General features: G+C 35.7%; 1 protein-coding gene and 1 non-coding gene across 2 annotated transcripts; one reads left to right on the top strand and one right to left on the bottom strand.

Annotated features, from left to right (window-relative positions):
* Window positions 1-6,083: 6,083 nt before the first annotated feature.
* On the bottom strand, window positions 6,084-20,820 carry LOC125649428 (uncharacterized). The gene is made up of 18 exons (XM_056166972.1): window positions 20,770-20,820; window positions 20,491-20,562; window positions 18,363-18,434; window positions 16,942-17,013; window positions 16,783-16,854; window positions 16,409-16,678; window positions 16,204-16,275; window positions 16,041-16,112; window positions 15,767-15,954; window positions 14,522-14,740; window positions 14,286-14,355; window positions 13,999-14,144; window positions 13,387-13,483; window positions 12,971-13,122; window positions 11,644-11,676; window positions 8,862-8,921; window positions 8,653-8,725; window positions 6,084-6,936 (listed from the first exon to the last, which is right to left on the bottom strand). The coding sequence occupies exons 1-18, from the start codon at window positions 20,811-20,813 to the stop codon at window positions 6,633-6,635; spliced, it is 2,088 nt and encodes a 695-aa protein (XP_056022947.1). The 5' UTR covers window positions 20,814-20,820; the 3' UTR covers window positions 6,084-6,632.
* A 33,049-nt stretch (window positions 20,821-53,869) lies between these two features.
* Trnak-uuu (transfer RNA lysine (anticodon UUU)) lies at window positions 53,870-53,942 on the top strand. The gene has a single exon. It is a non-coding gene; the product is annotated as a tRNA-Lys (tRNA).
* Window positions 53,943-72,089: the final 18,147 nt, after the last annotated feature.

A 72,089-nucleotide genomic window follows, 5' to 3' on the forward strand; every position in this document is an offset into this window, starting at 1 on the left:
GTACACAAATTTTACGAGATGAAGTTAAAACTTAACAGCGAAAGGTTAGAAAACATAAGAAAATTAACAGGACTGACAGACGTTGATGTCACAAAGATAATAAATGCAGGTGTGTGTAAAAAAATGTTACCGCACAGTAGAGTCTGTATTGAAGACTGAATCCAAACATGATTTAATACGCCGGTTTCGAGATATGTCCGAGTTAGTTCCCTTTGGAGAACTCTCGTACATAGTAAGGCGCGAAAGAATTTGTTTACACGCGGGAGTGGGACAGATATTCATCACAGCGCAAGTGAATGTTCTCAGTAAGTTTCTCATACGCTGTTTGATAACCCGAATTCGACTGATACACAAACTAAGTAAGTGATAAGTATTTAGGGAGTAATTAAATACATAGAATTCTTATCCTATCACGTTATCTCGCTGGTCATATGTACCATATCCAAGATATTTCTTACAAAGATGACATTGTTTTGTATGTTTCCACTTCGGTAAAACATTTCTTTCGATAGTATTTAGTATTTCCCACATTTAAATATTTAAAGAGAAGCCGCTTTTAATACATTTCATCGTCTTCCTCCATGTCTGTATGTCCACTCTGTCGCACTTAGGCATTCAAAGTTCCTCTAAATCCACCTCCTATACAGAAGAGTTCGTATCTCGAAACTGGCGTATTAAGCAGAAGTTTCGTGAGATAGCATTGAACACGGTGAAAACAAACATGCTACAACATATTTACAAATAAGAATATCTTCGTAGCTTTCAAGAAAAAATCACAATGTTTCATGAAATATATACATTTCTGTACATCACCTTTTTTGCAATTTTTGCATGAATAAAATAATGTATTTATTTTAATTCTAATTATTTAAAACACAACTTTTGATTATCTATTACTTATTATAAATTTTCGATGTGTTATATTCGCGAAAACATAATACTCGGTAAAGACTGGTATCGTCAAAATGCACATAAATCATGTTCTCACGAACAAAATATGAACTACAGTCTGCATATAAAACAAGTAACGTTTGGAAGTTTCCCTTTTGTAAAGTGTCTATTGAAACTTTTTTTCCAGCATGATTCACGCTAGAGCAATGTTTTATTCAATGTTTAAAAAGAATTCAAGATTACAGAGTGTCTTTACATGGGAAATCTCTGAATGGAAATACCCAGTAAACACTAACAATTTCATCAAATTAACGCACACTGTAAATCAGTTTGTAATGTTGCTATTTTTACATGGTCACATTTTGTACAGAAATACTTGAAAACAGAGAAGTTCGATTTGTTTGTAGTACGTATCTTGTAAGTTGTGATAAATTATGTCTAGCGCAGCAATCAAACAAGCGGGACTAGCTCAAATGGTAGAGCGCTCGCTTTGCATGTAAGAGGTACCGGGATCAATTTTTTCAAACTTCTATGTTACAAATATATGTCATATGTATTTTAGCTTACCCTAAACACAGATACAAGTGAATGAATTGTCCGAAAAAATGTATCTGTTATAATATGGTCCTTCTTCACCTATTGGCCATCAACTGCAACGACCTTTAGAGGTCAATATATAAAGTGAAACGCGGTGTTGATAAGAAAATGTACTGTCGTAATTTCACCGTGATTGGATATATGATATGAAAGGCAAAGATAACGAACAGTGATCAATCTCATGACTCCTATATAAAGGCGAAGATAACGAACAGTGATCAATCTCATGACTCCCATATAAAGGCGAAGATAACGAACAGTAATTAATCTCATAACTCCTATAAAGGCGAAGATAACGAACAGTGATCAATCTAATAGCTCCTATAAAGCTGAAGATAACAAACAATGATCAATCTCATAACTTCTATGATGGTGAAGATAACGAACAGTGGTCAATCTCACAACTCCTATAAGCAATACAAAATAGATAGTTGAGCAAACACGGACCCCTGGACACACCAATGGTGCGATCAGATGCCCAGGAGGAGTAAGCATCCCTGTCAATCGGTCACACCGCCATGAGCCCTATATCCTGACCAGGTAAACGCATCTGTAGTCAAAATTAATATAAATAAATCTTTTTTATCTAATAAAACATACAAGGAAGACTCATGTAAACTTACCCTTTTTCAAATTAGAATATATCATATAATATAGAGGTTGTTGCCTAGTACGAGTAGATCGTTTTTTAAAAACACCTAAATTCTTCACAAAACATGGCAAAGATATATTACACATACTGAAAAATATTTTTGAAAGATATGGAATTCAACAATTTAAACGATTGAATATTGTTTATGTCCTTCTCGAGAATGGTTACGTCACCATTACCTATGAAGGGCTGCATATTTAGACCTATGCTCAACACTTGTGGCTTTTGATCATAGAGAGATCTTTATTGTGCCACACCTGCTGTGACACAGGACCTCTGTGTTTGTGGTCTACTCCGAAGGACCGCCCCATTTAGTCGCCTCTTACGACAAGCAAAGGATACTGATAGTCCTGGTATTGGTTTGGATATATTCAATTCGTGAATATTAGCCTCCAAAGATTGCCTGGTTCCATTGAAGAAAGGGTTGTATTATCTGGAAATTGGGATAACAGATGTGTAACTTACCCTTTATTTATTCCCTTAATGTTTTATTGCCTTTTGATTTGATAGGAATAATCTCTGCACATAATAAAAACAAATATGGAGAAATTGAATCCCCTTGTGTACAACCTCTTCCATTCTTGAGCCATCTTAACCTTAGTTAATAGTTACATTTATGTCTCCCCTCTTTCAGGGGGTCCCATGTTGTTGTTTTTTTTTTAACTTTCGTCTGTCCCACTGTCTGTCACAAAATCTTGTGAACACTTCGCCTCCAATATACATGTAGCTTATCGGATAGACTTGAAACTTTGTACAATGCTTCATGGCCATTTATAGATGTGTATATTGTCGGGACAGGAGGCTCTAATTATTTTACTGAACGTTATAGCGGATCTAAGAGGAGTGGAGGATATAAAATAGGTTGTGAAACTTCTCCTATATGGCTTATTGAATAGATTTGAAACTTTGTACAATGCTTCAATGCCATTTGTAGATGTACATATTGTTAGAACAAGGGAATCCAATAATTTTCCTAAAAATTATAGTGGATCTAAGAGGGTTGGAGGATGTAAAATAGCTTGTAAACATTTCTCCTCTTATATGGATTATTGGATAGATTTGCAACTTTGTACAATGCTTCATTGCCATTTGTAGATGTGAATATTGTTGGTACAGGAGGATCCAATTATTTTCCTAAAAGCATGATTCAAAGATCTCACAACAAAATGTCCCAAATCTCTCAACTTTTTTTTAAAAAAATTCAGTGGTATATCCATGTCTTCCTGGACTTGTATTATTAAATTTTTAAGAGTGTAAGCTGCCTCATTATAACTAATATCACCCCCCAGTCTCATCTGTTTTCTACTGATGATTTTCTAGTGTTATCAAATACATTGTCATCTTCTTATTTTTGTGAATCATCTTTTAAAGTTTTACTTTGGTATAAAGTTTCATAAAATTCACATATGTCTCCTAAAAGTTAATCCTGTGCAGTAAAAATTCCCCTCCATCAGTTTCTATTCTTTGTATAATTGTACAGGTATAGTTCCTTTTTTGCAAGTTGCAAGTATTCCGTTGATTTTTCACCTTTATTAATTCATTTAACCTTTGATCTTATCATAGCATCGTTTGATTTTTCAATTCTTATAGCTTCAAATTCTTTATTAAGGTCCTAAATGTGAGATGCACCTATTTCTCTTTATTTTTCCTCAAGACAGTGTATTCATTATTATTAACAAATATAAAGCTCACAATTTTCCAAACAAAAATGCAATCAATGGCAATTGTGCGTGTTTATCGTTTTCTTTGTTGTTCCTAGTTTTTTCACGAAAGAGAAATGAGTTATCTTCATTGGTGACGTCTCCATGGGAGTGAAATATTCTTGAGAGGACGTTAAACAATGTTGTCTATGTTTTCCTTTAAGTCGGTAAGTGTAATTATAAAATTATAGTACATATCACTGAATGGTATACGCTTAATCTATGTTTTGTTTGTTTGAGGCCTCCTAGGCACCTGATCCCACCTCTGGAGTGTCCAGGGGTCCGTGTTTGCCCAACTATCTATTTTGTATTGCTTGTAGGAGTTATGAGATTGATCACTGTTCGTTATCATCACCTTGCATTTTATCCCCTTTGCCGTGAAATGGCTGAAATATTGCCAAAACGGCTTAAAACCTTAAGCAATCAATCAACCAATATTCATTATTTTTGTACTCTGGCTGCATTTGTTCTGTTTCTCTTTATTCTGTTTTGTTACAATGTTCATTAAAATTGTAGATGAATGAGATAACAACTAGAAACTGTTTTTATGAAAAACAAATGTCTTTCCAGCTCCCAAATTGGAAGTACTCCAAATGAAACCTCCCCTCAATGTACTGCATGGTATGGAGGAAGCATGAAAAGGAACATAGACATTATGAACTCCGATAAGCTATATAGAAGTGTTCACAAACTATTTTACACCCTCCACCCCTGAGATCCACCATAACTTTAAGGATAACAATTGGATACTCCTGCCCCTACAATATGCACATATGCAAATGACATTGAAGTATTGTGCAGAATTTCAAATCTATCCGATAAGCCATAGGAGATGAAGCTTTCAAAAACTACTTTAACATCGTCCACCCTTCTTAGATCCAATAAAACTTTTAGGAAAATAATTGGATCCTCCTGTCCCGACCATATGTACATCTACAAATGACAATGAAGCGTTGTACAAATTTTCAAGTCTATTAGATAACCCATATAGGAGAAGGGGTCACAAACTATTTTACATCCTCAACCCCTTTTAGATTCACTATAACTTTAAGGAATATAATTGATCCTCTCGTCCCACCAATATGCCATCTACAAATGGGAATGAAGCATTTTACAAAGTTTCAAGTTTCTCCGATAAGCCATATAGGATTGATTGATTGATGTTTTCCGCCACATTCAACAATTTTTCAGTTATATGGTGGCGCCCAGTTTTTTATTGGTGGAAGAGATAACCCAGATACAACGTACCTGTGAAGAGACCATCGACCTTCCGAAAGTAAACTGGGAAACTTTTTCACTTACCGACGCGAGCGGGATTCAAACCCGCGCCGACCAGAGGTGAGAGGCCGTGTAATTTTGAGTGCGATGCTCTAAGCACTCGGCCACGGAGAAGCGTTCAGAAGATCTTGTGCACCAACAAATTGTTATTTATTTTTAAAAATAAGAGCAAGTTCACTTTGCTTATTATACAATTTGCCTGCAGAAACCATTTCTCGTCTTCTTCATCATTGTCTATTGGTCAAGAATATATAACAATATATTAAAGATTGGTTTTCACAAAACGTTGAAAAAAACTTATCAGTTTTGATGCTGCAGCTGTTCTATTTCCCTTACGTAAAAATATTTATCACGATATACCTTATATACGCGATTATATTTGGTGATTATTTCCCTTATATACTTAAATATATTTCACAACAATTTTCTGATATCATATTTATACATCCTTGAATAAATATATTTGGCGATGATTAATCTAATTATAATATAGTTGAAAAAAAACCCCATATTTTACCTACTTCGATAAATATATTCAATGAATTACTTCTCATACTTATAAGCAACTAGTATTGTAATCGAGGAAAGGGATAGGATCTACTTAATCATTAGGCGGGCAATTCAAATCATATCTGCTTACTATGTAAAACTTATACGGTACCAATTTTGATGCACCAGATGCGCATTTCGACAAATAATGTCTCTTCAGTGACATTTGTTTTCTGTCACCACATTGAGTACGGGATATACGAATTGTTAAATAAAGATGTACTATCTGTATTTACATATTCATGTCTTACTTAACCATTATTCATAGATACGAAAACGTACTTATATTTCATAAATTGCCGGCACTTATCGACCACCTGTAGCATACTACTGTTTATGTTTATCAGCTTCTGTTACTCAAACTCTGCTCACCGTAGCTCGTTTTTGCTGTCATTAACAATCTGAACAAAACAAGAGTGATTGAGATTGAAAATTTGTCATTTATTACAATACCAAATGAAGAAAGAAATCTTCAACAGAAGATTCTGGGGGAAATCAGCTAATACAATTTACATCAAAGTACCTGCAAAGCTAAATAACTGAAAATCTGATTTCCCCCAAAGAAGACAAAATAACGAAAATAATGCTACGTTATAAGATGACAAATAAAAAAGCATAAAAACAAACCCAGAGCAAAAAGATACACCAACCGGCCTCACGAAGTGAAGCATTGTCAACCGGCCTCACCAAGTGAAGCGTTGTCTTTGACTTTGAAATATCCTGAGTAAACTTGTGTTTAGCTCGCGTCTAATCTGGGTATGGTCACTTTCCATCAAAGCACTTTAATATCGTCGTCCAATACTTCACAAGACCGGTGATAAGACGTTAGAACAGAATTCGAACCACGTCACTTGATTCAAAGCTGGTTTGAAGTGATTGTAAATAGCTTCATAAGGACTATACACCTGCTTTTATGTTCCTGATAACGACCTTCACCCCTATATGCCACACATTTCTATATATAATTACCCCACCCGTTTTACTAGCATTATTGATTCACCGTCAGCTGATGTATCTCGTTTGGCAGATGCAGTAGTTCCTGTTTGCGAGACAGACGAACTAGTTGTATCTCCGATAACCTGTTGTGACGGCTTCCTGTCTGGAGGTTCAACAATTGGTTGAAGGGAAATGTATGAATGCCTTTCCTCCCCTTGACGCTTTTCCATTCCATATAGTTTGATGTCACTGTCATCCATATCGCCAATATCGTGATAAATGTGGGCTTCTCTGTTGTTGTGGGTTTCATTCAGCGTATTTTCTTCTTTCTTTCTGGAAAATTCAGATACACTTTATCCAGTGAAAAAAATTGGTTTGCTATTTATATCTAAACTTGTTCTACTGCACGACGGGTGTGATAAGAACGCGTGGTGTTGTAATTCAGTTGACATCCTGATCAAATCTGGGGGGGGTTTGTAAGGGAGTAAGCGACTCAGAATTCGTGTGTAAATTACGTAATTTTTTAAAACAATACCTTCTTTTGTCAAAACTGAAGAACATAATTTAGTTGTGTAGTTTTAAACTACAAAACTGCTCCGAGCACTTCCTGTGTAATACGTTCTGGTTTGAATAAAGACTTCCCCGAGGCGCGAGATCGGGTATAGATATCGACTGCTCCTTCGCCAAGTGCTCGGTGTTATCGAGTAAAGTCACAGGTATTTCGGATGAAACCCAAAGAAGCGTTGTCAAGATAAAGAACAATAACCGCTAATAGTCCTGAACGCAGAAAAGGCTAAATTTATGACGTCATCTAAAGATGATGGCGTCATTGTATAATCGATTGATTGATTGAAAATTGTTTAACGTCCCTCGCGAGAATCTTTCACTCATATGGAAACGTCACCACTGCCGGTGAAGGGCTGCAAAATTAGGCCTATATTCGGCGCTTATGGCGATTGAGCAGGGAGGAATCTTTATCGTGCCACACCTGCTGAGACACGGGACCTCGTTTTTTGTGGTTTCATCCGAAGGGCCGCCACATTTAGTCGCTTCTTACGACAATCAAGTGGTACTAAGGACCTATTCTAACCCGGATCCCCACGGGACCTGTATGATCGAAATACGTTCGAACGGAATTCCACTAGTTTTGGGAGAGTCGTAATTTTGTTACGGGGGATTTTCAAAGGAGAAGTAATGGGGTTCTTTTCCTCTTATTGCTTTTTATCTGTCAGTTCCCTTTCCATCACAATCTAATTATATATTTATTAGTTATATATATCCCAGTGACCTCCAAATAAAATACACCATGATCTTCCATATCTGCTTCATGTTTGGATATTTTATTGAATATAGATGTCAATGGTAAACTAACACCTTAATGACAAAAGAGATGACCTCAACATTTCCATTATCAACGTTCCATATTTGTGTAACAATATTCTGTTATCACATGCATATTGTGTAGATGGCTCTCAACCCATTTGATACGTGAGGACATGTTCTGCGTATGATCAATGTTTTAAATCGAGGCAAGCTACTGACAAATAGATCGATGTTACAGGAATTTCAACAGCTTCGTTTAAAGTCAGCATTTCACAAATTCTATGATTATTTGCAAACATAAGGCATCACTGGGTAGAATGCTATTTGAGTGTCTCATACCAATTATTAGGTCTTCTATTATACTATTTTAACTATGAATTACTTTGTTTACCTGATAAAGATAGAGGAATCACGGTGGGTGCTTACTTCTCCTTGGCACCTACTCCGACCTCTGGTATGTCCAGTGGTCCGTGTTTGCCCTTCTCGTAATTTGGAATATTTTATAGGATTGATCACTGTTCGTTATATTCACTTGTTCATGTGCCAGTGGCGTAGCTACATTGTAGCACTGTAAGCACGTGCTTACAAATATTTTCGTTAAATTTTTATTACATATTACGAAACATGTCACCAGCTTCTTGGGGGCTGCCGCCCCTCGGACCCCCTTGCTTACAAATATTTAAAACCCACCTACGCCACTAATGTGCTATACCTAAATGAATGTACCTTTTAAATCGGAGACGAAGCAGTAGCACCACCACCGCAATAACCAGCAGGAAACCAGCCATTCCGCCGATGACTGAATGAAAAGGAGTCAAAACATTAGTAGCTGTAGTTAACTTCATGTGAAGTACAATTTTTTATTATAATCTATAGTAATAATATGTTTTAATTTGAAAAAAATCTATACAATTCGCAGTTGTCTTTTGTTTTACCGAAATGGAGGTTTGTTAAAATAAATTCTTCCAGATTCCTTGTTATGCCATCTTCTTCCTCTGCAAATATATTCACACGATGTATGCACATACAGACTCTATATTTCATATAAATCTCGTTATGCCTGGTTCACACTGTCGTGTGATCCGTTACGAACGTCACAATTAACCATGTGAGTTTGGCATGACCTATTATCCGGAAAAATGACGAAAGTCAACACAAGGGAAAATTCAAAAGAATGAGTAAAACCTTTATCAATAATGAATCGTCACATAACTTCAACATTTGAAGCATTCTCTCAGGAATAAATATTTACAAAAATGGCAGTTCTACGTGCGATAGAAGCAGAGAACGTTTTGGCGGTCGGAAATATTTTGACTGAAAAGAAAAAACTGTGTCAATGTTCTGTGCTTCTGTCACACGTAGAACTACCATTTAAGCATAGATTTGTTTCCTGAGAAAATTCTTCAAATGTTGATATAAATTATATGACATTTCGTTATTGACAAAGGTGTTACTTAATCGTTTGTATTTTTTTTTTTGGTGTTGACTTTCGTCGTCATTTTTCCGGGTCATGCTAACGTCACATGATTCGCCACCGTTGCTCGTAGCTGATCGTGAAAGTTTTCTGGAATTTCAGGTTTTGATATGAGGTGATGCAAGCCAATACGTTCTTGCACGAATTGTTGCGCATTGATACGGAAAGGTCATGATAGATAACTTTTAGGTAACCCGATATGAACACCATTCAGATACGATCACATACGTTCTGATAAGATTGTCTCGATTGAGTTCATGATTGGACCTCGATCTCACACGATCATCACGATCCGGGTTCCCGATTTGGGACGATCAAGTGGGTGCAGATACGTTCATATACGTTACGATGTGTTAATCCCAAACAGATGCGCAATGTTGCGATAGGATACGATTGTGATCGCGATGTATTTCACGATTAGAATCGAAGATTATCCCTGTTTGAGCTACGATTGGACTCCGACGGATATATATATATATATATATATATATATATATATATATATATATATACAGACCGACTGACCATTGCACTGACTTAATTTTTTTAACATCTAGAAAGTGAACAATACAACCCACAATCACTGAAACTGACGGAAGTTGAGGTTGGTGACAACATGGCATTTGCAGAATTACTGTATGCTTATATTATGGCTATCGCGACAGATCGTGGAACATCGGAACAGCGTGGTGTTTATATTGTAAAACACCGGAACCACCACGATTTTGGAGCACGATTAGATGCGATATTTTGCGCTTTTTTTACGATGCAATACGATTTGATGCGATTATAGCGACTGAAAATCACGCATGTTGATCGTAGATTTTTTGTTGACCATCAAAACATTTCTACGATTAAAGCCTCAGTCACACTGGATCGTACGTTTTCTGAATCGTGCGATTGATGGCAAATTTGCCGAGGTATGATCCATCGGCAATGTTCGCTACGATCTCCACCTGAAATTGCATACTGCGATTTGCTGAAAGATCATTGTACGATAGATGGTAGATGATCGTATAATTGGTGGTATGCATGGTAGCGCGATCACCTACGATTGGAAAAGATCGATCGCAAGATCCGTCAAGGGTAATCGTACCACGAGTGGTGACGATCAACGACCGATTGTAAGATAAATCGAGGCCACCTGCGACGGTTTGCACGATCGATCACAGCAGTCGTGAATTGGTTGTTCAACATTAGGTTTGCAATCGTGCGTCAGCATCGGTTGTCACCTAGCTCTTGAACAGTAAACACTTTCAAACTAATTGACCATGCCTCCCAAGAAAGGAAAGTTTTATAAGACGACACAGCCACAATCAGAGGAAGAACCCAACGATTTGGAAACTTTGGCAGAGTTTTTTTCCAGTACCGACCACACAGGATGACCTCATAAGAGTTGATATGTCCATTGAGCAACATGATGAAGCTGACGACTCGGCAGATGATGAAACGGCGGCAAGCAGAAACAAGGTGCCGGAGTTTTCTTTGTTGACACTGTTTTCATCGTCGGAGAAATAAAGCTGCAGCGACAGTACCCAGTTGTTGCTGTTGCTGCATCTGTAGTCGAATCAACATAATTTCTAGTATTGTCGGCATCACTTTGCCGTCATATCAATAGACGAGTGTCGTAGGAGAAAATGATCAAAACTCTAGAAGCCACTCCATAATTTCTAGACTGGTGGCATCACCAATAGTAAGGTCGTGCAACCAGTATGTTTAGGTCGTAAGTAGTCGCGCACTGCTGATCATGAGGTTGTACCAGAGGTTGCACCACCAATCCAGTTGTACGACCAATCGAGCGACAATTTGACCTACGATCCCGCACGATTGGTGGTGTGTCCATGCACGGCGGGTGCTACGACCATGCAAGACCTGTCTCCGACTTTGAATCGCAGCTTCGAAGTTTTGAAAATGATCATCGACCTTGCTGCGACTGATGTTGCTCTTGCGATCACCCACGACTTTGGCGATCAGTCGCGCGCTCTTTCTACGAATTGCCCACGATTCCAAAACATTTCGGTCGCAGCTAGGTCGTAACCAGTTCGCTAGCTCGGTGTAACAGGGCCTTAACGCGATTGTCACGACTGACACCAAGATTAGGTAAGATTTGATACGATCACCACGATTTCAATCGTACCGGGAATTGTGATGATCGGAACCTAGCATTAATTAAGCATTTTACAAACTTGAGAACAATGAGTTATTTCTATAGGTTATAAACTTCAAAATAGTATAACACTTACCTGTCACTTCGTCATATGTCACTGATAACGGACCTGTACAAAATTAATTTTATAAATATTGGTGTTGTTTAAAAACAGATTTACAATTCCTTAAACATTTCATTGTGACCTTGCTTTTCCAAATACAAAAGACAAATGAGATAATGATGTAGGTGATAATTTGATACTTCTTTGTTGATTATTCTCGTTGTCAACTGTAAAATGAACTTCAACACAAAACCTTATATCTAAATCAATATAATTAAAATAAGATGTTAAATCTGATCGCATATTTGCATACATAATGTTATGTACATCTATGAAAGGTGAAGATAACGAACAGTAATCTATCTCATAACTCCCGTAAACAATACAAAACAGGGAGTTGGGCAAACACGGACCCCTGGATATACCAGAGGTGGGATCAGATGCATAGGAGGAGTAAGCAGCCCCTGTTGACCGGTCACACCACCGTGAGCCCTATATCTTGGTCAGGTAAACGGCGATATGTATGCAAGCGGATCTAACACCGGTCGCGGTAGATCAGTAGTAGAACGTTCGCTTTGTAACCGAGAGCGGTTTCCGTGGCCGAGTGATTAGAGCATCGCGTTCAAAATCACACGGCCTCTCATCTCTGATCGGCGCAGGTTCGAATCCCGCTCGCGCCGATAAGTGAGAAAGTTTCCCAGTTTACTTGCGGAAGGTCGGTGGTCTCTTCCCAGGTACATTGTATCTGGGTTCTCTCTTCCACCAACAAAAATAATTGGGCGCCACTATATAACTGAAAAATTGTTGAGTGTGGCAGAATACATCAAAACAATTGTTGAATGTAGCGGAAAACAACAAAACAATCAATCAATCGTAACCAAGAGGTCGTGAGTTTAAATCCCGCTCGTGCCATGACGACGTCAAGCCTAATAAAATGTTAACATCGGTAGTGATTGTTCCTTCACGAAAAGCTAAGCATTCAAAAGTGAATATCACGGGTTTTTCGGATATGACCTTAAATGGAGGTCTCGTGTCGCGGCAGGCGTTGGCACAATAAAGAACCCTCAATGCTACGGCCATGACCGCTAACCATAGGTCTATATTTGTGGTACTTCATCTACAGTCGGTGACGTCTCAATGTGAGTGAAGAATTCTCGACGGGACGTAAAAATCAATCAATCAATTTCAATTAGATTGTATCTAAAACAAGGTAAAATGAGAAAATAATAATGTGTAGTGTTCTTATGTCATGTGAGATGTGAAACCAATGGAAAGTAGAAGGTAATTATATAAACCACTCATTGCTTTCATCGTGTTCACACCCTTACGGGAAACTAGATATTTACTTCTTAAATCTTACATTCAGAAAGCAGAAATTTTTTGTCATCGAATATTCCTCTTAAATCATTTTGTATAACTTTCAGTATCTTCAATTTATCTCGTTCATAGCACGTGGATTTGTTCGTAACCATGATGTTTGCTACCTCCGTATTGATTAGGCGCATCACTGACCTAAAAAAGAAAGATAACGTATAAGGCCCGATTATTATGCCATATGCCTATTGACAAATTTCCCCACTTTAATTATAACGTAAAACAATCAATAGACAACAAATAGTTTGTAGATAGACAACATAAAAAACATGATTTGCGAAACTTTCCCCACACGTATTGGATCGATGCAGGCATAGATGTAACAGCGACATAAAATCCCTAGTCTTGAGATGGGTAATATATCGTATTACTGACCATTGTTCGAATACAAGCATTTCTTACCAGCAAAATATGTGTTGATTGTAAGGCATCAACCCACTGTATGTCCTTACTTTTGCCGCCTCCAGGAATCGCTCATCGGCACACGGTGATGGAAAGCCTAAAAGAAATGGTTTAGCTTTTTAACCAGCAGCCTACCGGTGACGTAAATGTCTTATTCCTGTACAGTATCTATTTAATGTCATGTTAATTTCCGTCTTATTCCTGTACAGTATCTATTTAATGTCATGTTAATTTCCGTCTTATTCCTGTACAGTATCTATTTAATGTCATGTTAATTTCCGTCTTATTCCTGTACAGTATCTATTTAATGTCATGTTAATTTCCGTCTTATTCCTGTACAGTATCTATTTAATGTCATGTTAATTTCCGTCTTATTCCTGTACAGTATCTATTTAATGTCATGTTAATTTCCGTCTTATTCCTGTACAGTATCTATTTAATGTCATGTTAATTTCCGTCTTATTCCTGTACAGTATCTATTTAATGTCATTGGGGATAGATAATACAGAAACACGTAGACACCTTAGACAGGGGAGAAAACCCCTGTTTCACTGTGTGGAAGGTGTCTGCATCTAATAATGGCTATTCCATAAACTGATACTAAACGCTTACATTTCAAGCTTAATTCCTTCCTTATGATATTTTGTTCAACAAGACTGGAAACAACAGCCCTCTCCATCATGAATGATTCAAAACACGAAGTATGGTTTGTTTTCTCCACGCTGGATAGATGGCATCTGACGAAGTCTTTTACTTCACTGATCAGGCAAATAAATTACACATGTATAATGTTATTGCATTAATCATTTGTATATCATTACTACACAACGCATTTGCATACGTTTAAAATTGTCAAAAGGCGAAAGAAGTTAAAGCAGCTTATTACATACATCGCTTACCTGCAATTAGATTTTTTAACTGGGCATAAATCAAAAGATCTCGAATACTTCAAATCATAGCACACGTTGTCTGAAGGGAAAAAAGTAATTAATCAGATGATATTTACACTAGTATAACGCAAAGAGTTGAACTTCATCATTTGTAGATGTACAAACAATACCCTGATATTTAATACATAAAATATGAATACAAAAAGGTGAGTATCAACTGAATGACTTGTGTTAAATTTACAGACCACAAATAGGGACCTGACAATAGTCCCACATCACATCCGCATCATTAGTTAAACACCAGGGGATTTCGCGGTCGTAGTTCCTACAGTAGTTTGATTGGTTATGTCCTAGGACGTCATAGTCATGTCGATGTGGTATCTGTTTTGACCAGGACTGGCAGACAACGCCTTTAGAGGTTTTGTTCTCAGTCCCTTCGTACATTTGCCCAGGTATTCGACAATCTAAATCAATTTGAAATAATTTATTACATTAAAGGGACTGGTTAACGTTTTTCGAAAGAAATATTTTTCATTTGTTATGTTAAAAATAAAAAATATAACTCATTTCATGTTGACAACCAAAATTTGGACCGTCTGAATGCAAGGATAAGAGCAATATTTTAGCTTTGATTCTGTGTTATGTAAACAAAGACTTGAGTCTTTTTATGTAAACAAACAAACCAGTGAAATAATAAATGTTGTCTGATGTATTTCATACCCATTGTTAGGCCGTTCCTGGTACACTGATTTTGACTAAGGATATCTCCGTTTGCCTTATCAAGATGTAGGGTCACAGCGGTGTGACCGGTCAACAGGGGATGCTTACTCAGCCTAGACACCTGAACTCTCTATTTTGTATTGCTTATAGGAGTTATGAGATTGATTACTATTCGTTATCTTCACCTTTCCTGAAACAAGTCAGGCAGCATTTGACCTAATGATAGGTTGCATTGTCAAACTAGATCGTTATAACGACCATGCTGACTTTAAACGAGACTGTTGAAACCCCATGCACAATCAACTTGTTTGTCAGTAACCTACCATGATTTAAGAACTGATCATTTGTAAATAAAGCTCTTGCCTATCGAATCAGTTGAGAGATATACACTTCATATGCAGTTGATAATGGAATCTTGCTACATGAATGAAAGGTGAAGATAACGAACAGTGCCTTTCATAACTATTCTTTACAGCATGCATGGTTAAGAAATAAGTCTATTATCTGTGTATTCAACTAATAATATTTACATTTGCAATGTTGCCGTTTGGTATCTTTATACATTTTAATGATGTCCCTTTCCTCAAGAATTGCAAGAAATAATGTTTTTTTAATGTTTAAAACAATCTCTTCTGATATTGGGGAAAGTTACAAACTATCGTACACTTGACGTTATCAGTTTGTAGAACTGCAGTATATATATATATATATATATATATATATATATATATATATATATATATGAGTGGTAAAACAGAATGCACTTGTACCGCAATGATAATTGGTGAGTGGAAGGCTGTGTACACTTCGTCCTCTAAGAGTCTCAGGTTCATTACAGAGTGTGGCTACAGAGTCTCCCTCTCTGTTTTCTAATTCTAGAGTGATCTGATGTGTTTTCACAAACTCCATTAACCACTTCATTCCACAATCACATCGCAGTGGATTGGAACCCAAATATCTGATATGTAAATGGTAGTTTCTTTATCATTTGAATTGAAGTATGTATGAAGAAAAGGACAACCATCAATCTTAATCATCACATACAATTTTGTAGGTCTTGTTCCATTTCCGAAACAATTTTTCTGTAGTTCTCCTATTTTGTTTTCGTCAAGATACCTGAGAAAAGGTCAAATACATTTGAATGGAGTATACATTTCTCATGCATGCAATAAACTACAGTGTTACCCAAAAGTGTGTGACAACTTACACTATATCTAGAAGAGGAAGAGACTGGAATGCTTGCACTTCTACTCGACTCACCAAGTTTCTGTTGAGAACACTACAATGGAAAATCGAAGATAATAGGATTATTTTGAAAAAGAAACAAAATAGCCATATTGCATTTAGTGCATGCTAAATGCAGATTTAAAAATAGTGGGAGAAACTAAAATCAATATGATGCTATACTCTACATGAATTTCACTTTTGGTATATCGTTGAAGGTTCTGGATCGGATTTCAGTAATTCCATTGCTTGATAGATATCTAAAAATGATACAATAAACTTCAGTGTCTCCAAAATATACAGAACTGAAATAATGAAATAAACGTTTTACTTTGTTATCTAATGAAAAACAATTAGATGGAACATGATGCTCTGAAATTGCTTGCAATTCTTCTAGTGAATCTAATCCATCAAAGAGCCTGGCAGGAAGCGTCTTTAGACGATTTCTGCTGAATGACCTACAAGTGATAACGTTTATTATACAGATAGAGTTACATGTACACAATATGTCTTTGTAAAACAAAACGTTCAGTTTTTTAATGTTAAGTAATTTTTTTTATACAGAAACCGCAGCTTCCGAAGATCGCGTAGAGCCAAGTTTCCAATGGTTTCTATGTCATTATCTTGTAATTCTCTGTAAACAAAAACAAAAATCCAAACAGTTTCATGAGTTATCAATAGTTAGAATGATATTTTCTGTTTTAAAATCGAAAGTACTTACAGTTTTTCCAGTTCGGTTAACATCTGGAATGTGGTATTACTAATCGCTTTGATTTTATTACTGCTCAAGCGACTACAAAAGTAATAATAAAATGATACCCCATTGATTTGATGTTTTAACGTAATATTTAGATTTCAAATAGCTACATAAACTACACATTTGCTGAAAGGTCAACAACAAATATTCAAAATAGAATTACCATTGATAATACATAAAAAAAAAAACATTTATGTCACCCATGGTGCAAAATTGAAAAGGGTTATACGCATAATTTAATTGATAGTTGCATCACCAATTCAAAATATTGGGCAGACAATATCTTCCTATGTCAAGAGTGGATTGACGATGTAACCTAAAAATCAATAGAGGTCATCTACTCCTTATGCTGTACCAGTGTACCAACTTTGGGGTCAATCAAGTAAATCTTAAAATATAGGAGACAATATATTACTATGGCCAGTTTAACTCTTGACCTTTGACCACATGACCTCATAAGGGGTCATCTACTCCTGAAGATGTACCAGTATATCAAGTTTGATGCCTGTCAAGCAAAGGTTTCTGAAGATATTGAGTGGGCAGTGTATTCATATGTCTCTTGACCGTTGGACCTCAAAATCAATAGGGATAATCTTCTCCTGAAGATGTACCATTGTCAAACTCCCCGTAGAGGCCTCATTACGTCACCTACGTATATACCTCTCCTATGTGACGCAGTACAATATACAGCTTTGTATACTGTGAGTCCGCCATTATCACGCGGACAAATAACACTAAAGAAGAAGTTCGTAGTTAAAAGCTTGAGAATATTGACATTAAGAGCATTACTATAAAAGTATGAATTTTATTTTAAACATAAAATGATCAAAAGATCATTACACAGTAGTGAGACTCTGTTCAAATTATAGTGTAACGTAATGAACTTAGTGTTTACGGTCTTGTTTTGAACTGTTTACGTTTGACGTTATCTTTTTTCGTCATTCTACAGTGTCGTACCATTATAACAAGTTTCTTGTCTGTCAAGCAAAGGGTTCTCAAGATATTGAGCAGACAGTATATTCCTATGTCCAGTTTGACTTTTGACCATGTGACCCCAGGGTCGATTTGTTTTATCCCAGGACTAGAACCATTTCTTTCTCGAACCCAACATTACAAGTGAAAGCCACCGGTCTTTCATGTGTAACGTTAAAATGTATGACACGGGTGACGCCGACACGATAAAGAACCCTTACTACTACATCTCTGAAAGTCATGCATCGATCGAACTTGGCAGACATTCACCTACAGCTGGTGACGTTTCTGTGTAAGTGGAGAAAAAATGAATGGGGCATAAAGTAACGCACGTTCTGACGTATAAAGGTGATAATAAAATGACTTAAATTTACAATAAACTGACGTATAAAGATAATAATAAAATGACTTACAGTTTTTGTAGATTTTCCAGTTCCTTAAAAGCGCTGTCTTCTATTACCTCAATAGCATTGTTACTCAAATCTCTGTAAAAGGGGAATTGATGCTGATTGTGCTCTAGATATAGGATAATGATAGAAAACTGTTTATTCGAGAACTACTCGAGCACCGTAAAGCCGTAGTCCTTTCTCTCACAGAATGAACGGTTTGTGGCCTTTCTCCTACTTTAAATCAATAATTCTATTGTTGTCATGGTGGACGGTCCTGCACGGTCTTCGAAACATTAACATTGTATTCATTGAAATTGTTATTAAAAGAATGGATTGTTCCAGGTAAATGGATTTTAATTTCACTAAAATGACCAACGCCACGAACAACAGTGAATTGTCAAATTTTCAGGACAACCTGTTCCTTACTCAGGACGATATAATATTTACATAGAAAAGGAAACTTAAACCACAACTACAAAGGCTTATATATATATACATATATATATATATATATATATATATATATATATATATATATATTTATATATATATGCGCATCTGGTGCATCAAAATTGGTACCGCATAAGTTTTACATTATGACCCCTGGGTCGAGGCCTCTGCTGGTGGACTGTTTGTCCCCGAGGGTCTCTACAGCCCAGTAGCCAAGTACTTCGTTACTAGCCTGAAAATGCGGATGTCTATTTAATTGCTGTTATAAAATTTAGAAATTCATTTCAAAATTAAGGATTATCTCCCTCGCGCATAGCTCTTATCCTTAGACGAATTCGTCTCCACTTTTTTGACACTGTTTTTCCCTATAATAGCTCTAAAACTTCATTGCTATTTCGGATTTCAAACATTTCGGTTGAACATCACTGAAGAGACATTATTTGTCGAAATGCGCATCTGGTGCATCAAAATTGGTACCGTATAAGTTTTAAATATATATATATATATATATATATATATATATATATATATATATATATATATATAATCCAAATAGAAAGAGTTGATATCACACAGTCAAAATAATTCAATAAAAAAGCAGGAAAATATACAGTTCCAAAATATATTTAAATATATTTTGGAACTGTATATTGTCCTGCTTTTTTATTGAATATATATATATATATATATATATATATATATATATATATATATATAAAGTACTAAAATCCAACAGCACTCAACATCCAAAGTGTTGGACCTAATAGTAGATACATTTTGTACGAGGTCAAATAAGTAAGGATACAAAATGCACTAAAATGACCAACGACACGAACAGTAAATTCTCTTTTTGGGACGACCTGTCCCTTCCTCAGGATGATAGAATATTTACACAGAAATGAAAACTAAATAGAAAAAGAAACTAACACTACAACTAAACTACAAAAGCTGATAACAAACAAAACGTTTGTTAAATTTGACAAATGAGTTCAGTCACTCACATGGAAAATACAGTCCCTTGAAACGTTCTACTTTCAAACTGGAACGGTGAGGAAACGCAAAATGAACGGTGTGTGAACGCTGAACGCAACTTGGTGAAAAGTGAGCAAACACAAACTTCCACTTTTGTGGATTTTTCTCGGTATAAAGATCGATCTTTTCACTTTGGATTTCTGAATGAAAATGCAAAGACAAAGTCTGAACGTTGAACGCACGGTGGACAAACAGGAATCATTTTGCGAGAGGTGAACAAAACTATGAACAGTGAGCAAACGGAAGAAGAGTAAAGAACGTTTCAGGAACTGTGAACTAGCATCCAAACCCTTATTACATGCCACTAAGTTATATTCTAACCTTTTAACTACTGTCCTTAGACCTATATTGAAAATTTTAAAAAACAGTTTTGCACAGATATGCCAAACCATGCAAAAACGAGGAGGGATTGTATAACAACAATATCCTTGGTATGTCTTTCGAAGCATTTTAAGTACTGGGAAAACACATTGTGCTGGAAAGTAATTGAGACATTACAAAAATCGCTGGAATATGAATTCTGGCATATTTTATAATCGTTGATATCGCAAATAAAATGGTAAAATACTGTATATCTTGATTCTGTTCAAAGCTTACGATTTTGATAATCTCAAAACCCGTTTTTAGGAAATTAAGCGATTTTATAGTTTATAAAGTTGTAAACGCTCACATGGATATCAGCCGTGTTGTCATCTGGAAATACTGACGCTTGATTGTATTCAGCTCGTTGTATGACATTGACCTGAAAGGGTTTGGAACAGAACATATACAAAGACTTCAAAGTAAATTATTATTAACAAGCATGGTAAACATTGTAACAGTTTTCGTTTAAATGGCCTTTCATCGAGTTCCGAAGATGGCATTATCATAGTATAGTAGTGTCTATGAAATTAAATACATAATCATATGACTCAATGTCTTGGAAAGAGGAAAAACTGAAGACACTCACAGCGCTGTTAGTACTCGCAGGGAGGAAAAGGCGTCTCGGTGCATATCATGTATTCGATTATAGTACAGATACCTTAAATAAATAATCAATACTTAACAGTCTGATTTTCATATTTATAAAAGATTGATTTATTGTATCTTGTTTAACATCCCTCTCGAGAATTTTTCTCTCGTATGGAGACCTCACCAATACCGATGAAGGGCTTCAAATTTAGACCTATGCTCGGCGTTTACGGCCATTGAGCAATGAGGGTTCTCTAGCGTGCCATACACACCTTAGCCAAGTGTTTGGAGATGGAACTATCAATACCTGTTTTAACGACTTAGGTCTGTCGCGACCAGGATTTCAACTCCAACCTTCCGCATGCGGGGGGAGGGGGGGCTCTACCTCTATACCACCGCGGTGGTTAAAAAGTGCACGGGCCACATTGCTCACCCGAGTCACCTTTGCCCTCCTGCTACCAAGTAGATTCAACCCTCGTACGATGACCCCATCCTAGCACCAACGAGCCATGCCATAACCGAACTTTTATAAATGTGCAACATTGGTATTCGTCAACACCTTTTATTCTTAAGAAGAAGGTTCTAAAATATTGTCCTATGTATTTGCAGATTTCAGCTTCTCCATCGTCAACTTCCCATATTTATGTAGCAATATTCCATTATCACCTGCATATGGTGTTTATATATCTCAACTGACTCGATATACAAGAGCTTGTTCTGCGTATAGTCAGTTTTTAAATCGAGGTAAGCTACTGACAAACAAGTTGATGGTACAGGGGTTTCAACAGTCTCGATTGAAGTCAGCATTTCGCAAATTGTATGGTCGTTATAACGATCTAATTCGTCAATACAACCTATCATTGGGTCAAATGCTGTCTGACGTGTTTCATACCGATTGTTAAGCCGTTCTTGGCACACTAATTTTGACTGCGGATAACTCCGTTTGCCTGATCAGGATATAGGGCTCACGGCGGGTGTGACCGGTCAACAGGGGATGCTTACTCCTCCTAGGCATCTGATCCCACCTCTGGTGTGTCCAGGGGTTCGTGTTTGTCCAACTGTCTATTTTGTATTGCTTATAGGAGTTATGAGATTGATCACTGTTCGTTATCTTCACCTTGCATGTTAAACTTTGATCTCTATCGTGACCTCACCTACTCCCAGGGGTCGTGCCTTTACCCTACTCCAAGGGGTCGGGTCATGAAAAAAATGGAATTTACTCTTTGTCAGGAAGTTACATGTAAATTTTATCTTTTCTGGACAGTGTTTCTTGAAATTTTAAATGTTTCCAACCTAGTTGTGGCTTCTCTTGATTTTATCCCCTTTCAAGGGGCACGGACCTTCATCTACACAAATGAGAATTCATTTCATCTAAGGACGATTTGTTCAAAATTTGACTGAAATGGCCAGTGGTTCTGGAAAAAATAAAAATGTAAAACGTGTACAGACAGACGAGAAACGGACGGACAGACGACAATCTAAGTGATCAGTAAACGTTCACTTGAGCTTTCAGCTCGGGTGAGCCAATAATAGCTAAAAATGAAAAACGGGATTTATATAAGCCCGTTAGCTTGTTTCCTATTATCATATATTCATACTTATTGTATGATGATACTGGCAGACAATAAATAAAATATTGTCTGAATTAAAAGATTCAGTAAAAATACCAACAGCTTTTCCAAAGAAGTGACATTTTGAAGTTTGTCCTCTGGTATTTCTCTGAGGTCGTTTCTTCCTAAGAACCTGTAATGTTAAAATCATTTTTATCGCAAACAAATACAGTAGTCTGTCCCACCTCTCTTATTGTGAATTTCTAATCCCTTCCTAAAGCCGAGACACATTTTCAGACAATATTTAACGGAGAGGGGGTGCTATTGCGAAAGACATAATGAAAGAAATATTTCGTTACTCCGGACTATAATTTACTTCATTTATTTTCAAAATAGAATCTACCCGCGAAGAAATCAAGGTCCCACTTCAATTGGTAGAGAATGTTTGCAATTATCAATAAAATCGTATTATATTTGTTATTAGAAATTTGTTTACACAAAGAAATCGAGTAAAGTTTGCATTGTAAAATGTCTTTCGACTGGTGATACATGTATCTATATCAAAACTGGAACAAAACGTAGCAACGTAATTAAATGAAAAGACCCGAGGGAAAATGTCCCAGCTGATAAGGAACCAGGAGATGATCCGTAGAAAGATGACGCTTAAAAAATAGTCGACGTAGTTTTTCTATTTCAGTGATAAAACAAGAATATCAATACATCGATAAAAATATTGGAAATGACCTAAGTCAATTGGGTAAAGAAATGGGGTCCGTGTTTGTCCTTCTCTTAATTTTTTATTCTTTGTAGAATTTGTGAGATTCATCACTGAAAAATAGCTTCCCCAACTTTTATATACTCACGATACGGTTAACCATTAGCAATTAGAGGAAATGGCGTTTAAAAAGCATTCGCTTCATATTTATCGATGGAATATCTTCCCCTCCCGATATACATCTCTCTCTCTCTCTCTCTCTCTCTCTCTCTCTCTCTCTCTCTCTCTCTCTCTGTGTGTGTGTGTGTGTGTGTGTGTGTGTGTGTGTGTGTGTGTGTGTGAAAACAGTGGTACAAATACCGTAGGTCAATTTCATATTTTAGAAGATGAATTTGTTTTTATTCGAATTTATGAACAATAACCATTAAGGACTAAAACAGATTGAATTAAGAAATTAATAGAAACATGGAAATACTGGCAATGCAGTGAAACATTTTTTCCATGTATCTTAAACTTCAATAACTTCTCATCTCCCAGTAGAATTTATTCATGCATATTAATATCTTAAACTTCAATAATTTAATTCTTATTGTATCCTTGTCTATGATTGGTCAAATTCCAATTGAGGAACGCAAGTTATTTTTGTATAACCTGGTTTGGTATGGGGACACACCCCCTTGACAACCAGATGTCGGAACTATTTTTTCTCTCTCTCTAAACTTCTATGGAATAGAAAGTCAACGTGCACAATAAGATACTTCGGTTTGATACACATGTTGTTTCTCGTTGTCAATATTAGCAACCTACTTGTACGCAAATCACTTTTGTAAAACATCTTTCTCTGTATGTATGTCGAATAATACTATTAATAGATTAAAACAAAGATATTATATTCGAATTAATGATTTACCAAGTAAGCATTACCCTGTTCATTTTGAAATACATTTCTCACTGGGGAAAAGGAGGGGGGTGCGTTGTTTCATTCCTTGATCCGTCTTTCAACAAAGCAAACAAAAACCCATACGTCACATTTTATCACATGACGTCAGACACATCCACATGTGGATGCTATATTTGTTACTTGCTTACATATTTTCTTGTGTCGGATTTACTATTAGCCACAGCATTGCATACAAGGGTAAGTTTTCGTTTAGTAGAAGTTTTCACAGAGTTGAAAGCCGTAAACTATTGCATTTTCTGATATTTGAAGATTTATTTTGGGTAGGCCTAAACAATGCAATTTCCCGTATTTTCTCAATCTGTCGGAGATGAGCGACTTCAAAGTCGATCTCTATCTCTAAAGGGCAGCGAAATACGCATTACATGGATAGTCTACACATATTTTCTAACATGATAAACTTCACTTTCGATACAATATTTTGATAAATGGCTAGGCTCCGTAGAACTAAGATTAAAGATGGCGACCTTTGGCTTCGCAGCTAGACGCTTCGTGTCGCTGTTGCTAAGTAAATCATTTCGCGGCTTGGTTGACTTGTATTTTCCCGAGTTTAAGTACATTTTAATAAACAAAGGTTAGCATCTTTGTCTCTTGCATTAAATTATAAGGCATGACTTTAATTCTGGGGCAAGTTATACGAGTATAACCTGATTTGGGTCAGTTTACGCTTTTTTATAATCCGCTTCGCGGATTATAAAGCGTAAACTGACCCAAACCAGATTATACTCGTATAACTTGCCCCAGAATTAAAGTCATTCCTTAAATAACTTGCCCCAGAATTAAAGTCATTCCTTAAATAACTTCTCTGCTCCCGGTAGAATTTATTCATGCATATTTAAAATATCTTTAACCCCAATAACTTCTCATCTCCCGGTAGCATTTATTCATGCATATTAGTATCTTAAACTTCAATAACTTCTCATCTCCCGCTAGAATTTATTCATGTATATTAATATCTTAAACTTCAATAACTTCTCGTCTCCCGGTAGAATTTATTCATGCAGATTAATATCTTAAACTTCAATAACTTCTCTGCTCCCGGTAGAATTTATTCATGTATATTTAAAATATCTTAAACTTCAATAACTTCTCATCTCCCGGTAGAATTTATTCATGCATATTAATATCTTAAACTTCAATAACTTCTCATCTCCCGGTAGAATTTATTCATGCATATTAATATCTTAAACTTCAATTCCTTCTCAGCTCCCGATGGAATTGAAATATTGAGAGGAGGTTCTGAAACAAATTACTTACAATACAGTCGTGTTGTTGGGAATGTCGGGCGGTACAGAGAACAGCTCTCTTCCACCACACATAACCAATGTCCCATTACAGGAACATTTTTCTGGACAGGCAAAAGTTCTGGCAATTAGGAATCCAAAAAAACGCAAGAATCGCTCTTCGCCATAGCATGATCTGTTTTTAGTGATTAACAAGCTGATGGAACGAGGAAATTATTTGTATCTGAATATTTATTTCTAGTTTTGAAGTTTATTAAGCGTGTATAACCTAAATTTATACACCAATTGTTTCCGCACGCTATAAAACCTGCCCTAGCCCCATTTTGGCTTCTAATCTAGCTCCAACCCAAATTTCGGCCTGACCTCAAAAGTTTTTCTTGGCCTCAACCAAAACTAATTTTCTAATTCAAAATTTTGATTGATTTCATTGATTTATTATTGGTTTTAGTTTTTCAAAGTCATTGCAGATAAATGATATGTTTCTGTTGTTTTGTAAATGTGCACTTTAAAATAATCATTAACGTCCACCAATCTGATTGATTTTATTGAATTTTTTTTTTATCAGTTTATTGATAAAATCATTTTCTTTTCCGTTCCTAACTCATGTACTAATACATTACAAAAATGTACACACTACGAATGAAATGTTTGGCGTATTAATTTTTTTTTTGAAAATTATGATTGATTTCATTGATTTATTACTAGATAAATTATGTTTTTGTTGTTTTGTAAATATACATATCAAAATAATCATGAACTACTACCAATCTGATTGATTTTATTGAATATCTATTGATGAGCTATTGATGAAATCATTTTCTTTTCCCTTCCTAACTTATATATCAATATATACCAAAATAGTATACGCTATTGATGAAATGATTGGTTTATTCATTTTTTTCCAGACAGATATATTGATCAACATAATGTTAAAGTGTTACACTTCCAAATAGATATGTCATTCTCATGAATTTGATTTTAAGAACAGTGCACATTGAGAACAGAACGTGCTTTGAATGTGAAAATACCGCATATTTATTTGTTTAATTTACAATGCATGATAGATGACATTAAAAAAGGTAATCAAAATAAGTAGAATAAATAGTATAGCTCATACAATAAATAGGATGTTAAATTTTTATTTTAGTCGGTATTCATTCTTTTGTGTTTCACATAGATTAAATAGGATAGGATGCACAAAAAATATTTATTTATAATTCCCATTTTCCAGTCTTCATAGAAAAAGTGACAAGTTCCCATACTAAGGAGGGGGTGGGGTGGGTGGGCGGCCCTATCAGGTAAAACAAAATATCTATCACCTGATGAAAAGATTTTGATAAAACACGTTTGCTTAAGTTGGAAATTCCACTATACTAGACAGAAACACTGGAGCAGTCCATTATTTGTAAACAGGGTGTGTTTGATCCTATGGAAAAGTTCCATTAGTAAATCATTTTATGAGTGTGCCTAAACTAAATACGATGTCTGAGTTTCAAATATTGTGATTTTTTCTGGTTTTGAGATAAAGCAACAGAAACACAGAACTAATTACAATTATTGCATTGAATCTGCCCACCCTCTACTTATTTTATACCAAACACTGCATAATTAACAATCAATACTTAATCCTTCGATCATCTAAATTCACAAATTGTAGCTTCAATATTTGTGCTCTACTTCTTAACGTTATTAGACTGTTATCAGAATCATCTTTCATTCTGATAATCATTGAAAATAGAGGTTGTGTACAAAGCATGTGTGACATTTCGGTATATTATAGATTAACCTCAACCTTGACTTCCTGTCAAGACCCCTGCTGTAGAACTCTGTGTTATCTTCTGTTGTAAATAATCTGATATCCCATTACAGTTTACATGTACTGATGAGAAAGTTATCAATAATTGGATAGTGACAGATATGAACATCCTTAATTTATTGAAGTTGTAGTTTCATTCTTTATGATTTATGGCAGGATTTTTATATTTCGATATCAAACTCACTGTTTTTGTTAATGCGAGTGAAGGCAGTACACTACATTGCTGTGCATGAAGTGTGATGATTCATCATTAAGCTACTGTGAATTTGTTTTTATTCATTATATATAAGCTAGTGTGAATTTGTTTTTATTCATTATAAATAAGTGAAATGGATCATTATTAAATTAGTACTCTCATTGTGCACATTTACCAAAAATATCATAAATAAATAAAATAAAATAAAGAAATTTTACAAAAACCAACAACACAGAAACATATCATTTATGGTCAACAATTTCAAGTAGAATTTATTCATGCATAATATGTTTAACCTCAATAACTTCTCATCTCCCGGTAGAATTTAATCATGCATATTATCTTTAACCTTAATAACTTCTAATCCTCCGGTAGAATTTATTCATGCATAATATCTTAAACCTCAATAACTTCTCATCTCCCGTTAAAATTTATTCATGTATAATATCTTTAACCTTAATAACTTCTCATCTCCCGGTAGAATTTATTTATGTATATTAATATCTTTAACCTCAATAACTTCTCATCTCCGGGTAGAATTTATTTATGCATAATATCTTTAACCTCAATAACTTCTCATCTCCCGGTAGAATTTATTCATGCATATTAATATTTTAAACTTCAATTTAACTTCTCAGCTCCCGGTAGAATTGAATTATTGAGGGGAGGTTCTGATACAAATTACTTACAATTCAGTCGTATTGTTGGGAATGTCGGGCGGTATGGAGAACAGCTCTCTTCCATCACACATAACCAATGTCCCATTACATAAACATTTGTCTGGACAGGCAAAAGTTCTGACCATTGGGAGTCCAAAAGAAAACGCAAGAATCGCTCTTCTCCATAGCATGGTGTGCTTTTAGTGATTAACAAGTAAATGGAACGAGGAAATTATTTGTATCTGAATATTTATTTCTAGTTTTGAAGTTTATTAAGCATGTATAACCTAAATGTATACACCAATTGTTTCCGCACGCTATAAAACCTGCCCTAGCCCCATTTTGGCTTCTAATCTGGCTCCAACCCAAATTTTGTCCTGACCTCAAAAGTTTTTCTTGTCCTCAACCAAAACTAATTTTCTAATTCAAAATTTTGATTGATTTCATTGATTTATTATTGGTTTTAGTTTTTCAAAGTCATAGCAGATAAATGATATGTTTCTGTTGTTTTGTAAATGTGTACTTTAAAATAATCATGAACGTCCACCAACTGATTGATTGTATTGGACAAATTTTGATCAGTTTATTCATAAAATCATTTTCTTTTCTCTTCCTAATTTATGTACTAATATATTACAAAAAAGTACACACTACGAATGAAATGATTGGCGTATCAATTGTTTTAAATTATGATTGATTTCATTGATTTATTACTGGTTTTCGTTGTTCAAAGTTGTAGAAGATAAATTATGTTTCTGTTGTTTTGTAAATGTGCATATCAAAATAATCATGAACTACTACCAATCTGATTGATTTTATTGAATATCTATTGATGAGCTATTGATGAAATCATTTTCTTTTCCCTTCCTAACTTATATATCAATATATACCAAAATAGTATACGCTATTGATGAAATGATTGGTTTATTCATTTTTTCCCAGACAGATATATTGATCAACATAATGTTAAAGTGTTACACTTCCAAATAGATGATTGATCACTGTTCGTTATCTTCACCTTGCATGTCATTCTCATGAATTTGATTTTAAGAACAGTGCACATTGAGAACAGAACTTGCTTTGAATGTGAAAATACCACATATTTATTTGTTTAATTTACAATGCATGATAGATGACAGTAAAAATATATAACCAAAATAAGCAGAACTAGTAATCCTAATTGTTCGCTAACAATTAGAGGTCTTTCCACCTTTTCTGGATTTGTTTCTTGACCTTCGATCTTGATCCATTCTTCAGTAGGTCAAATGAGGCCAAACAAATTTCAAGTCAATGTAAACTTGGAAAACTTTCAGGGGCAATAACTATTTAAAGGGGTTGGTGAATCTTTTTGCACTGAGGAAATTGAAGAGTCTACTAAATCAGTACAAAACATTAATGAAGGTTTGGTATCTCCAGGGTTAACAGTTTCGAAGGACTAGTGATAACAAGCTTTATTTGTAATATGGGCAATAATTTTAAAGGAGTCCAGCTTAAGGGTCAAGAAAGAAGTTTTAATTGGTTTTAAAGGGACATACTAATGATGCAATGAAAAATGATGTATGTTGAAAGACAAAAGAGATATAAAAAGAGCTAAATTCTCAATATTTGAAGTAACCTTGACCTTTGACCTTGACCTAATATTCAAGGTCAAAAGTCAATGATCACATTGCAGTTGGTCCCATGTTTCTATGATTATACGTTTAAAAGTTAACGATTAGCACAAACACATAAAAGGGCAATAACTCATATAAGGGGGTCATCGGATCCTTTCACACGGAATAGGTTGCGGTTGTGATTTGAGAAACAGAAGACATTGGTGAAGGTTTGGTGTCTCTACGGTCTATGGTTTGAAAGGAGTAGCGATAAATAATTGGATAATGACAGATATGAACATCCTTAATTTATTGCAGTTGTAGTTTCATTCTTTATGATTTATGGCAGGATTTTTTATATTTAGATATCAAACTCACTATCTTTTTAATGCGAGTGAAGGCAGTACGCTACATTGCTGTGCATGAAGTGTGATGATTCATCATTAAGCTAGTGTGAATTTGTTTTAATTCATTATAAATAAGCAACTGTGAATTTGTTTTAATTCATTATAAATAAGTGAAATGGATCATTAATAAAATTAGTACTTTCAATGTGCACATTTAAAACAAAAATAAAATAAAGAAATTTAAAAAAACTAACAACACAGAAACATATCATTTATGGTCAACAATTTTAAAAAATCAAAACCAATAATAAATCAATTATAATTCAGTAAAAATCAATACGCCAATCATTTCATTGGTAGTGTCCACTTTTCTGGTTTGTACTAGTATAAATAATAATAATAAAATCAATGAGATTGGTGGTAGTTCATGATTATCTTAAAACGTGCACATTTACAAGACAACAGAAACATATCAGTTATTTGCTCAATCTAATTAAAATCAGATCCTAGAATACGCTCTCAATCGCTACCCAATGTTGTTGCTAGGAGCGTGATGATTGTTTTTGTGCTCATTTGAGTAACTGGAAGTGCAATAAGAGGTGTAAGTTGATGTACACAAAATCTAACTTTCAAAAGATTGAATAACACGCGAAAAATAATTTCAACACAAATTCTACTCTAGACATAACAATTCGAGATAATGCTTTATTTATTAGCACCTAGTGTATATCTAGTAACAAATATTTTTTTCAGTGTGAAACGATAAATTGATAATATAGATGTATGCCATGGTTTTACATGTGTTCTTTGGCATATCGTATTGCATGTTGTTTTGTGATTTGGTTGTCAAAATATTGATAAAGAATTGCTGATATACTAAGGACATCATGAATCTAATCTAAAGAAATCGAGGACTAGGTAATATTTACATACTTTATTACATCATAACCATGCATTGCTTGCGAGAAACTACACAGAGGACACATACAGTGTATAAATGTACTTAGTGACTAAGAGATTTTGTTCATTTATACTATTTTTAAGTCATTACACTTAATTCTTAGAAAAGTTCCTTAACTGAAAATTGATTGCAATCAACAATTGTAAATTTTCTATTTATTCCTTATATGGCACCGTCAACTGAGGACCGCAATTCGCTGCGCCCCCTCTGTAATCAGGGGGAAATAACTCACATAGCGTTATTAAAAATGTAGGCCATTGAAAGGTAAAAAAAAACATAACCACAAACAAATCCGAAAGTTGTCTTTTCTATACACTAGCAAAGCAACAACAAATTATTTTATACAAAAACAAGCATTCTGAGAGTATTGCATAGCAATACATAGTCCCCTACCGGAGGCAACAAATCACTGGACCGCAACAATATTCGAAGTTCATTATGAGGTACAATGTAAAGGGGAAAATTGGGAAACCGGGATAGAAATGGTTGGAAATCAAATACTATTCAAGTACAAAGACTAGATCAGGAAAACTTGAAAATTGGTTGATTGATTATGATTTTACGCCGTTTTGGCAATATTTCTTCCATTTTAACGGCGGTTGATTAATTGAAATATGTTTGGCTGTGGGTGTTTATGTTTCCCTAACGGCCCCCAGTGAGCGTACTCTTTTTCTAAAATCAGGCAAACGATCTTTTGCTTGCCAAGGGGGTTGTGACCTTTGACACGGGGCCACCGTTTAACGTCCCATCCGACAGGCATAAAAGTTAACTAGAGATGTTTGTAAAACATATATGACCCTCTGGTGCAAAATTGAAATGAGTTATACACACATCATTTAATTGAGCAGACAATATCCTCCTATGTCAAGAGTGGATTGACCATGTGACCTAATATCAATAGGGGCCAACTACTCCTTATGCTGTACCAGTGTACCAAGTTTGGTGTCAATCAAGCAAATAATTCTTAAATATAGGAGACAATATATTACTATGTCCAGTTTAACTCTTGACCATGTGAACTCAAAATCAATAGGGGGCACCTTCTGAATATGTACCAGTATACTAAGTTTGATGTCTGTCAAGCAAAGGGTTCTCAAGATATTGAGCTGACATTATATTACAATGTCCAGTTTGACCCTTGACCATGTGACCTCAGAATCAATAGTGGTAATCTTCTCCTCAAGATGTACCAGTGTACCAAGTTTGATGTCTGTCAAGCAAAGGGTTCTCAAAATATTGAACGAACAGTATAATCCAATGCCAAGTTTGACCCTTGACCTTTGACCATGTGACCTCAAAATCAGTAGAAGTCATCAAGTTTGATGTCTGTCAAACAAAGGGTTCTCAAGATATTGAACGGAGCGTATATTCCTATGTCCAGTTTGACTCTTGACCATGTGACCTCAGAATCAATAAAGGTAATCTACTCCTTAGGATGTACCAGTGTACCAAGTTTGATGTCTGCCAAGCAAAGGGTTCTCACGATATTGAGCGGACAGTATATTCCTATGTCCAGAGTAGATTGACCCTTGACCTTTTGATTTGAAAAACAATAGGGGTCATCTTCTACTCATAACCAACCCACATGAAATATCATTACGATCAAGTGAATGGTTCTCAAGATATTGAGCGGACATTATGTGATCTACCGACCGACCGACAAGTGCAAAGCAATATGCCCCTCTTCTTTGAAGGGGGCATAAATATAGGTAAAAAAAAAGGAAGGTTCATTTCGTGTATATCAACAGTTGTATTATAAACCTTTTCAAATTTTCCTGTAAAATCCCTTTCTTGTAAATATTGTATAATATAATGATTGTCAATATTTGTAACAAGTTTTTTCATTGACCGCATATTTTAAAAGTCTATTTGGTATGGGCGTAAAATCGCTACATTCTAAAATAATGTGATGTATAAATAATGGACAGTTACAAGATTCAGGCTGAAGTTCTCTGTTTAGTAAGTAAGAATGGGTCAATTTTGAATGTCCAATGCATATTCCGGAAATTATCACGTTGTCTTGGAGTTTCATTACGATGTTACACGGTTTGTTTACTTTGTTTTGAATAGAGAAAAGTTTACTTGTGTCACAGAAATCCCAAGAGATTTCCAAAGAGAATTTACATACAGTTTTATGAAAAATTTCAAATCAGTGTATGGAATTTTGAAGTGTACAATATCATATTGAAGAGCATTTTTGCCGCTTTGTTTGCTTTATTGCCCTGGATACCGATGTGATTTGGGATCCAGCAGAACTCAACTATTTAGCTTGTTTAGTTAAAAGATGGTATCGATTTAAATTATCTAAAATATATGAATGATCAATAATATCAATGTATTTATTGACTGGGGACTTGACAGGGAGTCTGAGAATGTAAAATGTTTGTCATTAGAAATTTGAATGTACTCAAACGCAAGCTGAATAGACATTGCTTCGGCGGTAAAAATTGTTGCATCATTCAGAAGTCATGCAGAGAAAACGTCGTTTGTGATAACTGCAGCAGCAGTGACTTTATTTTGGTCGTTTGAACCATCTGTATAGATATCAATTGTAGAATGTTTGTATTGTTTTATTTCTGATAATTTTTGCTTCAAAATAACGGAATTAGTTTCAGATATTTTATCTTCAGAAAGTGATGTCTCTACTTTGGGTTTTAGACATTTCCATGGTGATATTTCAGAAGGAGATGAGGGTTTTACGAAGTCCAAAGGTAAGTGAGAATCATGGATATGTTTTAACTGTTGTTTTTTAACGTCATCCAGTATACAATGTATGTACATTTTGTAATACATGATGCATTATCTGCTTTGATAGGCGCGTGCATGCACGTGCAAACAAAATGACTATCACTATGCACATCTACAAACGCTATACTATCATCCTGGAAAGTTTCATATCGATCCCTTTTGTAGTTTCTGAGAACACTACCGGACAAAAAAGTACCGGAGAAAAAGAATAATAATAATAATAATAATAACTAGTTCTAATTGTAACGGGGACCGTTACAGATGTTCCCCAAACCTCCCCCAATTAAAAAGTGATGTCCTTGTGAATCTATAGGAAAAAATCATTTTATTTTAGCCTTTAATTACATGTAGTACGTTCAATATGGTCATTTCAGTACCAAGAAATGAAAGAAAGCGTTGCACGTGCATACACGCGCACGCGTGTATGATTCCGAATTTTTGTTGATGTCGTTCAACAGGCATTTGTATCATATACCCACAGTATGAATTTCATAACGTTTCCACCAAATATAAGGAAGTTATAGCGATTTTAAAATCGTCCAATCAGAAATCAGCACACGTGCATGCACGTGCTGAGCAGTAATTCTAACCACAGCAATTTGTAAGGAGTACCAAGATACATCTAAACCCCTAATATGAATAGAATTTGATGAAAAACAAAAACGTTATCGTCCTTTAAAAATTGAACATTTAAAAAACGTTGCACGCGCATGCGCGTGTGCGTTGGCATTTTTTGTTACACCAACATATAGATACACATATTGTCTACATATGCTGTGAATATCATCTCATTCGCTTCATAAATAAGATAGTTACAAACGTTTTAGCATTATCCAATCAAAATGAATCGCACGTGCATGCACGTGCAAATTGATAATTTTGACCATGTAAATCAGTTAAGGGTCTCAATATCTACCTATGATATGAATTTCAAGCCATTTCAAAATGGCAACAAAAAAGTTAGACTGATTCCAAAGTTAGCGAACACATTTTGTAATGCGCGTGCACGCGCATGCGTGCGCGTGCTGGCAAAATAACTATTATTTTTCATATGTACAAATAATATACTATCATCCTATTTAGGTTTTATATCGCTTCCTTCAATATTCTGATTTTCCATTTTTTGTACCAAAATTGCAATGCACGTGCGCGCGCGTGCATGCACGTGCAAACAAAATGACTATCACTATGCACATCTACAAACGCTATACTATCATCCTGGAAAGTTTCATATCGATCCCTTTTCTAGTTTCTGAGAACACTACCGGACAAAAAAGTACCGGAGAAAAAGAATAATAATAATAATAACTAGATTCGATCTCGTTGCGAGCAACGAGTGGGTCTTCCGTCCAAATTTAGATGTGATTAGATAAGAATTTGACTGACATTTTCGTTCATAAATAATGATACAAATATATTGTCTATACGTACAATTTAGCTTTGGTAATGTTTTACAAATATTGATCATTTAAATGTTATAAATTAAAGACTCTCTCTACCTCTCGGCAACTAATTAAAGGGGTCAGCTTTTTTTCGAGAAAAAAGTTAATAATGTTATTTACTGTGATACAGATTCGACTGATCAGGCGAGTCATGCCGCCCGGAGGCCTATTTTTTTTTTATATCATTCTAGATATATCTCGCAAAACTGAACAAATTTTGTTCTACATGTCCTATGGAAATTTTCTTAAGAAAAAAGTTATTGATTGCGACATTTATCAGACTGTTAAGGCGAGTCATAAGGCCCGTGGGCCTTTTTCTTGATATCGTTTGAAAGATCTTGCAAACCTGAACAGCTTTTGGTCTACATGTTTTATCAAAAGTTTCTCCAGAAAAAAGCTATTGATTGTGACGCTAATCAAACTGTTCAGGCGAGCCATGAGGCCCGTTCGCCTTTTTCATGATGTTGTTCGAAACATCTTGCAAAACTGAACAACTTTTGCTCTAGATGTCTCATTAAAAGTTTCTTGACTAAAATGTTATATATTACAACAATAACTCAACTGTTCAGGTGAGCCATGAGACCCGCAGGCCTTATTCTTAACATCGTTAGTAACGCTTGCGAATCTGAACAATTTTTGTTCTACATATCTTATCAAAAGTTTCTCGAGAAAAAAGTTATTAATGTTATTAATTGTGATACAAATTCGACTGTTCAGGCGAGCCATGACGCCCGTAGGCCTATTTTTGATATCATTAGATAGATCTTGCAAAACTGAACAACTTTTATTCTACATGTTTTATCAAAGTTTCGTGAGGAAAAAGTTAATCATTGTAACAGAAATTCAATGGTTCAGGCGAGCCATGAGGCCCATGGGCCCATTTTTTGATACGGCACGAAATATCTCAATAAACTGTACAACTTTTGTTATATATGTCTAAAAAAAATATTTACGAGTATAACGTTATGCGACATTTATCACTGTAAAGGCGAGTCATAAGGCCCGTGGGCCTTTTTCTTGATATCGTTTGAAAGATCTTGCAAAACTGAACAACTTTTGTTCTACATGTCTTATCAAAAGATTCTCGAGAAAAAAGTTAGTAATTGTGACACTGATCAAATTGTTCAGGCGAGCCATGAGGCCCGTTGGCCTTTTTCATGATGTTGTTCGAAAGATCTTGCAAAACTGAACAACTTTTGTTCAAGATGTCTTATTAAAAGTTTCTTGACAAAAATGTTATAGATTGCAACAATAACCCAACTGTTCAGGTGAGCCATGAGACCCGCAGGCCTATTTATTAACATCGTTAGTTAACCCTTGCGAAACTGAACAACTTTTGTTCTACATATCTTGTCAAAAGTTTCTCGAGAAAAAAGTTATTAATGTTATTAATTGTGATACAAATTCGACTGTTCAGGCGAGCCATGACGCCCTGAGGCCTAGTTTTTGATATCATTAGATAGATCTTGCAAACCTGAACAACTTTTATTCTACATGTCTTATCAAAAGTTTCGTGAGAAAAAAGTTAATCATTGTAACAGAAATTCAATGATTCAGGCGAGCCATGAGGCTATGGGCCCATTTCTTGATATGACACGAAAGATCTCAATAAACTGTACAACTTTTGTTATATATGTCTAAGCAAAATATTTACGAGTAAATAGTTATGATTTAAAACGTGGAGAAAAATGAGACACTTTTTTAAACTCCATTTTCGACCCCTACCGAGCTTCCATACTAGGCGCTTCCGGAAATTTTGAAAACCCAGGTGCTCAACTACAACATGTCGTCTAACATCACTGAAAATTTCAGCACTCTAGCTTTTATCGTTTTTGAGTTTTTGTCTGGACAAAATGGTCATCTGAAAATCGATAAAAGGGGGATAACTTCCAACCGGAAGTGATTTTTCAAAAATTGAAACGGCGGTACAAACTTCAAATGGCAACGCATCAATCCTGAAAATTTCAAGCAAATTGATCCAGCCATCTCCGAGAAATCTTCTGCACAAAAATCGGTAAGGAGAAAAAAAAAGAATAATAATAATAACTAGTGATCCTAATTGTTCGCGAACAATTAGAGGGCTTCCCACCTTCTAGCGGTTTTTCAGTAGTGTTGAAATGCTAAAAGCCCCCCCCCCCCTACCCCACCCCACCCTCACCCCCAAAAAAAAATGGATTTGGCTAGAAAAGAAATTCAAATTTGCCGCCTAAATTTGAGTGTTGAGGTGTGTTCAATGCTTGGTTTCGCATTAAGTACCCGTCAAATTTGAGGGAGAAAAGGGGTGTGGGTGTTGGGTAGCCAGCACATATGCACATATCAGGTAAAAGTGTAATGGGACTTGTGCAGGTGTTTGGGGTGACTTTAGACCTGTTAGATGTGATATTTGGAGGTGCAAAGAAACCGGATGTGCCATTTTCCTAGATTGTAGTAACTGCTGGTGCATGCTGGGAGTCTATACAAACCTCATGTTGTCAGATGTTGTGAAGATGCACTGGATTTGACCGTGTGTGTTGTGGATTGTGGAATTGAATATACAGTTTGTAATGGCTCATCCTATGTGTTCTAATTCACGGAGACAATGTCTTTCAGTCATTTCACCCAAGGAGGCATGCATATACGGATTGATAGGCTTTGACAACAAACAACCAAAATGGCGGCCGGTGAATTAGAAAGTGTCTGAGTGCATGTAGGATATCTGAACGGAGAATAGGAGTACTGCATCCCATCTGATCCTGCAGGTAAGTGTTTATTTGTTTACAATGACAGTCGGGATGGAATGTCAATGAGTTCAACTGTCGAGTAAAGTTGCATCATCATTATAAAAAAAAAACAACTTAGTCTTTATGTTGATGCAGGCAGACAATTGAATCTGGCCTATGTCTTTTCATGAATGTAAATGGAATTCATGTTTGATTGACAAGACAGTCAAGAAATGGAAGAAGTGGGTGTAGGTCAGATGTGTAGGTGTAGGTCAGATTAGCTAGAATCCTGTAATTGTTGCATGGCATGAGACCGGTCAAAATAGTGTATTGAAACAGCTGATCACAATCAGATCACTTGAAGGGTGGGGGATTTCTTCCTTGGGGACGACAGGCGTGATGGGTGGGTTGGCCTTACTCGTGGAGACTGGCCCCTGGATGCGTGACCTTGACCTTTGACCTTGACCCACTTTCAAGGTCAAACCTCAAAAATCCTGTTGTTGGGCATGAAACCGGTCAAAATAGTGTATTGTAAACAGCTGAGGACAGACAGATCACTTGAAGGGTGGGGGGTTTCTTCCTTGGGGACGACAGGTGTGATGGGTGGGTTGGCCTTACTCGTGGAGACTGGCCCCTGGATGCGTGACCTTGACCTTTGACCTTGACCCACTTTCAAGGTCAAACCTCAAAAACACATGGGGGAGAAAGTGTGACCTTGACCTTTGACCTTGACCTCATTTTGAAGGTCAGAGAGGTCACGGGGCTTCGTTTAAGTGGTCCCGCATCCCTATCTACATCCGTGAAGAAGTTGTGGGCTCGAACGACGACGTCGGAGACTTTCGGGGGCGAGAACCGTGCTTCGGGGTTCTCGGTTTCCCTCGGTCAACTTTTCTGTGCGAGAGCGTTTCATCTGGAATTCGTCGGCGAAGGTCTCGCCTCTCCATGACTTGCGGTCTAGTGAGAGTAGCGATAACGGGGTTTTCGACGTTAAGTCGCCGCCATTCGCAGAGTGGTCAAAGTTCAGAGTTGACATTCGTGATGCCGAGACTGGTCCAAAATTCCTTGCTGACCCATGTGATATTTCGATGCTATCTGAAGCTTGAAAGAGCGTATAAAAAGTGCCATTTTCTGGCCATTCTGGATGACCTTGACCTTTGACCTTGACCTACTTTTTCAAGGTCAAGGTCACCCAACCCGTCCCAGTGGGTTCCGTCTCTCTACGACGAAGACTTTAGGAGTCGTCAATTTGTAGGGGACAAATCGCAAAACATGAGGGGGCATTAACTCCCTTTAGGGGACACCGAATCCCTTCATTTGAAATTCTTCGCTTCTACTAATTACCCTCTATGTTTTAGAAAAGGTTTCATCCTCCTATCATTTACGGTTACAAAGTAGAAGTGCTAACAATGATTTCTGCGAAAGGTCCAATAACTCCGTAAGGGGTCAAAGTTCAATTACGCAGGGTGAACTGTATTCGTTTCTCAAGAAGTACTACATGATGGACTATAAAGTTTTTCGATAAGTCTTAAGACGAAGATTTTTTTTGACGGCAGGAAAATAATAATAATAATAATAAACAGAACAATAACAATAGGACTTTCCACTGAAAGGTGGAAAGCCCTAATAAGAAAAGTGAAAAATCAACAATAGAATAATAGAAGGGTCTTCCGCTGAAGACGGAAGACCCTAATAACTAGTACTTATTGTAACGGGGACCGTTACAGATGTTCCCCAAACATTCCCCCATTTAGTAAGTGGTGACATTTATTTCAGTACAAGTTGTTTTGACCATTGCAAAGTGTGTAGCATGTGAATATATAACTATCTTATAACGTTCAGTCCATTTCATACTAGTTCAAATCAGTTATAAAGATCTGAGAGTTTTGTGCACGTACGTGCATGCACGTGCAGATAAATAATTCGACCATCTGGATACATTAGAAGTCTCACTACATGAGTACAAGAGAAGTTTCACAACTGTTCAATGAAAAACGAGAAATTAACGGCAACTTAAAACTACAAAGACCGAAATCAATGCACGTGCATACACGTGCGCGTGAGTACCATACAACAATTTTGTTGATACTATTCAATAGACATTTGAACAATATACTTACTATATGAATTTGGTATCGATCGCTTCACTCTTAAGAAAGTTATTGGGATTTCAAAATCGTCCAATCAGAATTAAGCGCACGTGCATGCGCGTGCAGGGAAGTGATTTTGAGACTATTAATAAATTGACAGGCCCAAAACATACCTGCAACCTAATTTTCAAACCTATTCATTGCAATCTCAAAATGTTATAGACCAATACTCAAATTTAGACATCAAAAATTACAATGCACGCGCATTCACGCGCACGCGATTTTGATAATGGAAAATTTGTTGACACCATTTCACAGACATTCATATCATAGATCCTCAGGGTAAATTTGAATTCATTTGAGTTTTTAATTCAATAGTTATGACCATTTTAGTACCCCAAAAATGAAAGAAAAGCTATGCACGTGCATACACGGGCACGTGAGTATGACTCAGCATCAATGTTGATGTCATTCAATAGACATTTGATAGATATACTTACAGTATAAATTTCATATTGTTTCCATCATTTATAAGAAAGTTATGGCGATTTGAAAATCGTCCAATCAGAATTTAGCACACGTGCATGCACGTGCCGGATGGTAATTATGACTGTACACTTTTGTTAAGAATATCAAGATACATATACAATACAAGTTTGAAAAGATTTTGACAAAAAACAAAAAAGTTATGGTCATTGAATTAATTGAATATTCAAATATCAATGCACGTGCGTGCGCATGCGCGTTTACAGTTTTTGAAACTTAGATTTGTAGATATTTATAATCTTTACCTATCCTGTAAATATCATCAAATTGTCTTAATTTTCATGAAAGTTATAAACGGTTTTGTATTATCCAATCAAATTGAAGCACACGTGTATGCGCGTGCAGAATTGAAATTTTGACGATGTCAAACAGTTAAGGGTCCCATGTTATACCTACGATATAAATAGCAAACGATTTCATTCAAAAGTAAAAAAGTTAGACTGATTCCAAAGTTGGTAAACAAAAAATCCAATGCACGTGCATGCACATGCATGCATATTCAGACAAAATGACATTCGTTCCGCACATCTACATATGCTATACTATCATCCTAAATAGGTTTCATATTGATCCCTTGAGTAGTTTCTGAGAACACTCGTGGACAAAAAAGTCCCAAGAAGAAAGAAAGAATAATAATAATAATAACTAGACACGATCTCGTTGCGAGCAACGAGTAGGTCTTCCGTCCGATTTGTTGATGCACTCGGGGTTAAAAAAAAAAAAAAAGACAAATGAGTCCCAATTTAGTTTCCGACTTTAAGGTTAATCGATCCTCGTGTGATGTCATAGGTTTTTGCAAAATCTTTATCAAATTAAACTTTGCGCCTGAAAGAAATATATCTTCAGAGGAATTTTATTTACTACATAAAATAAAAAATTTGGTAAACTATTGATATTGAAAAAGTGTATATTTTCTATTGATAATCAATTCTTTATAATTAAAAAAATGTTGTCAAGGGCAATAACTCCTATGCTGCTATTTCTTCTACTGCATGTCTATTATGCATGATTTCCCCAATGTCCACAATTAATTTATACATATTTATGAATTAACAGTTTTCTTAAACTGTTGACATTTAAAATTTGTCATTTCAAAAAGATTTTATCTATTTTAATTATTCTGTACAACGAAAATGTGTGATTTTATGATGTTAACATATACTTCCGTTTTTTTTATGTCTGACATCTTTAAAAATGTGGCAACATACACATTTTCTATGGTTATTGTTTAAATTTAACTATATTGAATGGAAATTAATACAGATTTTGCACTTTTAACCATTATTATTGATAAGTCACATGAGGATCGATCGACCTTAAGACACTTTAGATATAATCAATTTTTCATATCATAAGCTTCTGAAGCAAAGTTGCGGTGAAATTCGTTTGAAATTCGACTCTCCAGGCGAGCCATAAGGCCCGCGGGCCTATTTCTTGATGTCATTTGTTAGCCCTCTATAGACTCAACAACTTTAGTTCTATATGTCTTTACAAAATATTTACCTGTAAAAAGTTATTGAGATCGACCGATATCGACAAAAAATCGACTCTACAGGCGAGCCATTAGGACCATAGGCCTATTTCTTGATATCAATCGATAGATCTCGATAAACTGAACAACTTTTGTTCAATATGTCCTTACAAAATATTTACCAGTTACAAGTTTTTGAAATCGACTGATATCGACAAAAATCGACTCTACAGGCGAGCCATGAGGCCCACAGACTCATTTTTTGATATTGATCGATAGGTTATGACACATTGAACAATTTTTGTTCAATAATGCTTTTCAAAAAATATGTCGTTTTAAAGATATGAGGCGTCAAATATTTACGATTTTGGCCCTTAAAATCTCTAATTACGTAACATATGACCTACTTTTTGATTTGATAAGATCAAGCTCGTTGAGATGAACATTTCCGCTTCTACAACTTATTATAAAATATTAATAGTTTCTGAGATATTCTCCAAAACATTTGGACCCTTCTGAACCCCTAATTTAAAGGGCCAGCCCGTTTTGCTTGATATCGTAAGAAAGGCCTTGTCATTTTAAACATTTTTTGCTCAACAAGTATTTAGAAATTCTTTACCGTTCTCGAGTTATCTCTACAAGAAATATTTAGGGGCCAAACTGTAGCTCCCTAACGGGGCCACATAGGGAAAAAACGAAATGTACATATTGTTTAGATTATCATTCTGAACAACTTTTGTTCAATAATGCTTTTCAAAATATTTGTCGTTTTCAAGATATGAGGCGTCAATTATTTATGATTTTGGCCCTTAAAATCCCTTATTATGTAACATATGACCTACTTTTTGATTTGATAAGAACAAGCTCGTTTAGATGAACATTTGCGCTTCAATGACTTATTACAAAATATTAATAGTTTCTGAGATATTCTCATAAACCTTTGGACCCTTCTGGGCCCCTAATTTAAAGGGTCAGCCCCTTTTGTTTGATATCGTAAGAAAGGTCATGACATTTCAAACATTTTTTGTTCAACAAGTATTTAGAAATTCTTTACCGTTCTCGAGTTATTTCTAGAAGTAATTTTTAGGGGCCAAACTGTAGCTCCCTAACGGGGCCACATAGGGTAAAAACGAAATATGCATATTGTTCAGATCATCATTCTGAACAACTTTTGTTCTTTATTACTTTTCAAAATATTTGTAGTTTTCGAGATACAAGGGGTAAAAAATTTATGGTTTTGGCCCTTAAAATCCCTTATTACGTAATATATGACCTAAATTTTTATATGAATAGATTTGGATTGTTGAGATAAACATTTTTTGTTCTTTGACTTATACCAAAATATTAACGATTTTTGAGATATTTGATCTAGACTTTGAGCCCTCCTAGATCCCTAATTTAAGGGGCTAGCCCCTAAATCTTGATATTTTCGAAAAGATCTCGTAAATGTGCACAACTTTTGTTCTACATGTCTTAACAAAATATTTGCAAGAAAAAAGATATTGGAGATCAAAGGTCAAAAATCGCCGAAATCGGCGAAAAATTTTGGCATCCATTTTTTCAGGTCCAGGCGAGCGTTTAGGCAAATCGCCTCCGGTAAAATCGAATCCCCCACAAATCTTCTAAAATGTTTACTCTATCTTGTGTAGAAATTTCAAGACTCTAGCTTCAAAACTAACGGAGGAGATGTGTGGACAACAAGGCCCTTCAAAAAGACACTAAAAGAGAGATAACTCCTGACCGGAAGTGACGTCAAGCACAAAATTTTGCAAGCAAAGTGTCGTCACCAAAAGACATCTTTCCTGAAAATTTCGTGAAAATCGATCGAGAAATGGCTGAGAAAAACGCGTGTACTACCAAGGAAAATAATAATAATAATAATAACTAGACACGATCTCGTTGCGAGCAACGAGTAGGTCTTCCGTCCGATTTGTTGATACACTCGGAGTTAAAAAAAAAAAAAAAAAGACAAACGAGTCCCAATTTAGTTTCCGACTTTAAGACACTTTAGATATAATCAATTTTTCATATCATAAGCTTCTGAAGCAAAGTTGCGGTGAAATTCGTTTGAAATTCGACTCTCCAGGCGAGCCATAAGGCCCGCGGGCCTATTTCTTGATGTCATTTGTTAGCCCTCTATAGACTCAACAACTTTAGTTCTATATGTCTTTACAAAATATTTACCTGTAAAAAGTTATTGAGATCGACCGATATCGACAAAAAAATCGACTCTACAGGCGAGCCATTAGGACCATAGGCCTATTTCTTGATACCAATCGATAGATCTCGATAAACTGAACAACTTTTGTTCAATATGTCCTTACAAAATATTTACCAGTTACAAGTTTTTGAAATCGACTGATATCGACAAAAATCGACTCTACAGGCGAGCCATGAGGCCCACAGACCCATTTTTTGATATTGATCGTTAGGTTATGACACATTGAACAACTTTTGTTCAATAATGCTTTTCAAAAAATATGTTGTTTTAAAGATATGAGGCGTCAAATATTTACGATTTTGGCCCTTAAAATCTCTAATTACGTAACATATGGCCTACTTTTTGATTTGATAAGATCAAGCTCGTTGAGATGAACATTTCCGCTTCTACAACTTATTATAAAATATTAATAGTTTCTGAGATATTCTCCAAAACATTTGGACCCTTCTGAACCCCTAATTTAAAGGGCCAGCCCGTTTTGCTTGATATCGTAAGAAAGGCCTTGTCATTTTAAACATTTTTTGCTCAACAAGTATTTAGAAATTCTTTACCGTTCTCGAGTTATCTCTACAAGAAATATTTAGGGGCCAAACTGTAGCTCCCTAACGGGGCCACATAGGGAAAAAACGAAATGTACATATTGTTTAGATTATCATTCTGAACAACTTTTGTTCAATAATGCTTTTCAAAATATTTGTCGTTTTCAAGATATGAGGCGTCAATTATTTATGATTTTGGCCCTTAAAATCCCTTATTATGTAACATATGACCTACTTTTTGATTTGATAAGAACAAGCTCGTTTAGATGAACATTTCCGCTTCAATGACTTATTACAAAATATTAATAGTTTCTGAGATATTCTCATAAACCTTTGGACCCTTCTGGGCCCCTAATTTAAAGGGTCAGCCCCTTTTGTTTGATATCGTAAGAAAGGTCATGACATTTCAAACATTTTTTGTTCAACAAGTATTTAGAAATTCTTTACCGTTCTCGAGTTATTTCTAGAAGTAATTTTTAGGGGCCAAACTGTAGCTCCCTAACGGGGCCACATAGGGTAAAAACGAAATATGCATATTGTTCAGATCATCATTCTGAACAACTTTTGTTCTTTATTGCTTTTCAAAATATTTGTCGTTTTCGAGATACAAGGGGTCAAAAATTTATGGTTTTGGCCCTTAAAATCCCTTATTACGTAATATATGACCTAAATTTTTATATGAATAGATTTGGATTGTTGAGATGAACATTTTTTGTTCTTTGACGTATACCAAAATATTAACGATTTTTGAAATATTTGATCTAGACTTTGAGCCCTTCTAGATCCCTAATTGAAGGGGCTAGCCCCTAAATCTTGATATTTTCGAAAAGATCTCGTAAATGTGCACAACTTTTGTTCTACATGTCTTAACAAAATATTTGCAAGAAAAAAGATATTGGAGATCAAAGGTCAAAAATCGCCGAAATCGGCGAAAAATTTTGGCATCCATTTTTTCAGGTCCAGGCGAGCGTTTAGGCAAATCGCCTCCGGTAAAATCGAATCCCCCACAAATTTTCTAAAATGTTTACTCTATCTTGTGTAGAAATTTCAAGACTCTATCTTCAAAACTGAAGGAGGAGATGTGTGGACAACAAGGCCCTTCAAAAAGTCACTAAACGAGAGATAACTCCTGACCGGAAGTGACGTCAAGCACGAAATTTTGCAAGCAAAGTCTCGTCACCAAAAGACATTTTTCCTGAAAATTTCGTGAAAATCGATCGAGAAATGGCTGAGAAAAACGCGTGTACTACCAAGGAAAATAATAATAATAATAATAATAATGAAGAAGAAGAACGCGAACAATAATAGTAAGGTCTTCCGCAGGAGACGGAAGACCTTAATAATAATAATAATGAAGAAGAAGAACGCGAACAATAATAGTAAGGTCTTCCGAAGGAGACGGAAGACCTTAATAAGAAACAGAGTAAAAACAATATGTTCCCAAACTTTGTTTGGGGAACATAATAATAATAATAATAAGAAACAGAGTAAAAACAATATGTTCCCAAACTTTGTTTGGGGAACATAAATATATAAGCAGGTAAAACAAAAAGACAAAATAAACAATTCGTGCATATACACAGTTGTATTATAAAAGTTTTCAAATTTTTCTGTAAAAGTCGCAATGTTGTAAATATTGTATAATATAATGATTGTCAATATTTGTAAAAGTTCTTTAATTGATTGTAAACTATTAAAAAGTATATTTCGTATGGGCGTAAAATCACTACATTCTAAAGGAATGTGATGTATAGTTAATGTACAATCACAATATATGCATTCAGGCTGAGGCTCTCTGTTTAGTAGGTAAGAATGTGTCAATTTTGAATGTCCGATGCGTATTCTTGAAACAATCACTTCCGTCTTGGCGTTTCATTACGATGTTACACGATTTGTTTACTTTGTTGTGAATAGAATAAAGTTTACTTGTGTATCACAGAAATCTCAATAGATTTGCCAAACAGAATTTACATATAGTTTTATGAAATATCTAAACTCAGTATATGGAATTTTGAAGTGTACAATATCACCTTGAAGTGCATTTGTGACCGCTTTGGTGTTGTCATGGATACCAATGTGACTTGGAATCCAGCAGAACTCAACTATTTTACCTTGTTTAGTTAAAAGATAGTAACGGTGAAAGATATCTAAAATATATGGATGATCAATATTCATGTTGCTTATTGACTGAAGACATGATAGGGAGTCTGAGATTATAGTAAAATATTGTCATTAGAAATTTGTATGTATTCAAACACAACCTGAATAGCCTTTGCTTCGGCGGTATAAATTGTTGTTTCATTTGGAAGTCATGCAGAGAAAACGTCGTTTGTGATTACTGCAGCAGCAGCGACGTTATTTTGGTCTTTTGAACCATCTGTATAGATATCAATTGTAGTATGTTTGGATTGTTTTATTTCGGATAATTTTTGCTTGGAAATGGCGGAATTTGTTTCAGATTTTTTATATTCAGAAAGCGATGTGTCTACTTTGGGTTTAAGTAGTGTCCATGGTGATATTTCAGAAGATGATGAGGCTTTTACGATGTCCAAAGTTAAGTTAGAATCACGTGGATATTTTTTAAATCGTAAACCGATTGATTTTATGCACTTCTTGTTTTTGTCATATGAATGTTCAAACTGCGGATTGTCAAAGCTAGCTTTTAACTTAACAATATATTGTAATTTAAGTTTTATTCTACGTAGATCGAGGGGTGGTTCGTAGGCCTCAACATATAAACTATCTACAGGAGAGGTTCGGAAAGATCCTGTGTACAGTCGAAGTCCTTGATGGTGAACTGCATCGAGGGTTTTGATATAGAACGTTCTTGCAACACCATATACTATACAGCCGTAGTCTAGTTTAAACCGGATTAGAGAGCAATACAGATGTAGAGGAGTATTTTTATCTGCTCCCCATTTTGTGTTTGCAACAACTTTAATCATACCAAGAGCATTTGTATATTTCTCTTTGAGCATAGCTATATGAGGAATAAAAGAAAGTTTATCAAAAATGACACCTAAATTTTTTAACTCTTTTACAACTTTAATTGGATTCCATCTAATTGCAATATATAAGATTAATTATATAACAATGTTAAATTCAAAATTAAAATACGATATTGCCCATCTGGATCTACTGTGCAAGTTTCGTGGCCAGATCCACATTATGTGCAACAGCTTCTTATAGGAATATTTTACTTTGAAACATACACTTTAATTTCGAGGTTTGATTTTTGATCAAGTATACGTAAGTCATTTTTTATCAGAATTCTGTACTTTTAAGTATCATGAGCGTATAATATCCAGTGATGAATTGGAAGAATCTAAGCTAATTTTGGATATTAATCAATCTCATTTAAAGCTTTGAGGATATCTTGTTGGAGCCAAATGGTAAAGATTACAATAAAGATGATGGAAATTTAATGTGTTGATTAAGATTTAAATTCTTTTACAAATCTTGCGTCACCCTCCAGTCCCTGAAAATTTCTTCCTTCTATTTATATTTCTGTTCATTTGAGTAGGCGATTCCTGCTACATACACAATGTATTATTAATGTCTATTTAACATGATTTCCTTTTGTCCCGTTTGTTTCTCCTCTTTATACTCTATGTTGTTCATATTAAGACACTTCCGGATCCTGTTGTAAGCAGGCTGTCTGGAAATCAACATTTCCCCCAATACTAACAAAACATTAATAAACTTTCCACTCTACAAGAACTGCTTTGAATTTTTTTTCTATAGATGGCCAATACAGTTTGTCCATGATGACAGATGGTTATTTTCTTGAACAAATTTTGTTTGACATTTTGATTGCATGCCATACTGCAGCAGATGAAAAATCAGAGAAAAACTGTAAAAAAAAAAAAAAAAAAAAAAAAAACCAAAAAAAAACCCATATATATTGACAGCTTACTTACTCTTTCCTTTCACTAACATCTTTCATATTGTCTTAAGATTTTGATCTTCAGATTACACATACTGCTCTCATGTGCAGTTTAAATAATAAGAATTGTATACTTATTAAAGGGTATAAACTTCCCAATAAATTTGATGATATTGATGTGGAGAGATACAGACTTCCAGGAATGGAGAAAAGAGAATGAGGATAAAAATTGATCGAATGCGTTTCTTTATTGTTTTGAATATTTGCGTTACTTTCAAAGACTTCAATCATATTTATCATTTATAATCGAATCATTTTGATGGTTATGTATTTTTTTTTTCAATTTTCTAAGTTAGACATGGAATAACTGAAATATCAACATTACTTCCTTTTCAGCTTCAAAGGAAGTAAACCCTTTTCAAATGTATTGACTTTGATACAGGAAGAATAATGGCCTAAATTAGCGATACTCGTTCGTCAAACTCAGCTGCAAATAGATTTAGCTAGGCTAACACATGCAGACGGCAGATCTCCGACTATGTAACGTTATCACATCACGTAAGTGCTCTACCAAGCCCCAATATTTGCTTCTCACGAAAATATTAACAGCTGTGAAGGCGAAACTTTAAACTCGCTGTGCGACTACGTAAGCCAGAAGTGGTGTTAATCAAATGTGGATTCTGAAAAATTCGAAAGAACTTTTAGTAAACCTGAAATCGCAGAATGTTTCCCAAATCAATAACATTAAAACCTATGACTTTTCAACACTATACACGACCATTCTTCACGATAACATAAAGACTAGACTTTTTGATATCATAGACAGTTGCTTCTTCAAAAATAATGGAAAACGGAAATATTCATATCTAGTGATCAGTCATTCAAAAACTTATTTTGTTAAACACCACTCTGATTCCACGCACAAGTACTCTGAAGTTGAAATAAAAAATATGCTAGAGTTCCTCATTGACAATATCCTCGTGGTCTTTGGTGATCAAGTCTTCCAACAGTCTGTTGGAATTCACTTGGGCACGAATTGTGTTCCTTTGTTAGCTGACCTGTTTCTATATTCATATGAAGCAGAATTTATTAAAAAAAAAAACTTGCTGTAGCCTTCAATTCGACATTTCGATATATCGATGACGTTTTGTATATTAAAGAGACACTACAGCTCATTTTCCACATTTTAATGAAGTGTTTTTTAAACCATATATTGATAAAATGATAAAATTCACATCGATACTGACAATTTTGAACATTTGGGGTGCATCAATTTACTCTCAACTGCGCGTTGAAGATCGTCCGGAATTCAAAGGTTTCTTCATGTTGACTCGGACTTTTGAATGCTTATTTACATCATGTGGTTTTGAATGACAGCAAAGGTGTTGTGTAGGAAATTATCTAAATTCCCCTTCAAGGGGATCCACACTCACCTTTCAAGTACATAAGATTATTCCCTGCTCCTTATAATAACTAATTATAAATAATTATTTCAACAGAAACCCTTCCATGTTCCCATTGACCGATGTTTTTACAACTAACACGTGTCGTGTTCAGATAAAAATAGCACGTACTTACTTTTAAACGTAGTGTCTTCGCAGCTAGTCTCAATGGCAGATTTAGGGGGCCAGTATCCCCCTCCCTTTTTACGCCACAGATTGTGAATGAAAATCAAAATTTTGCACCCGAATGGCCGATTACTTTGGCTAATCTTTGACTTTCACACCCCTCTTCGGAAATCCTAGATCCGCCACTGAGTTACATGCGTTTCTCCGAGCTCTCTGATTTCCAACGGTCATACTGATCCCTAGGTAAATTTTATTTCACATATGAGTTTTATCTCATTCTATTTTTACCTCTTTTCTCACAGAATCTGTCAAAATGCTAGATCTATCAACTACACTTTCTCTCACTGGACGACATGCTGCACTGTTTACTGTCTATGCGCATGCGTCTGAAGACTAAAAGGAGGAGACTCGATATTTTTTGTATAGGCCATCAAAAAGTATTAATTTTTACGTTAAAACGATAATTTTTCACTTTAGATAAGTGTTATTTTCGTAAAGTTCATACTTTCAACAATGCAACAAAAATTGAGAAAGCGCTGGGAAAATTGTCATTTCATGATTTTTGCGCAAAATGAGCTGTAGTGTCTCTTTAACAATGATAACTTTCATTCATAGGTCGATTTGATATATCCCTGTGAGCACGAAATAAAGGACACAACAGAGTCGTCCATTTCTGCTTCATACTTAGATATTTTATTGAAAGTAGACATTAACGGCAAACTGACAACTCAACTGTATGACAAACGGGATGATTTCAGCTTCTCCATCGTCAACTTCCCATATTTATGTAGCAATATTCCATTATGACCTGCATATGATGTTTATATATCTCAACTGATTCGATATGCAAGAGCTTGTTCTGCGTATAGTCAGTTTTTAAATCGAAGTAGGCTATTGACAAACATTGATGGCGCATGGGGTTTCAACAGTCTCGATTGAAGTCAGCATTTCGCAAATTATATGGTCGTTATAACGATCTAGTTCGTCAATACAACCTATCATTGGGTCAAATGCTGTCTGACGTATTTCATACCGATTGTTAAGCCGTTCTTGGTACACTGATTTTGACTGCGGATAACTCCGTTTACCTTATCAGGATATAGGGCTCACGGTGGGTGTGACCGGTCAACAAGGGATGCTTACTCCTCCTAGGCACCTGATCCCAGCTCTGGTGTGTCCAGGGGTCCGTGTTTGCCCAACTATCTATTTTGTATTTCTTATAGGAATTATGAGATTGATCACTGTTCGTTATCTTCACCTTGCATTGATCACTGTTCGTTATCTTCAACTTGCATATACCTGGAATGTACATTATGTAACACATGCACCACCAATATCAAAATGAAAAGAATGTATATTACATTATACATGTCAGACATATATAACTTATCATCACTATTTCAAATATTTTACATCTTGCACAGACCAAAAGTGAGCTTTGGTTTTTAAATTTCCGTATATAAGATAAGACATAATGACGTCTTAAAGCGTACATATAATTTGGCACTTTTGACGTCATAGTTAGATTGCTAAATAACATGTGAAAGTAATCAATATTGTAATTCATCTTGCATAGAGATCTTCAGGCTGACGTAGTACAGCTTACAAGTCCGTGATTCTCACGAGCGGAAATAACACCAGAGCAGTGCATGTAGTTTGTATGTTAAAGCTTTAAAATATTGACTGTAAGAGCATTAATAAAAGTATGGATTGGATTTCAAACATAACATGATAGGAAAATAACTAAAAAGTAGGGAAACTGTTCAAATTACACTGTGTGTATAGTGTAAAGTAATGAACTTTCTTTTTCAAACATTACACTTTCACTAATGGATGAAAAACTACACAATGCGAAATTAAGTTTGGGCTTTGGTATTGGATTCGGAAAAAGTGTTATATTCCAGGTACCGTGGGGATCCTGGATAGAATAGGTCCTCAGTAACCCTTGTTTGTCGTAAGAGGTGACTAAATGGGGCGGTCCTTTGGATGAGACAGCAAAAACTGAAGCCCCGTGTCACAGCAGGTGTGGCACGATGAAGACCCCCCTGATCTAAGGCCGTAAGCGCCGAGGATAGCCCTAAATTTTGCAGCCTTTCACCTGCAATGATGACGTCTCCATATCAGTGAAAGATTCTCTCGAGAGACGTTAAAAAATATTCAATCAATCAGTCATATTCTAGATATTACCCTTTGTTGTTGAAAATCCTTATGCCGTTGCAATTGTAATATCGCTTTTAATTGCCATAAAGATCAGACAAAAAAACTGATAACGGAGAACATGGATACTTTCTGGATATGACAGTAAAAGACGGCACGACATGCAAAATGAGAAAAACGCTCTCACAACCAGTCAGTGTGTTCCTGGGAAATCCCTATCCCATGGTGCCTAACTGGAAAAATTTGGTTTGTGAGCAAAACGATATTTGACGGAAGTTTGTATCGAAAATGAAACCGATTGAGTAATATTTGCCATTATTTGGCGTTCTGATTTTCCTTTATTGTACTATTACTTGTGTGGATATTTACTTTAAATAAGTAGTAATTGCTCCTTCGCCAAGCGCCCAGCATTTAGAAGTGAGAATGACGGGTCATTCGGATACGACTTTAAAAACTCAAATTGCTGAGTGATTATTTTTGAAATATTTAGAATAGTACAAACATGTAGGATCTGTTTTCAAAGTGTTGGGATAGTCGTCTACAATTGTTGACAAGCAGAAAAGGATCCTAAAACTACCTCTTTTGCCCAAACTTGATGCTCCTAAATTGGAGGGAGGGGGTTCCATTCATCCTTCAATTCATCGGTTCATTCCTTATTAAATTTTTAAAATTCAATACTACCACCAAAAGAATAGAATGGGGGTAATCAGCCAATTAATCTTATTTCACATGTGAAAATAACTTAGTTTGCCTATGAAAAAAAAGAAGAAAAAAAGTTAAGGGTCAGCACCCTGGTTCTACCTGCCTGATACGTTGGTATATTAAGTTCAGTTCAGTTTATTAGCATAAAACCATACGGTTAACAGGAATGTACAAATGAAGATTTGTTCGTTAATATTTTCGTGAGGAGCAAAGATAGGGGCTTGGTAGAGCATTTACTAGATCCAGCAATGTATCTTTGTAAGGGTTTTTATGTAGTTTATGAATAAATTATGCTTCATGTGAGTATAGAAAAGGGTACCATGTAAAACTTGTACGGTACCAATTTTGATGCACCAGATGCGCATTTCGACAAATAATGTCTCTTCAGTGATGCTCAACCGAAATGTTTGAAATCCGAAATAACTATGAAGTTTTAGAGCTAAATATAGCCAAAAACAGTGTGCCAAACAAGTGGAGCCAAATTCGTCCAAGGATAAGAGCTATGCATGAGGGAGATAATCCTTAATTTTGAAATGAATTTCTAAATTTTATAACAGTAATTAAATATACATCCGTATTTTCAAGCTAGTAACGAAGTACTTAGCTACTGGGCTGTAGAGACCCTCGGGGACTAACAGTCCACCAGCAGAGGCCTCGACCCAGGGGTCATAATGTAAAACTTGTACGGTACCAATTTTGATGCACCAGATGCGCATTTCGACAAATAATGTCTCTTCAGTGATGCTCAACCGAAATGATTGAAATCCGAAATAACTATGAAGTTTTAGAGCTAAATATAGCCAAAAACAGCGTGCCAAACAAGTGGAGCCAAATTCGTCCAAGGATAAGAGCTATGCATGAGGGAGATAATCCTTAATTTTGAAATGAATTTCTAAATTTTATAACAGTAATTAAATATACATCCGTATTTTCAAGCTAGTAACGAAGTACTTAGCTACTGGGCTGTAGAGACCATGTGTATCATTAAAAAGCAGCTCGCGTACCTCAGTCGGTAGAGTATCAGAATTTTAATCTGAAGGTCTTGGGTTCGAGTCCCAACGTGGGCGTATATCTTTAACAGATCACCAAAACATCCGTATGTCCCCACATGGAAAGTATCTTCATAATTTTATCCCCATCTTGAAAGTGTCAGCTTTCTTTGTCACAAATTGAGGTTCACTTTAAACTGTGTAGTAATTCTGCCAATCGTCTCAACACATAATATACAAGAAGGAAGCATCTGGGTAAATTTATGTTGATTTGATACAAGGGAATTAGTTACAAGTTCTAGCAACTTAGACAACCTCTCCCAATTTGTTTTTTAATTTTAATAGTTTATTCATATTTCAAAGTGCCCTTACAATGTTTAAGACATTCGGGCGCATGTCTTGATAACAAGAAAACATTGATATATATATAATTGCATCACAATATATTACTAATTTTTTCAAACATATCATTGAAATCTATACGTATCCTTTTGTATACATGAGAGTACATCCGGGCGCAAGAAAACATTGAGATATATATATATATATATATATATATATATATATATATATATCGAAAGATCCACTCTCCTCCTTATAAAAATATCTTAAACACTGAATAACACAGCGACTGTGTGAGATTGCATCAGTGTGTATAAGTAGCGCTTTAGGAACATAACAAAACCTTCTTTCCGGGAAAGTCGTTGTGGCCGAGTGGACTTACACACTGGTTTGACAGTCTTGCTAGGCGGTGGGTGCCGTAGGTCGCTGGTTCGACCCCGGGCTGGGGTGAAAATTTACAGTACCTAGTTGTGATTATTTAGTGCTTAGTAATATATTACTAATTTTTTCAAACACGTCATTGAAATCTAAATGTAGTTTTTTGTATACATGAGAGTACATCTTTAAAGAAACTTTAACATGCATATAAATGCTGTCTGACGTGTTTCATACCGATTGTTAAGCCGTTCTTGGCACACTGATTTTGACTGCGGATAACTCCGTTTACCTGATCAAAATATAGGGCTCACGGCGGGTGTGACCGGTCAACAGGGGATGCTTACTCCTCTTAGGCACCTGATCCCAGTTCTGGTGTGTCCAGGGGTCCGTGTTTGCCAAACTATCTATTTTGTATTGCTTATAGGAGTTATGAGATTGATCACTGTTCGTTATCTTCACCTTGCATATGCATATATATATTTTCGGTACTTTCTTCAATTTCTCTGATTCTACAGTACAACAGTTGCTATAGTAGAAATTACGTTATTCAAAATGACAATTCTGTGGTTGTTTTCAAAATAAAATCCAATAAGAATGTGTTTCCATTTGATGTGAAATTTGATAACCTTTGACATTATTTCCCATATATGCTTTACATTTTCACAAAAATAAATCAAGTGTTCATTGTCTTCAATATTTTCTTTACATAATTCACACATGTTTGATTCGGTTTTCTTTATTTTCATGAGAAAAGATTTGTTACATAGAAGATTATTGAGAAGTTTAAAATTAAATTCTGCTACCTTTTTTTCATACCTATCGATTTTGTTTTTGTAAATGAGACTCCAGGAGGGTTTATTAATATTTAAAGTTTTGCTATGGTAGGATTGATACAGGGGGGTATGAAATTTGTTTTGAAAAAAAATGGTATACATCTTTTTCGATGAAATATCAGTTATTTCAAGAGGGGTTTTCATTGATGTAATTTCAATGATGAGTTTCAAGCGCAGGTTTTGATAGAGTAAATCTTGAAAATTCAAATTTCTTAGCTTTCTAAAAATATTATTCATGATTTCGTATTTGCATAAAATATTTCTTTTTCTCTTAAGATTATCGTAAAACCATTCAATGGGTTTAATACCATTTTCATCAACAATATCAACCACATATCTTAAACCACTTTGTATCCAATTTTTAAAAAATACACATTTTCCTTTATATTGAAAAAGTTTGTTACACTTGTTGACATTAGAACTTCATATCATTGATGTCCTGGCATCTTTTGCATGAATTGAAAAATATGAAATATTTGAATATGAATAATTCAGTATAAAACTTGTTAAAATTGCTAATTAGTTCAAAATCATTCACAACTGTAGCATTTGTTTTCAGTATATATTCGATGCAAGGTGAAGATAACGAACAGTGATCAATCTCATAACTCCTATAAGCAATACAAAATAGATAGTTGGGCAAACACAGACCCCTGGACATACTAGAGGTGGGATCAGGTGCCTAGGAGGAGTAAGCATCCCCTGTTGACCGGTCACACCCGCCGTGAGCCCTATATCCTGATCAGGTAAACGGAGTTAATCAGTGTGCCAAGAACGGCTTAACAATCGGTATGAAACACGTCAGTATATATTCGATATCAATATTTCTTTCAATACAAAAACTATTCAAAAAATCTTTTAAACTGGCATTGGAGGAATATATCTTCTCCACCCATGCTGCCTTTAATTACTTTATTTTGGATTCAATATCAACTAGATTGATACCACCTTTAGAAATTTTCCCAATCATCGCATTTCTTTAAATTCTGTCCTTTTTGTTCCAAATAAAATGAAAAACATACCTCATTTAATAATATATATATTATATTATATAAAACGATTTAAAATAAATTAATAAGGTGTATTGAAAAACCTGGCCAGAATGGACGGAGATCGACAAAAATACTACTCTAAAACCGATGGAATAGACTCGTTGAACTGGCACTATCTCCTAAAATACTTTAAGTATTTTCATTCGGTAAAGTTTCCGCATATCTGTGATACCAGTACTATTACAATTGATTGATTGATTATTTTACGTCACGTCACTCATTTTGAGATCTCACCAGCTGTACGTGAAGTACCACAAATTTAGAGGCAATTAGATTTTGGAACGCAGTTCGCAGTTCACTATTCGTAATTCAATAGCGAACTGCATTCTAGAACGCAGTTCACAATTCAAATTTCTATATGCATAAAACAGCACCACACTGGAATTAAAAGGATGGGGTGCCAGTTACCAACCCCAAACACTGTGAAGAAATACTGATGGTAATCTCTCTAGTTACGGAGATCCGCTCCTCCAAGTTGTATGCATAACGCATTACACCTAGTGAATAAATATCGGGTTCGGAATTGTCGAAGACCCCTACCCCGGGGACTGAAATTTTTGTAGTAGGGTAGCAGTGGTCCTCTCCCACCACTGTGAAGAAATGGTGATGTTACTCTCTTTAGTTACGGAGATCCACCCCTCCAATTTTTATGCATAATGCATTACACTTAGTGAATAAACATCGGGTTCGGAATCATCAAAGACCCCTTCCCAGGGGACTGAAATTTTTATGGTAGGGTATTAGTGGTCCTCTCCCACCACTGTGAAGAAATGGTGATGTTACTCTCCCTAGTTACGGAGATCCGTCCCTCCAATGTTTATGCATAATGCATTACAATTAGTGAATAAACATCGGGTTCGGAATCATCGAAGACCCCTACCCCGGGGACTGAAATTTTTGTAGTAGGGTATTAATGGTCCTCTCCCACCACTGTGAAGAAATGGTGATGTTACTCTCTTTAGTTACGGAGATCCGTCCCTCCAATTTTTATGCATAACGCATTACAATTAGTGAATAAACATCGGGTTTGGAATTATCGAAGACCCCTACCCCGGGGACTGAAATTTTTGTAGGAGGGTATTAGTGGTCCTCTCCCACCACTGTGAAGAAATGGTGATGTTGCTCTCTTTAGTTACGGAGATGCGCCCCTCCAATTTTTATGCATAATGCATTACACTTAGTGAATACACATCGGGTTCGGAATCATCGAAGACTCCTACCCAGGGGACTGAAACTTTTATGGTAGGGTATTAGTGGTCCTCTCCCACCACTGCGAAGGAATGGTGATGTTACTCTCTTTAGTTACGGAGATCCGCCCCTCCAAGTTTTATGCATAACGCATTACACTTAGTGAATAAATATCGGGTTCGGAATTGTCGAAGACCCCTACCCCGGGGACTGAAATTTTTGTAGTAGGGTATTAGTGGTCCTCTCCCACCACTGCGAAGAAATAGTGATGTTACTCTCTCTAGTAACGGAGATCCGCCCCTCCAATTTTTATGAATAACGCATTACAATTAGTGAATAAATATCAGGTTTGGAATTATCGAACAATCCTACCCCGGGGATTGAAATTTTTGTAGTAGGGTATTAGTGGTCCTCTCCCACCACTGTGAAGAAATGGTGATGTTACTCTCTTTAGTTATGGAGATCCGCCCCTCCAATTTTTATGCATAACGCATTACACTAAGTGAATAAACATCGGGTTCGGAATCATCGAAGACCCCTACCCAGGGAACTGAAATTTTTGTGGTAGGGTGTTAGTGATCCTCTCCCACCACTGTGAAGAAATGGTGATGTTACTCTCTCTCTAGTTACGGAGATCCGTCCCTCCATGTTTTATGCATAACGCATTACACCTAGTGAATAAACATCGGGTTCGGAATCATCGAAGACCCCTACCCCGGGGACTGAAATTTTTGTGGTAGGGTATTGGTAATCCTCTCCCACCTCTGTGAAGAAATGGAGATGTTACTCTCTCTAGTTACGGAGATTCGCTATAGACAAAAATAATTTGACGATTTGCATTTTACTTACTTCTATTTATATTCCTGATCTTGTAGACAGATTTATTAACAATACCATGGTAATGTTGTTATTTGTATTTCTTTCTGATTATTTACCCATTCCCTTTCATTTTGAGAAATTTTATTTCCCCATTTTTCTTTATTTACATGTTGAATTTTCGTCTGATCAAGGTTAGGACTGCCCCCCTTCTAAAACGATGTTACGTGTCTAGTCTACATGTACATGTAGCTATCGATCTCCCTCTCAACGAAAAATAAAACAAGAGGTACTGTGAGCAATGGTCATTAAGAATACCCCCCGCTTACCCCAGTATCCCAAAGGTTGTTGTGAATAGGTATAAATTACCTCTTTCCTGAGTGTAAAAATATGGTATGCCTTTGTAGAAGAAAAAGGAAGATATAGTGCGAACACAAATCCATGTCATAAGCCTATAATTTTGACCTTGAGATCAAAGGTCAAGGTCATAAAGAGGTTATGAATGTACATGACACATAGTCTCATGGTGATACACCCATGTCTTATGGTATGACTATGTCAAAACCCTATAATCACTTTTGACTTTGAGGTCAAAGTTCAAGGTCATGTAGAGGTCATGAAGGTACCCGACACATCGTCTCATGGTGATACACTCATGTGTCAAATATGGTATGCCTATATCAAAGAACAAAGAAGTTATGGCCCGGACACGAATCCGTTCTGAAAACCTTTCATTTTGATCTTGAGGTCAAGGTCATATAGAGGTCATGAAGAAGCTCGACACATCGTCTCATGGTGATCCACCTGTGTGCCAAATATGGTATGCCTAAGTCAAAGAACAAAAAAGTTACGGCCCGGACACAAATCTGCACAGACAGACGGACTGACGGACAGACAGACAGAGTGATTCCTATATACCCCCCTGAACTTCGTTCGGGGGGTATAATAAGTTCAAAAGCTATACTATAACTTCATTTGATTTACTCTATAATTATTCTGTTCGCTAGCCAAGAATATCCGTCCACAAAGGCACAGTTGACCCAAAACCCATGTCTAGTAAAGATGAAGTTTATTACCGGTGTCGGATGTTGTAACTGGTCACAAATTAGTACGTTTGTTTCAGAAGACGGACAATATTATGAGTCACTGATTAAACGAGAAAACGTCTGCAATTTTATTTCTATCGTTGTCAACTTTATAACATTTCATTTGGGATGAATCTATGTGAAGTTCGTACATTTACCGATATCCTGCGGATTAGTGTTGAAACTGAAGAGATACAGCGGGAAAGAAAGATTTAAACAGAACCAATGAAAACTAAGTTGAAATTTACGATCCATACAATGTAGTATGAGTAATTAACATATTTATTTCATAATATATTAAATAGCTAAAAGGATAACACGGAATGTATGCTTGAATGGAATTGAAAGTCATTTCATTTTGATCTAAATGTTAAGCTATACAAGTATTTAGTTTAGAAATGAACTGCCTATTTCGGATTGGAGTGCTGTGGTAATTAATTCTCTGTTAGTTACAAAATAATAAATCAAACATAAAATGTTTAACTTGTTGACTTAATAAGATCATGAATTTACTCGTTGTTTTATACATATCACACTCCCTGTATAGACACATACACAGTTTATGTGTAAATTCATGTACATGTGCGTTAATGACGTTCAGCCACGGTAGGGGGGGAGGGGTGTTACAAAACACGTGTGTTCTTTTCCATTTCGCCATTGACAGAGGTGTTAGCGAGCAGTGACACCTATGGGTAGAGAACTGCCCGCTAAAACCTCTGTCAATGGCGAAATTTCAAAATTCCTGTAAAAATCTTTGTAAATTCTTATACAAACGTTTAACTTATCTCGCTTAATCAATTTATGATGCAAAATTTTAAGAGTTGTTTTTTCGCTTGTAAACAATATCCAAATTGTTGATTTTAATCAAAATGAATCATTTCCCCAAGAATTTTTGGCGTTATCTTATCTACATTGTACATACATTAATCATTCTAATTTCTTAAATTCGATTCCGTTCCGTCTTCCGTTCCGCGTTTAGCAACACCCGAGAATAATAGAGGTGTTTGTATGGAGCGCCAAATCAACATAAACTTAAATAATTGAAGATATCTTCAATTATTTGAAGATATCATCAATTCAATTATTGCTCTCTTTAATTGAATTAATGCGCGCATTAAATTAATTATTGCTCTCATCAAATGAACTAATGCGCGCTTCAATTCAATTATTGCTCTCATCAATTGAATTAATGCGTGCATCAATTGAATTAATGAGAGCAATAATTGATTTAATGCGCGCATTAATTCAATTATTGATCTCTTCAATTCAATTGATGTGAGCATTAATTCAATTAATGAGAGCAATAATAGATTTGATGTGCGCATTAATTCAATTATTGCTCTCTTCAATTCATTTGATGAGAGCATCAATTTAGTAGAAATATTGCTAGAAATAATTGATTTAGAGCTCGGTATAAATAATTTGATGATCTCTTTAATTCAATTGAAGATATCTTTAAATCATTTACAATGCTTTTGTATAAGGAATTAATGCGTGCATCTATTCTTTTAAAGAGAGCAGCAATTCCATTAAAGATATCATTAATTCAATTGTGGATATGTTGAATTGAAGATATCTTTAATTATATAGTTGCTCTCTCTAAAAGAATTATTGCTCACTTCAAATGAATTAAAGATATCATTAATTCAATTGAAGAGAGCAATAATTGAATTAATGCACGCATTTAATCAATTATTGCTCTCATCAAATGAATTAATGCGCGCATCAATTCAATTATTGCTCTCATCAATTGATTTAATGCGCGCATTATATCAATTATTGCTCTCTTCAATTGAATTGTAGCGCGCATCAATTCAATTGTTGATATCATTAATTCATTTGAAGAGATCATTAATTGAATTAAAGCGTGCATCAATTCAGCTGAAGAATCAATGCTATCATCAATTCAATTAATGCGCGCAATAATTCAAAATTGAAGATATCATTAATTATTTGATGAGATCTTTAATTCAATTGTTGCGCGCGTCAAATGAATTGATGATATCTTCAAATAATTGAAGATATCTTCAATTATTTGAGTTTATGTCAATTTGGCGCTCCATATGTTTGTACACTGGATGTCGAGAATTGAGGCGTTTCATAAATGAAAGGTGTGAACATCTGCAGCGACGTCTGCATACGGATACGTACCGAAAACACCAATCTATCATTAAACACCCATTACAAGAATTGAATGATTTATACATCATTTTTACATCTCGAATTAGGGGGCATATTGACCAATTGAAACACTTTGGGGGTTGCTAAAAGGGGGAAAGGAAAATGGAACGGAAGACGGAACGGAACGGAAAACGAAACTGAATGATTAATGTAGCCAAGATAACACCAAAAAATCGGAAGAAAATACTTCATATGATTAAAATCAAACTTTTGGGAATTAAATACAAGAATTTTGAAATATCGGCATTGACAGATGTGTTGGCGAGCAGCGAAACCTATGGGTAGCGAATGCAAAAAACACACGTACTTTAAATGCCCCCTTCCCCCGGTGGCAAAACATCATTAACGCACATTTGCAGGGTGGATCCACGCATTCTGGTTAGGGGGCATGGCGTGGTATTTTGCCAAAGGCAGGGGGTCTGGGGGCCACCCTAAGGCCTCCAGTGGGTCTAGGAAAAAGCCCTGGTGGGGGCCCAGGGAGTGAAGCCCCCCGGAAGCTCATGAATTTTAAGAGTAAAATTTAACCATATAATTAGCCTTCACAGGCGAAGTTACATCCCCTCTTACAAACAGAAACACACCTTTATCAACACTACTCAAATGAGGCAAAAGTTATCATCAGTAAATTTCTTTCTAGTCAAACTTATTTGCTCGTCATTGAGCTGTGATTTGAGTCCATCTATTTGTATTTCTTGGATTTGAATCCCTCCTACATACACCTCATACGCGGATCCAGGATTTGTGAGGGGGGGGGGGGGGGTCTAGCACTTGATCGATCAGTCAGCTACTTTTCACAATCTCCAACCCCACCCATTTCCATCTACATGTACTTTGCTTGTGTTCCTAACATTTTAGGGAGACCTAGAGACAGTTTATACCTGCAAATTGTTTCTCACGTTCTAGTAATTTTTATTCCTATACTCAGATCTGATTTTAAATCTTTTTAAAAAGCTGATTTAAAGGTTATTCCCTATAGGCCAGGGGCCTGCGGTAAATGGTGCAAAATCCTGTATTCCGAGCATTTCCTGGCACTTCTTTTTTACTTTTAAATTGTCTATTTCTTAAACAAAACTTTTATGTTACATATAATTTTTAACAATTTTAAGTGATACTTGTATCTGACGAAAATATCGTAAATATACATCAGCGTCTCGTCTTATTCATCTTGGAATTAAATGATGTACTGGTGTTGATAAATTTGAATGATGCTATTACATGTAAGTATCCACCTTTCATATCCTTTCGACGCAAAATCTCGTTAAAATTGAACAACTTAATGTTTTTGGTTAACAGAGGGGGGGTCCCGGACCCTCTGGACCCCCCCCCCCTCTGGACCCGCCCTTGCATCATTCCATCACATGTTGCACCTCTTGCCTCAACAGATGTTTCTCGTTTTTTAAATAAGAAAGTAGATTTAAATAATTATAATAGCCAATAAAAAATCAATGCATGACTTCGGGGAGGGAGATAAGGAGTGTCTGCAAAAAATTAAACCAAGGTATGTATAAACAATTCTCAAGAAACGCATACTAGTATTTCTACTGAAAAAATTTAATCATCTCGGAATCTCTATACAGTTATTCATTTTCCCTCTTTTTATAGTACGCACTGATTTATAACCTAAACTTGGAAATTGTTAGGGGGTTGGGGGCGTTTTCACCCTGAGAAAACCATTGTCAACCGAGGCGTAGCCGCGGTTGGTAATGGTTTCTCGAGGGGTGAAAATTGTCATTGTTACCATCAACTGCATGCAATATTTGTTTTATTATACTGAATTTTATAAAAACAACAAAGCAGAAAGACTTACGTCTGTTGACATTTGATCAATCACTGTCATGCGATATTTCGAATATCGATGCGGGTATTTGCGCTCAAACGACGTCGTCTAACAATCTACGGCGAACCGTACGCGCATAAATTTGACGCATGTGATAATATTTTTATAATATCACCCGTTGTCAAGTACTGTTACCCGTTGCTAGATACTATCACCGTAGAGGGTGTGCTTTCTGTTCTCACAGGGTAACAATATATTTTTTTTTCAAATGATTCTCGACCAATCAGATTCGAGTATTTTACATGAAAGTATACTAAATTAAAATTATTGAGTGTAATATGTGGCAATAGAAAAGGTTGTTCCCATCGAGCGTCAAGACTGATTTGAACTGATCAGCCCTACGCTGGATCAAGTCAATATCTAAGCATGATAATGTACGGTGTATGATAAATGGGTTATTGTTTTTAATCATATACTGTATCGTACATCTGCAAAACATAAGCAGTTAGTTATTTTCGGGAGGGGGGGGGGGGGGGGGGGGGAATGGGCATCTTGGTACCCAATTGTAAAAACCTCAAATTCTCATTTTTCAAAAAACAAACGAAGAATCAGGTACGGAAACAATTTTTACTTTACTGGTCAAAAAAGAAGAGGGTCAGAAATCAAGAAAACTCACAACATATTTTTCGTATAAAAAAACTTTACTATGGAAAGTTATATATTTTTAGAATCACTAGAATTAAGAAAAACTCAATGTAGATTTCGAATTAGTGCACATAACTTTCGAATTGAAAGAGGAAGATGTGAATTTATAAAAATCAACTCTGGCCAGAAGATTTCTTTAGAAAGAAACAAAAGAATACGTTAATTATGTAACCTTAATTGTGTAAAAGATGAATTTCATTTCCTCACTGATTGTCCATTCCATGTTGAAGAGAGAAATATGTTTTTTAATGGTATATACAAGCTCAACAAAAATTTTATCTATTTAACAAATAAGGACAAATTTACTTGGTTGATTATTAATGAAGACAAACCAGTAATTGTCAAATTGAGTGAATATTAGTTCAAACTTTCAGAAAAAGAAGTGATGCTTTAAAACAGCAAAAATCATTATAGTTTATTATTCATATGTTGGTATAATACTGATATTGTCCATTTACTTGTGTATACACATGTTTAGCAATTCATATATGTATGTACTCGTTTCCCCAACATGCTACATCCACATGTAGTTTGCAGTCCATGTAACCTGTAGCTACATGTAATGTTGTAAACTTTCTTTCTTTTTTGAAATTTCCTTCTTTATAAATTGTCTTGCTGTTATGCCCTCTGGGCCCAAAATTGGAATAAAACTTATCTTATCTGTAAGCATGAAAACGTACAGTAAGAAAACGTACAGTATATGATAAATATAATACTATGTGCCAAAATCCATTTCATATGGCATGCATGTATAGACTCTCGAGCCCCATATCAACCCTCGGGCCTTTGACCTACGGGCTGATATGGGGCCACTCGGGCTGATATGATATACAGTGTATCATATGGGGTTTTTTCTATTGACTGCATGGATATTGATAATTACTATCTATTGGGGTGAAAATTTTTGCTGTGTTGCAATATATATGATTAGTAGTTTTTTGTTAAATCTGTAAACAATTTTGCAACTAAGAAAGTTAACGCTGTTTTTCTTTTTATTTAAAGCTATGATAGCAATGGTTCCTTGACAGTCATTTTAATGAAAATGTTTTGAATGGTAAATCTTGGTCAATAAATTGTTCAGCATCGACTTCAAATTCTGTGCATCACTGGGTTTCAAGTGTTATAAATTATCATAATGTATCATGTTCATTATATCCCCGTAACTAGTCAAGATATAACCATGAAATGTTCAATGATTTTACAAAACAATATTTCCGTTTCCATTCCATTCCATTTTCTGTTCCGCGTTTTACCAAAACCCCAATTAATCCCCACTTCCTTTCACTTTTGATGTCCGTACGAACAAATTTATCGCACTGCTCATTTCGGGGTATGAACTGAAATAGAGTAAAATACACCTTCTTAATCTTACCCATATCCCATGTACATGTACAAGAATTTCGATCCATACATGCATGTGTTTCTTGTCTTCCTTCTCAGAAAGTGTTTTTTTTTTTTTGGTCTCATCAACACTTATGGGAAAAGAGTACCAATTCATTTCCCATAGACCTCAATGTTAACCTTTGGCCCTCTCACTAATTAACTATATCGATTTTAAACAAATGACCGCAAGCATTTCAAAGTTCATTCCAAGTGTTGATAAAAAATGACAAAAAATATATAGGGTCCCGTGCCTTTTATAGGCCATATTTGTACTTTTTTACAACACATAGCAATCTGCAGTAAATTACACACTTCGTTTTCAGCACACCCCTACCATGGTAATTTCCTCAGTCATTTCTCGATTTTGTGCGATAATTTTTCATCCTGACAATTAATTTGAACCTCTATAATATTTCTTTCAATTCCAAATAATTTCACTCTTGATATTAGCCAATCACGCAACACCTAGACATTTATACCTCCGCTCAATCTTGGGGTAAACTGCGTCCGGGTTACGCATACGGGGGTTTGGTACTCTCATTCCTTATAGAGTAAGGGGTACAGCTTAAGGTGGGTCGATCCTCATGTGACTTATCAATATTAATGGTTAAAAGTGGAAAAACTGTATTAATTTCCACTCAATATAGTTTAATCTAATCAATAACCAAAGAAAATGTATATGTTGCCACCCTTTTAAAGATGTCAGACATACAAAAACAGAAGTATATATCAGCATAAAAAAATTGCACATTTTCGTTGAACAGAATGATGAAAATTAATAAAAACTTGTTGAAATGACAAATTTTAAATGTCAACAGTTTAAGAAATCTGATAATTCATAGATATGATATGTCTTACGGCGTGACCGTGCTTGAGGGCGAAGCAAAAAGTATTGGCATTAGTATCTATATCCTAAACAAGACAACAATCAACCCAAAGTTAGCATGAGGACAGAGCTTCATCAAAGCATCCTAATTTTGGACATTTGATCCGCCTATATATTGAACGCTGGAAATATAACACAATTGATGTAAACAGTACATTGTGACGTCATATTCAGCGTCGTTATTTAGCAAATTAACAAACATAGCGTTTGAACCAGGGTAGACGAGATTCAAAATGGAGGAATACATGTCCACGTACTAATATTCGAATCGACGCCATTGCTACCAAACTTTTCAAGTTCCATACGTATGGTTTAATTTTTCATTATTTTCATATATTTTCCTTTTAAACATGTAGATACGAGTTACCTATAAGGAGAGCTCCTCTCTCACGGCCCTTCGGGCCGTGAGAGGGCTTCGCCCTCTAATAAAAATTAATTGTGGATATTAGGGAAAGCATTGTGTCATAGACATGCAGTAGAGGAAATTCCAGCATAGGAGTTATTGCCCTTGACAACATTTTTAAAATTATAGATAATTGATTATCTATGAAAATTTAAAACTTTTTCAGTATCAAAATTTTTTATTTTATTCAGTGAATAAAGTTCCTCTGAAAGATATATTTCAATCATGTGCAAAATTTAAATAGATAAAGATTTTGCAAAAACCTATGACATCACAAGAGGATAGACCAACCTTAATACGGGGTCAAATGGAAACGCGAAATGCAATATAACAAAGAATTGATGTTACAATGTCCACAGAACTACTATAAGACATCATGGTTTTCTAGAATTGTATATTTGTTTTTACGCTGTTCAATATATCTACTGGTTGAAAAATAATACACCATACTTAAATTTTAGTCCCTGGGGTAGGGGGATCTTCGATGATTCCGAACCCGATGTTTATTCGCTAAGTGTAATGCGTTATGCATAAAACTTGGAGGGGCAGATCTCCGTAACTAGAGAGAGTAACATCACCATTTCTTCACAGTGGTGGGAGAGGACCACTAATACCCTACTACAAAAATTTCAGTCCCCGGGGTAGGGGTCTTCGATAATTCCTAACCCGATGTTTATTCACTAAGTGTAATGCATTATGCATAAACATTGGAGGGACGGATCTCCGTAACTAGAGAGAGTAACATCACCATTTCTTCATAGTGGTGGGAGAGGACCACTAATACCCTACCACCAAAATTTCAGTCCCCGGGGTAGGGGTCTTCGATAATTCCGAACCCGATGTTAATTCACTAAGTGTAATGCGTTATGCATAAAAATTGGAGGGGCGCATCTCCGTAACTAAAGAGAGTAACATCACCATTTCTTCACAGTGGTGGGAGAGGACCACTAATACCCTACTACAAACATTTCAGTCCCCGGGGTAGGGGTCTTCGATGATTCCAAACCCGATGTTTATTCACTAAGTGTTATGCATTATGCATAAATATTGGAGGGGCGGATCTCCGTAACTAGAGAGAGTAACATCACCATTTCTTCATAGTGGTGGGAGAGGACCACTAATACCCTACCACAAAAATTTCAGTCCCCGGGGTAGGGTCTTCGATGCTTCCGAACCCGATGTTTATTCACTAAGTCTAATGCGTTATTTAAAAATGTCTGACGAGCGGATCTCCATAACTAATGAGAGTAACATCACCATTTCTTCACAGTGGTGGGAGAGGACCACTGATACCCTACCACAAAAATTTCAGTCCCCTAGGTAGGGGTCTTCGATAATTCCAAACCCGATGTTTATTCACTAAGTGTAATGCGTTATGCATAAAAATTGGAGGGGCGGATCTCCGTAACTAGAGAGATTACCATCACCATTTCTTCACAGTGTTTGGGGTTGGTAACTGGCACCCCATCCTTATAATTCCAGTGTGGTGTTGTTTTGTGCATATAGAGATTTGAATTGCGAACTGCGTTCTGGAATGCAGTTCACTATTGAATTGCGAATAGTGAACTGCGAACTGCGTTCCAAAATCTGAAAGCCCAAATATTTGGTAGACCTATACTTCGCGCTCAGGGTCGTAGCAATGAGGGTTCGTTAGCGTGTCAACGCCTGTCGCGACACGGGACCTACGTTTTTAAGGTCATATCCAAAAGACAGTAAAAATTAATAAAAAAAAAATGAATGATATCGAGGCAATCAGAAAATAAAAATATCTCATTCTCCTTTTAGCAACATAATTTCGATAATTATTGATCAAATTACCTTGAACGAAAATCAAACAGTCCGTCTCAATTTTCTGTATGACATCTTTTTTTCCACAAATTGAGTTATACTGACCTCAGAAACTTTCTCGGGTTTTAGTTTGACTTTTTTAAATGATTTGATATTGTTTTGAATTGATAGTATGAAGTTTGACATTAAAATTCTAAAAACAAAAGGGATCTATAAAAGATGAACAATGGAAATTCTGTGTATTCATTTGTGGTGTTGTGTAAAAGTCGCTACGCCACTTGATTATATTTCTATACAATAAAGTGAATGAATTACTCTCTTGATCGCATATTGTTGTACAGCAGTGGCGGATCTAGAGGGACGGAGTGAGTGGGGTGGGGGTAGCGGGGCTTGATTAAATAAAAGCATGTCAATTTTGTTCATAGGCACCTATGTATGCTTTTTAAATAGTCCATTTATGCCATTTTGGGATCTCCACACTGGGGGGGGGGGGTAGTTATGGGGGGGGGGGGTAGGAGAAAAAGGTACACACTTGTGTCGCATCTCTCTCATTTTCAAAAAAAGGTCCAGATCTGCTATTGTAGAAATGAAAACATAGGGCCAAACCTGAAATCATATTTCGCAATGGCGTCACACCGTGGGTGAATAAAAATGGGGGAGGAGTGTCAAGAATGAAAATGTACGCTGACATTTTTTCAGTTTATATTTAGATGTCATAGCCTATAAAATTTAGATTTTTTTTTTAGAATAAACGTTGGTGGATCTAAAAGGTACGGGAGTACGTGTACCCCAACCCCCTTTGGTTATGGTAGTTGGGGGGGGGGGTCATATAAAAGGATTTCCCTTTCCTTCCCTTTGGTTGCAATTTTTTTTTTTTGATCCGCCACAAAAAAAAAAAAAAAAAAAAATCCTGAAAGGAACTTCTCGGGTCATTCCGTAAGCTCGGGAATATGAATGTGCTGTATTTCACTTGCCGGAAGGGCCCGAGAGTGTGCGATTACTAAAACAAGAGTTGTCTTTCTTGAAGAAGCAGAAGACACTTACAGCGAAAACGAAGATGGACGCCGAATCAGCGTGATCAGACAGAAAGCTTATATTTGCGGATATTTAGCGAAAATGACTGTCGGGTACAGTATTATGACACGTAGGTACCATTTATTTAGATTCCTATGGTTATTTGGTGTTGTCTGAGTTCCATGAAAGAAATATTCAGGACAGACGAGTTTTTCAAATTTCATGGGTGTTGCTAAAACGCGGAATAGAAAATGGAACGGAAAATATTGTATGCAGCGATGTTATGGGGGGTCACCTGTGAATAGATGAAATTGACTGTTTTGAAGAAATATTTACCGGTCAGCGTTTTTGTTACTTAAATAGAAAAAAGAAAACTTTAAAACAAATTAATCATTAAAGCCAAAATATTCACAGCCTTATGTGAGAGTAAAGTAAGAGTAAATTCGGACGGTTGAATGCCATCCATGTCAATCGGAACTCCTCGAATTGCATCCATGTCAGACCATCCGGTGTCGGGTTTATCCGTCCTACAGTTGATTCGTCCCTAGATGATCCGTCCTCGTAAACTGTGTTTGTAGAATTGTATCAGGGGCAGTCGAGCAATGCATCTGTTGTTTCAAGTGTGATAATCAATAATATGTTGACGGTGCTACCGTTTGAGCGAGCGCAGCTACGTAGGTATGTACATATTTTGTAATGTTCATGCTTTGGTCAGGTTTAATTTAAACAATATCTATTTTCCAAATACTCAGTATATGACTAAAATTAGGCAGCATAAACAGCCCTTTCTAGTTTTCTCCCATGGTTTTATATCAAGTCATTAAAACATAAAACTTATACGTGAATGGGATTGAAATATTTTTATACCTATACATTTTATTTCTGCCGCCTTCACGGTGACTTACTTAACCTTTGACCCGCGACTTCTTCTGAACTGTATGCTCTCGAAAATAGAGGCTACTTTCCTTATTTCTACTTTCTATCTTTCCAAGTCACTAATACACACCTATTTGATTTTTAAAAATGAAATTCATATAAAAATCTCCTTGTAGCAATGGCATGCTTTAGAAGAGAAACTTTTAACAAAATTTATAATATTGTACATAATCCTAGTTGTAACACAATGATGAAATATTTCAGCACTCTCAAATAATATTGAATAAATTGCAACATATTTGAGACCCTCTCCACTGTTTTTGTAAGGATACATTGAAATTTATTCACAAAACTAGAATTATAAATGATTTTTCAGTCATGAAGTGGCATCATGGTTTGCATTACTGGACGAGCAAAGGGAATAGATTTATAAGTAGTTCTTATTTTTAGACGTGAAAAAAAAGATTTAAGAAATAATGTTTTTGATCCGGCCGAATTCCATCAATTTTTTTTCGTTTTTATTATTTTTCTTAATCGCTCTGTGTCTAAAGAAAAATGCAAAAGTAAAGGAAGAACCTCAGTCTTGATAAGACATTTTCATGGTTGATATAGAGATTGCAAAATGTTTTGCAGAATTTGTGAGGCCAATCAGCCAGCAACGTCCACCATTTCTGGACACCCATTGTCCGATTTCACCACGACCTGGTGTACATCTTTCAGATGTGGAACTGTGACTATTCACGGTAACAGTAAGATACACGTCTTGTCCGTGACTGCATTATTAGCAGTAAGTCGAACGAGGCAACTGTTGCAGCTAATTTTCACAGACAATTACAAACTCGGGATGTAGTGTTCTTATTGATGCTGGTACTGATTGTTCAGTAAAATATCCAACAAAAGTAGAAGCTCTTATTCGCATAAGCAGTGAAGGCCCACTTATTAGGGCCCCGCATGAAATGCGGGAAGCCCTATAGTAATCACATTGTCCGTCCGTTCGACCGTCCGTCCGTCTGTCTGTCCGTCAACACTTTCTTTGTGACACGATAACTCAAACAGTTTTTATCGTACAGTTTTCAAATTTTGTGTATGTGTATATATTTGTTTTTTTTTATGTAATATAAAAAATGCTTGATGTTACATGTATATTGAATTAAAACACGTCATTCCCAGTCAACAACTTTCGATCGGGATCGGAATACGAAATAAAATTTCTTATATCCGGTTGCAAAGTGAAACTGCTTCATGCTTCAAGTTATTGAATTATGTAGCAATTGCACGTTACACATTAGAGAACTGTTCCTTTTGATAAAGAAAGTCACAAAATAGATACAAAATGAGTGTACCTTATTCATTACTGTTACCGAGCTTTCGTCGGTGAAAATCTCGAAATGGTGTGTTTCGCTGCGCTTCGTCCACATTTTCTATGTGAGTATTTTGATATTTGCTTATGCATTTTTTACGCATACATGGTATGTCTCGGCTAGGAATAATGGAAACTTTCTCACCTATGTATGTAAA

The sequence above is a fragment of the Ostrea edulis genome, chromosome 5 (assembly GCF_947568905.1).
Source record: "Ostrea edulis chromosome 5, xbOstEdul1.1, whole genome shotgun sequence".
Lineage (NCBI taxonomy): Eukaryota > Metazoa > Mollusca > Bivalvia > Ostreida > Ostreidae > Ostrea > Ostrea edulis.

What these genes read in the sequence shown, in the direction of transcription:
- LOC125649428 (XM_056166972.1), bottom strand. Translation starts at nt 20,813, where the DNA reads ATGCACCGAGACGCCTTTTCCTCCCTGCGAGTACTAACAGCGCT. An exon ending in ATACCAAAAGTGAAATTCAT is followed by an intron (nt 16,276 to 16,408) that starts GTAGAGTATAGC and finishes TTTCCATTGTAG; the next exon opens with TGTTCTCAACAGAAACTTGG. An exon ending in AATCAACACATATTTTGCTG is followed by an intron (nt 13,123 to 13,386) that starts GTAAGAAATGCT and finishes TTTCTTTTTTAG; the next exon opens with GTCAGTGATGCGCCTAATCA.